Raw genomic sequence first — 72,089 nt, forward strand, 5'->3', positions numbered from 1 at the left:
TAAAATTTGTTATACTTGATGGTCTTGGCCTTGAATATCTTTTGTTGGTTGGCCATTTTTTCATCTTCGCACCATCATTAACATCCCATGTGCGCGCACGTATTGGTGCCTTCTTGCAATGAATTCGTGACACATGTGGGCACTCCTGTAGGGTTATAGAGAAATAACCAAGGTGTTCCTTTCCATGCTTGGACATCATCTCATCAATGAACGTTCCAGTGTGATGCTCGATTTGGAGAGGGACCGGATCCAACCACTTGGTGAAGTATCGTAGTGGTGAGGTTACCTATTCATAACGTCTTGTGACAGCAGAGGTGCTTTTGTTAGCAAAACTGAGTCCCCATGCTAGGAGATCACTCATAATAATCATCAATCACCTCATAATAATCTTAATCGACTAGCGAAAGAATACATAATCACAAACGATGAGACGAAGATGTTTGTGACTTCTTTTATATCTTGCCTATCGGAGTAATCAATCTCAATCCAATATTACAATTGTACTCAAACATGCTAGAAACAACAAGATCAGATCACGCAACTACAGATAAAATAGTTGGGTCTGGCTTCACAATCCCAATGAAGTCTTCAGGTCATTAACCTACAGGGTCTCGATAAAAACCTAAGGTTAAAGGAGAATCGACTCTAGCTAATACAACTAGTATCACACAGAAGGTGTGGGGATTAGGTTTCCCAGTTGCTAGAGTTCTCCTTTATATAGTCTTTCAAATCAGCATTTGCAATCTAAGTTACCTTGGTAACAAAGCATTCAATATTCACCGTTCGATGAAAACCTGATTAGATTCAAGCTAATATTGATGAGTCCTAAAAAGTGCATATTTCTATATATTTTTCTTGGCATTTAACTCATCTTTTGTGCATTAATTCTACATTTTATCCCATATTCTGTATTTTCATTGTTTTCAAGAATAAATATTTTTCTTACTTAATTTTGCATTTTTAGGTAATAAATAAAGTCTGGATAACTTGCGGAGCGGAAAAGAGCTGAAGAGTGGTGAAAAGCCGGGAGGAATTACACAAGGAAGCCGCGAAGAATGTTGTGCACAAGACCAAAAGGCTAGAAGTGGGCTTGAAGAGGAAGAAATTGTTCTTAAAGAAGAAATGGGCTCAGAATTATCCCAAGCCCAACTTATCTCCCAAACCAAAACCCAAATCCATAACCCACTTCTCATGTAGCCGTCAGATTGGATCCATATCATCATCCAACGGTCGCCTCCTCTTCGTGCATCAAAGTCTGAATTTCCTGACCAACACTACAACACCTAACTCCATCTCACGCCGTTAGTTTCGTTGTATCTCTTCATCCGACGGTCGCTGAAGGCTATGTTCCATCTTATCGTTGGATGCATTTCAGATGTATCGATCAAACGCCTATCACTCGCCTAACATCGAAATCTGATGAGCCCACCTCACACCCGAGCAACCTAACCCTATACCCATCGCCAAACACTCCCCTCCTTCTTTCCATCGACTTCTTTCTCCCTCACCCTCTGCAACCACCATACTCTGCAACCACCATCACCACCACCTTCTCCCCTGTCATCTCCACCAAACGCCGCCAACAACTCTCTCCACCAAACCGTATCTACCCACATCACCCCCATACCCTACATACATCTCTAGCCACCTATTTACCCATTTCCCCTCTAATTTTCCCCTGAAACCCTAGGTGGGAAATTAGTAAAATAGGTGAGGCTATAAGACTGAATTGGAGCAGGAGAAGGACTGAGAGAAGGCAAAGAAGGATGGGTCGACGTCAATTTGAAGATTAGGTGAGTTAATTTCACTGTTTGAATTTGGGTATTTTTCTATAAACCCTAATTGTATAATTTAGGGATTTGGGTATAAATAGACTGTGGTGTTGTTGTAAAAGTTATGCCTGGATTAGCCAGTGTGTCCAGAACCAAGTTCTGTTAATGATCATTTTTGTGCTGTTAATGTTGTGTTCATGTTTAGTGTAATATCCTGTTGTGTTCTGTGTGTGATGTTTGTTCCTGTGATGTTTTGTATCCATCTGTCATGTTATGTTTGTGTTAATTAGCATGTTTGTAATGTCTCTTCACATGATCATGTATTTTCCCTGTTTAAACCTCAGAGAAGACCTTTGAACCATGATGGTTAGCTATTAGGATGGTTTTTGTTGAACTCAAAATAGCTTAGGCTAGTTAGATTCCTAAAAGCCCAACTGATTTGTGATTAGTGGTGCTGTAAGAAGACCACTAATGCTAGGGGTCAGTGGTGGCTCTAAGGAGTTAATCAGCTACATTAGTTAGTAAGCCACTGCCTAGTTAGTCTGTGATTGGTTGTGCCTTAAACAGACAGCCAATACTAGGGGTTAGCTAAGGCTGTAAGGTTAGTTAACTAGACATATGACAAAAACTTAACCTAGATGAACTAGCTAGGTGAAGGGAATTCTCATCCATCTCCTTACACTTCCCATCCACAATTTCTTTTCCATGTTCTGTTTTGGTTAAGTTGTTCTTAGTTTCTTTCATTTTTACTTCACTGCCTTTGGCTCATTGCCATTGTAACTGTCACTATCTCACTGCCACTTAGTTACTTGTTTAGATAACTTTAGTCTAGGAAACTTCAATACACCCCAAGTCTCTGTGGAATGATCCCTTGCTTACTTTCTATACTAAAACTTGGCCTTGTATACTTGCAAGAGTTTTTGTGTGTTTTCCAACCACACCAAGTTTTTGGCGCCGCTGCCGGGGACTTGGCTGCCGTGTTTTTGAAGTTTTTCTTGCTGTTCTTTGCATGCTCATACCTGCTGTGTAGTTCTGATAAGCATCTTAGTGTACTCATCTTGCATATTGCATCTGTAGCTGTAACTTAGTACCACCTCTAGTGCATCTGCATCATTTGCATAATCTCTTCTCCTTTGCTTCAACTGCATCATTCTGGGAACTGAACCTCTTCTCTGAGTTGCCAGGTGCTTGTGGTGCTTGTTGCAGCCTGTTGCTGCTGAATTGCTCCTGTTGCTGAAGCTGTTGCCCCTGCTGTTGTTGCTGTGACCTTGCTGTGAGGCTGAGAACAAACCTCTGGTGCTGATGTGCTGCTGTGAAGCCCAAATAGAGCTGAGCTGCTTCTCCTGCTGCTGCTCCTGATCCTGCTGCTGTGCCTCAGCTGTTGCTGCTGTGCAAAGGCAAGCTGCTGCTACCCCCTGCTGGTCCTGCTGTTGCTATGATCCAAAGCCCAACTGGGCTGATTCCAAGCAGCTGAAAAAGAACAAAGCCCAACTGGGCTTTGCAACTGAAATACCCAACTGGGCCTCAGAAAAGCCAAAGCTTAGGATGATCTAAAGCCCAACTGGGCTTTTGCAACCAAACTGAGCAGCTGGGCTGTGCTTCAAAGGTAAGCCTAAACCCATTAAGAGAACCCAACCTGTGGGCTTCCATTTTTAATTTGTGGGCTTGTAATAATTTTTTCCATTTTTTTGTTGGGCTTGTAATTTAAGTTAACTTTTGGGTTTGTATTTGAGCTTAACTGTGGGATTGTCCCTATCAAAATTTTGGGTTTCAAAAACCCAACAAACAACCTAAACAAGGTTAACTGAACCTACCAACTCAGCTGGGCTTCATTAGTTTCTGGGCTTACTAAAGTCGTTAGTGGGCCGTGTACCCAAACTCTAGGCCGAAAGTTGGGCTCTGTTTCACAACAGTTCTCCAAACCCATTGCCTCACCAAAGCACAACCAAAACAGTGGGCTTATCCCCATAAAAACCAAATGTTTCCCATCAAAAACCAAATGTTTTTCATTCCCATAAAAACCAAATTTTTCCCAAAAATCCAAACCCATTAAAAACCAAATTTTGGGCTTTGTAATATAGTTACTTAGCTTTTGAGCCCAATCATGTCTAGATCTTGGTCTACAGTTGGGGAATACAACAAATCCCTTAGAGAACTTGCGTGTGGACATACTTCACGTTATGAACCTCCCATAGACCATGATGTCAATAGTCATAGGAATTATTATGGACATTTTCAAAGTCCCGAGCCTCAATACTTGAACCCTAATGACTATTCACACATGCATCATTCGCCACAACGTGAAAATGAACATTTTGCTAGTGCCTCACCCACACAATCATCTCTGATCGATCAATTAGAAGCTCGAATCGCAGCTTTAGAAATGCAATCACATGAGGAATCTGTCACATCTAATTTTCTTAGGCAACCTGAAATCTATGCATGTCCCGCATGTGATGGCTTAGACCACACTATTGCGAATTGCTATATTTTCCATGAATTTAGGCGGACTGGAGAAATTCCAAGGTTTGTAGAACCTACAGATTATTATGATGGTGGTTATTGGGACCATAATCAACCTTTTCAAGGTTGCGATCAACCATTTATAGACCCTAACGACCATGCACCCATGTATCAATCACCACAAGGGGAGGACGAACAATTTCACATGAGCCCTTGTATGCAATCTATAATGGAAAACATCAATCTCCTCAAACAAAACACTGCTAGTTTAGAAATGCATACATTGAATGATCATAGCAGCATTTTTATCCCTAATGAAATTAATTATCAAAATAGTGTTTTTAACCCTACTCATGATAGTCATATTGAACATGAACCTAATCTAGAGGTAAATGAGTGGAATAGAAACACTATAGTTTTTAGGGAAGGACACTCTTGTTTTGTTGAGGATGATAATAATTATGATATTATATTAGAAGAACATGTCTATACTGATGATGTTATGGAACCTTTGGGTTCAAATACATTAGGCTTCTCTGCCCAGACCTTAATGAATGATATCTCTTCTAGTATTCCATATGATGTTTCCATTGAATTGCCGATGCATGAGGACAAATCTGTTGATGATGTTGATGATTCTGATTGTGGACTTGCTAATTTGATTGATGATTGTGAGCATGATGTGACATGTGTAGATGATTTAGGAGATTTTGATTTGATTGATAATGACGTGCCTATTCTCCTACATGAGTCACAATCTGATGGCCTTCCACCCAACCTAGATTTGGTTTGTACCAATATTGTAAAACCAATTTTTCTGAGAATGCCTAATCTAGGTTTGGAACTGTGTGCTTCCCAAGTCCTCTTGGACTATTTTGCTTCTAAGTATAATACATTTGAGGAACCACAGTTGGAAATTGCATGTTTGCCCGTCCCTAGCACAGTTCACTTTGAGCTAGACCTTTTGCATGATGAACCCCCGAAACTGCGCGATTTTGTTTTCAAAATTATATCTTCTGTAAAATCCAGGTTTGGGGGTAGCTCATTTTGTTTCACAGCTTCACTTGCATGCCTACCATATTATTATTGTGTGAAGCTGTTGAAACCTCTACACTTTGTCTTTTGGGTTGATCCTCAACTCTTTAGATTGTTAGTGTATGGTGAATTTTTGTATATAATCCAGTAGATAAAATTTCTTAAAAACCTTTTTGTTCCTTTTGTATATATTTTGCTAATCCAATATGATCTCGGCTGAAATATGTTGGATTTTTTTTTCCTTGAATAACGGAGTTCTAATATTGCTTTCGCCGAAATCGGGTATTTTCTTTCCTTTTTCTCTACTCAACATGATCCTCTTCATATATTGTTTATAATTCTTTCCATATTTTGAAACATTGAGGACAATGTTTAGTTTAGGGTTTGGGGGTGAAAAGTAGATACTTCGATAATATGCCATAATTGAAAACAAAACTCCTTCTTCTTTTTGAAAAAATTGAAAAATTCCAAAAAAATTGACAAATCAAAATTCAAAAAAATTAAAAAATTGAAAAAAAAAAATCATAAAAAATGGAGCTCATTTACCTTGAAATGTTGACTCTTGTGCAAAAATGTATTTTTATTAGGAGTCTTAGTCTAGATATTTAGGCACCCTGATTCTAGCACAATTCACATAGTGATAAGAAATTTGCACGCGCACGATCTACCAATACATGTATGGCCTCGATCTTCAAGGTGTTGGATAGGAAGTTACGATTGCCAATCACTTTAGAATACTGAACGAAACTTGACTAGCTTGTTCTTTGGTTGGTTGGGATAGAAGGTGGAGGTTACATTAAGAAAGACAACCATCGAATTTAACTGGGTGCATCAAAAAGGGCTACCTCTTGCAAAGTGTCATGTAATTTTTGTTTCCTTTTGTATATGTATCAAAAGTGTTTCCTTGTTCTCAAAAAAAAAAAAAAAAAAAAAAAAAATATCAGAAAAATACAAAAAAATCAAGTATTTATCAATTCCATCATCTCTTGTTCCAAAAATAAAAAGAGAATAGTCAATGTAAATAGTCATTTTGTTGTTTCATTGTAATAAGCAAGGAGGGTGTATGCCATTGATGTACAACGCGAGTAATTGTGAAATACCTCCAACTCATTCACAATTCTCGTAAAGTCCGGACAGCTAGCTAGATTTCGACCTTGGTTCTTAGCCTGAGAAACTATCTCTTGGTGATTAGTAGTCATAACTTCAGATCTTTCTTTACACATGTGTAGATACACTTTACACTCTTATCACATGTCTTTTTTTTGTTATCAGTGCTAGGATTGTGCCTTCGATAGCTAGATTGACATCTCCATTTTGCTGTGAGCTTAAACTGTTTTGCACATGTCACATTTGAGAATCTGAGCTTTATTTTGACCTAGAACTTTGTAGGTACGTTCTAAGCAAACCTTCACGAGACTTCAACTCGTCCACTAGGGACACTTAGTGGTTTAAAAGGCTTAGTGCATATGCTAAATGCATTCGAGAGACCAGCGACAGTGGTATAGGTAGGATTTCCTTAGTTTTGTTTTACTTGAGGACAAGTAAAATTCAGGTTTGGGGGTATTTGATGAGTCCTAAAAAGTGCATATTTCTCTATATTTTTCTTGGCATTTAACTCATCTTTTGTGCATTAATTCTACATTTTATCCCATATTCTGTATTTCATTGTTTTCAGAATAAATATTTTTCTTACTTAATTTTGCATTTTTAGGTAATAAATAAAGTCTGGATAACTTGCGGAGAAAAGAGCTGAAGAGTGGTGAAAAGCCGGGAGGAATTACACAAGGAAGCCGCGAAGAATGTTGTGCACAAGACCAAAAGGCTAGAAGTGGGCTTGAAGAGGAAGAAATTGTTCTTAAAGAAAAATGGGCTCAGAATTATCCCAAGCCCAACTTATCTCCCAAACCAAAACCCAAATCCATAACCATTCTCATGTAGCGTCAGATTGATCCATCTCATCATCCAACGGTCGCCTCCTCTTCGTGCATCAAAGTCTGAATTTCCTGACCAACACTACAACACCTAACTCCATCTCACGCCGTTAGTTTTGTTGTATCTCTTCATCCGACGGTCGCTGAAGGCTATGTTCCATCTTATCGTTGGATGCATTTCAGATGTATCGATCAAACGCCTATCACTCGCCTAACATCGAAATATGATGAGCCCGCCTCACACCCGAGCAACCTAACCTATACCCATCGCCAAACACTCCCCTCCTTCTTTCCATCGACTTCTTCTCTCTCACCCTCTGCAACCACCATACTCTGCAACCACCATCACCACCACCTTCTCCCCTGTCATCTCCACCAAACGCCGCCAACAACTCTCTCCACCAAACCGTATCTACCCACATCACCCCCATACCCTACATACATCTCTAGCCACCTATTTTACCCATTTCCCCTCTAATTTTCCCCTGAAACCCTAGGTGGGAAATTAGTAAAATAGGTGAGGCTATAAGACTGAATTGGAGCAGGAGAAGGACTGAGAGAAGGCAAAGAAGGATGGGTCGACGTCAATTTGAAGATTAGGTGAGTTAATTTCACTGTTTGAATTTGGGTATTTTTCTATAAACCCTAATTGTATAATTTAGGGATTTGGGTATAAATAGACTGTGGTGTTGTTGTAAAAGTTATGCCTGGATTAGCCAGTGTGTCCAGAACCAAGTTCTGTTAATGATCATTTTTGTGCTGTTAATGTTGTGTTCATGTTTAGTGTAATATCCTGTTGTGTTCTGTGTGTGATGTTTGTTCCTGTGATGTTTTGTATCCATCTGTCATGTTATGTTTGTGTTAATTAGCATGTTTGTAATGTCTCTTCACATGATCATGTATTTTCCCTGTTTAAACCTCAGAGAAGACCTTTGAACCATGATGGTTAGCTATTAGGATGGTTTTTGTTGAACTCAAAATAGCTTAGGCTAGTTAGATTCCTAAAAGCCCAACTGATTTGTGATTAGTGGTGCTGTAAGAAGACCACTAATGCTAGGGGTCAGTGGTGGCTCTAAGGAGTTAATCAGCTACATTAGTTAGTAAGCCACTGCCTAGTTAGTCTGTGATTGGTTGTGCCTTAAACAGACAGCCAATACTAGGGGTTAGCTAAGGCTGTAAGGTTAGTTAACTAGACATATGACAAAAACTTAACCTAGATGAACTAGCTAGGTGAAGGGAATTCTCATCCATCTCCTTACACTTCCCATCCACAATTTCTTTTCCATGTTCTGTTTTGGTTAAGTTGTTCTTAGTTTCTTTCATTTTTTACTTCACTGCCTTTGGCTCATTGCCATTGTAACTGTCACTATATCACTGCCACTTAGTTACTTGTTTAGATAACTTTAGTCTAGGAAACTTCAATACACCCCAAGTCTCTGTGGAATGATCCCTTGCTTACTTTCTATACTAAAACTTGGCCTTGTATACTTGCAAGAGTTTTTGTGTGTTTTCCAACCACACCAAATATCTTTCAACCGTTAGATCGATCTTAGCTTGTTACACACACATTAAATGCACATTTATTTAGGTTTGTGTAACCGTACCCAAACATGTACACTTAGTTGGTTCAACAGTAGTTAACCAAATGGTTAACCATATGAGCACTTTCATATCAACCATATTCATCTTAACCATAACTAGTTCAAATGACTCAAGAGAACTAGTTAGAGAGTTTTTCAATTTCTTAGATCTCATAGAAGTATATAAGACACAATCGAAGCAAAAACGATTTGATTCACTCGAATCAATTCATGAACTTTATACTCACTGTTTGCAAGTATGCATTCCTTAGTTTATATAAGTTTAAGTTCACGAATAATCGTTTTTAGAAACTGACCCACTTAAGTACGCATACTGGTACGCGGACTTAAGTACCCGGAATAAGTTTGTTTTCAGTTAACAAACTCTAGCAGAAATTCACGAGATGTGAATTTCCAACAGTACGCGTACTGGTACGCGGACTTCAGTTCCGGTTTTCCTGAGCAGCAAAGTACGCAGACTTTGGTTCAAGGAATAAGGACTTCCACACGTATGAGTTATGACACAATGTTTATATCCTTTCAAGTTTATGTTCCAAACTCTCATTTAAATCATTGAAACATTCTTAGAGGACATTATATGGTTGTTGTTCACAAGCTATTTTTCGTCAAAGTGATTTTCAAGTAATTGAAACTAATATGACTTTCGTCACTAGTAAAGATGAACTTGGCCAAAACGAAAGCTTACCAACACATATTTCGATAAATATATAAGCGAGATAAACTCGGGTCGAAATAGCAAATGTGTATAATCATAGTCTATATAGCAATACGACTTTTGTCTCAAGATAGGAGATAGAGTAGATATACTTTTGAGTGATAGATAAGTTCAAGTCTCCACATACCTTTTAGTCGATGAAGTTCCACCAGTTCCTTGAGTAGTTCTTCGTCTTTGTATGATGATCGCCATCGAGTCTAGAGCTCAACTACACTTTCTATCCTAGTCTGAGACTTAGCTATGAGTAGACTAGAAATCAAGACTTATAGTTTTTGGAAACTAAACTTGACAACAAGATTGAGATACCGACGCTTGCGAGTTCGACTCCCCCTTTGTCAATTTTAGTGACAAAACTATCAATACATATGGAATACAAAATAAATAAATAAATAAATAAACTTTTGTAGCTTCTCCTCCACATGCATGATCTCCTTGATTCTTCAACATTGCTCTAAATCTTCACCACTTCCAAGTACTCCAATGATTCCAAAGGTTATAAGTTTAGCATCATCGTTGTTGAAAATCCGTAGCTATAACAATGAGAAAACAAGAGTTCTCAATCATTGTTACACAGTGTCATAGTATTATTACCCACCATCAAAGTTGAATTGTATCACAACTTCGACAACAATACTATGGTGATATGTATCACTACACCTTAGTCAATACCCCATCTCACATGGAAACCACTCCCCCTTACATAATGATTAGAAAACCATATGTATTTGTAATGTGAACTACACATTAATTCTACCGCTTTTTGTCAATAAAATTGGCAAAGGTACGAAAACTAGTGGGATCCTAATGAAATTTCCATAGAGACATTTCATAACTAAAAGAAATCAGTTATCAAATTTTTAGATGTCATCATATAGCCGAAGCTAAATGCATTCATCAAGGAGTTTATAAAGATACAAGATAACCCCTATAATATTCCACAACCGCACTCCCCACAAAGATTTGGCAATTAAGCACAAGTTCAATTAAGAACTCTCCCCCATAAAATGTCATTCCCCAAAGAACAACAAGAGATACCATACTTTCACAAGAAAATAAGTATTTCTTTGGACATAACAAATCACATACGAATATGAATTTGAATCCAAAATACTCAATTAAATTAACCACAAGAAAACCCATGATTAATTTAATCAGAAATGCTCAACATAAGAGAACTTATGGAGCCGCACAGTATATATACAAAAATATGGTTAATTTAATTGAGTATTTTGGATCAGGGAAGATCAATACTGCGTAATGGAAAAGGATTCATTCTATTTTCCATCACTATTTGCACAATGACATACAATAGCCATAATCCTCGTAAACAAAAGTTCATCCTATCTTCCATCAATATTTGTATAATGACATACAATAGGCTTAAAAACTTTTGTGATGTCAAAAGTTCATTTATTCTTTTATCAATACTTGCATATCGACATGTGAAAGACTTAACTTTTGACAAAGTATGGGACAATCGTAGTTCACGGACGCAAACACACATATCCAATAACACATTGCAATATATAAAATCATAAAGATTAATACTGCAAAAATCATCTTCCAAACAATTTTAGAATTTAAACAAATAAACCTAAAAACAATAAAGATGAAAATGTTGGACATAGCTATGTGTAATCACAATAATGGATATTCCAAACTCTAGTGATTCTTCTTAAAAAACACAAGAAATAAAATTCTCATCAGAAGATTTACTATACATAATATATAATCAAAGTTCATTGAGAACCTCATACCTTTCAATGAATCCATCAAAGAAGGTATCACTGATTTCCTTTACTCTCTTGACCGTAGACACTCCATGTTCATGAGTTAGAAAACTAACCTTACGGTCAAAAACCCGAGCAAGCTGTCTAGCCTTGACACAGTCCATGATGAACTTCTTTTGATTTTGTATCAGAATATTTTGATTAGCAAGGATTCTGGTCTGACCATCTAAGAGTTGGTTTATTTGCAGTTGAAGATTTGCAAACTCGACCTTTGAATCGTTCTGAAAACGAGTTAAATCCTTGACATAATCATCAATCCAGGAGTTGTGATCCTTTCTTGCAAGCATCTTCTTTAGAACCAGATCTTGAACCGACTCACGTCCTTGAGTGTCTTCCTCCATATCAAGATGCACAATCTCTTGAGATTTTGCAGAATTCTCCACATAATTTGTTAGGAATGGAATAACACAATATAAAGTATATATATGTGTTTGTAAACAGGAGAAAGAAACTCTTGTTACGGAAACCCTATGAACTCACAAGAGGAGGACACGACGTTTATGGACCGACAACAATAAAAACACAAATAGTATAAAAAAAATATTATACAACACACTTGAGAATTTCTCAATCATCATCCTTGCATATCTCAAGCTAGAAACAAGGATAAGGATACCTGGAATCAGGTGATAGAGTGAGAAGTAATCCCACTACGATCATTGAGGAATGAGTTGTATACATCATCTGAATGTTTGACCTTTGTGATTTTTGCCTTTCTTCGATTGACTTTTATCCCAAATGAGTATGAACCAACGTGTTTAACATCTTCGTCAGAAGGATTTTTCTGAGGACAAAATCTAGGACCTCTTGAGATTGGTTCAAGATGAACGGGATACAGAGAGATCCATTTCCTAGACTTAACAGACTCATTCTTATAAACACAGGGAATGTGTTCATTAGTGGCACAAGAATTTATACCATTGAGATGAACTTGTAACCTGTGACGATTTCTAGAATAGAGATCATTTTTATAAGGTTTTTGGTATTCTGTGGGCACGAGATTCACTATAGATGTCGTCAGACGATTTACTCCATTGATAGTAGAAAGAAGCAAATTATGGAGATTAGAGATTTGTTTCCTCCTAGCAAAACAATGAACAGCATAGTGATTCTTTTTCCCACAGAATGAACAGGTTCGTGGAGGAGAAACAATAATGGAACCTGTTTTAAATTCATAGCCGTATTAGAAGTTTGCAAGTCATGTAATCCTTTCTTGACAAAAACTTCTTTTGGAAAACATCTCTTCATATGCTGTAATTCAGACTGAGAATTAGCCGGTACAAAAGAATTTCTCCTTAAAACAGAGTTTTCCTTTTCCAAGGATTTGCACTGTTCATGGGTTAGAATAAGGGATGCACCTAGTTTCTCTTTTTCGAAACGAAGTCTGTTTAAATCTGATGAATGCGTCTCGATCAAACATTTTTCTCTGATTGAATCTTCCTTGACAATATCCTCAAGAACACTAATCTTTTCACGCTGTAGAGTAGTTTCTTGAATAAGTTTTTCGATATTGTTAGAGAAAGACTCAATGATATTATAGAGTTCCCGTTCTCGACCAAGAGACTTTTCAAATTCATCAATGAGTTGAGAATGATTATGAAAATCAATAGCCTCAGTAGAATATTTTGAGATTCTGGTGAGCTCCATTTCAACTTTTGTGATGGTGTCAAATGTCTCATTAGAGGGACTGATATCAACATTTGATAAAACTACATTTCTACCTCGGGATTCGGAAGAATCAGCTAAGGAGTAATCCTTTGAGGTGATCCCAAGACATTTGGCATAGTTAAAAGCTTTGGAAGACATCTTGGTATGCGCGTATGCCAGAGATGAGGTTCTGTCCACAAACTCAGATTGTTACAAACACAGACTTGTAAGGTCTTTAAACGTGTTTGCCTGCTCTAATACTAATTGAAAAAGCGGGGGTCTAACAACCATACCCAATATTTCGCTTAGCAATCTGTATGGAAAAACTCCAATACACTTTTAAGAGAATCAACTAGACAGTCAGACTCAATCTTAATAAAAGTATATCAAATAGTTATATCTCACTTTCCCGATTCAATACTAACTAAAGAAAATAGAAATCTGCGAGTCTAATTGAATACAAGATAAATCACTTGAACGGTACCAAAGACCAATGTTCAAGGATCAATCAATTTCAATCAACAACCAAAGGTTGGATTTCCCAATTGATCGATTCAATGCACAATATGTGATATTTCAATTATATAACAAAATATAATGCGGAAAAGAAATAACACAGACACCAGAAGTTTTGTTAACGAGGAAACCGCAAATGCAGAAAACCCCGGGACCTAGTCCATATTGAACACACACTGTATTAAGCCTACTACAAACTAACTTCGGTCTGGACTGTAGTTGAACCCCGATCAATCTAACACTGATCCAAGGTACAGTTGCGCTCCTTACGTCTCTGATCCCAACAGGATACTACACACTTGATTCCCTTAGCTGATCTCACCCACAACTAAGAGTTGCTACGACCCAAAGTCGAAAACTTTAATAAACAAATCTGTATCACACAGAAAAGTCTACGGTAATAGATAAATCCGTCTCCCACATAAATACCTACGAGTTTTTGTTCCGTCTTTTGATAAATCAAGGTGAACATGAACCAATTGATAACCCGGACTTATATTCCCGAAAAACAACGTAGAATTATCAATTACCTCACAATAATCTTAATCGACTAGCGAAAGAAGATATTGCGGAATCACAAACGGTGAGATGAAGATGTTTGTGACTTCTTTTATATCTTGCCTATCGGGGAAATCAATCTCAAGCCAATATTACGATTGTACTCAAACACGATAGAAACAACAAGATCAGATCGCGCAACTATAGAGAAAATAGTTGGGTCTGGCTTCACAATCCCAATGAAGTCTTCAAGTCGTTAACCTGCAGGGTCTCGATAGAAACCTAAGGTTAAAGGAGAATCGACTCTAGGTAATACAACTAGTATCACACAGAAGGTGTGGGGATTAGGTTTCCCAGTTGCTAGAGTTCTCCTTTATATAGTCTTTCAAATCAGCATTTGCAATCTAAGTTACCTTGGTAACAAAGCATTCAATATTCACCGTTACATGAAAACCTGATTAGATTCAAGCTAATATCTTTCAACCGTTAGATCGATTTTAGCTTGTTACACACAAATAAAATGCACGTTTATTTAGGTTTGTGTAATCGTACCCAAACATGCACACTTAGTTGGTTCAACAGTAGTTAACCAAATGGTTAGCCATATGAGCACTTTCATATCAACCATATTCATCTTAACCATAACTAGTTCAAATGACTCAAGAGAACTAGTTAGAGAGTTGTTCAATTGCTCAGATCTCATAGAAGTATATAAGACACAATCGAAGCAAAAACGATTTGATTCACTCGAATCAATTCATGAATTTTGTAGCCACAGTTTTCAAGTATGCATACCTTAGTTTATATAAGTTTAAGTTCACGAATAATCGTTTTTAGAAACCAACCCACTTAAGTACGCATACTGGTACGCGGACTTAAGTACCCGAAATAAGTTTGTTTTCAGTTCACAAACTCCAGCAGAAATTCACGGGATGTGAACTTCCGACAGCGCGCGTACTAGTAAGCGAATTTCAGTTCCGGTTTCCTGAGTAGCAAAGTATGCATACTTTGGTTCGAGGAATAAGGACTTACACACGTATGATTTATCACGCAATATTTATATCCTTTCAAGTTTATATTCTAAACTCTCATTTCAATCATTGAAACATTCTTAGAGGACGTTATATAGTTGTTGTTCACAAGCTATTTTTCGTCAAAGCGATTTTCAAGTAATTGAAACTAATATGACTTTCGTCACTAGTAAAGATGAACTTGGCCAAAGCGAAAGCTTATCAACACATATTTCGAGAAATAGATAAGCGAGATAAACTCGGCTCGAAATAGCAAATGTGTATAATCATAGTCTATATAGCAATACGACTTTTGTCTCAAGATAGGAGATAGAGTAGGTAGACTTTTGAGTGATAGATAAGTTCAAGTCTCCACATACCTTTTAGTCGATGAAGTTCCACCAGTTCCTTGAGTAGTTCTTCGTCTTTGTATGATGATCGCCATCGAGTCTAGAGCTCAACTACACTTTCTATCCTAGTCCGAGACTTAGCTATGAGTAGACTAGAAATTAAGACTTATAGTTTTGGCAACTAAACTTGACAACAAGCTTGAGATAGAAACACTTGCGAGTTCGACAGAGCAGTGCTCTAACAAGACTAGCCCAAGTGTGGAACCTCTTGATGTATGATGTTGCACCTTCTCACTGCTTCAAATGCATCAGAGTTCGAAATTCCTCCAAGTAACATGATGATAGATCGTCCACCAAGTGCAGATCTGGATCAGGATTTTATTCTTCAGCGAGGTATATTGTTAGTGACCATCCTTTCAGCATGTAGCTATGCTCGTCCTAAGATCATGTTATACCCTGGATCTTCTTTGATTATGTATAACTTGGTTTTTTTCCAGGTAGATCCCATATTCATCTTCAGAGTGATGTGTCCATAAGCATCCATGGAGTTTCCTTCATGATTTCTGATCGACATAGGAGCATGAGTAGCTTCTTGTCGAGCAATCCCCGCAATTTTGAGGGTCTTGAGAGGGACAAAGTTAATGGCAGTACCGACGTTAATCAACGTTCTCCAAAGTTCATTTCCTTTAAGAATAATTGTAGCAAGCAGTCCCCAGTCACACTTCTCCTTATTTGTGACTGGTGGTTCAAGAAGGTATTTTCGGGAAGGATAAATGCTTTCCTGACATAATGTGGTTGAGATAGGTGAAAATATCTTTCCTTTGCACCTTTGATAAGTACGAAAACTCGCACATGTGTTCCGTCAAGGATTGAACTGTTTTATTGACAGATTCCCCCGAGAAGGCGAATATCCTAACTGAAAAGCATAACATGTTTGAATTTCTGAATCTCTAGTATTTATCAGCACTATTTGGAATATCTCTATCCAAGTGATCAATGAGATGACAAATACTATCCTTGATAAGGATTAATGATTTTTTTTTCTTCTTTTGGCGGAATAGTGGGTCCACACAAATGGGTTCGAGTTAGAAAAAGGTCCGGAAGGAGCTGTTTTGGAGCCTTTAGTTTGACGGTCGGTTTTGTGAAGAACTTTGGGGGTAAAAATGGTAAATAAAAACCGGCGTAAACATAAACCATAGTCACAGACAGAGTAAGAACACAACCTAGATTCTTGCCGTTTCGGGAAAAATCTTCTTGGAGACAAAATCCTAGTAAAATTTCTTTCAGAACTACCTATTGAGCAGTAAACTTAATTTGTCTGTGTTTCTTGATCTTCGAGAAGACATAATCTTGAGGTAAGTTCTCGGCTTCTAACTCCTCATATCTGTGGATTTCAAGTTTTTAGGGTTTATGTATTATTTCATTAGTTGATCTTAATTCCTAGATGTTTCATCTCAATTCCTTGATATCGTATTTTCCTTATGGTTTACTTGATAGCGAGTGCAAAATTTGAGATTTAGGTTTTGAGTCTAGGGTTTTGGGAGGTTATCGTTTATGACCAATGTACTTCACAAATACGATTAAGCTTATAAATATATTAACATCATGAGTTTAATAGAAATCTCTTTTTAGTTGATTAGGGTATATTGCGTAAATCAGTATTTTTTGGTTTGTAGGAATTGAGTCCAGCTGTTTAAAAATTAAGATAAATAGATTTTGCTGTTAACAAATCAGACATTTCAGTCATTGGAAATGTAGCAGAATTGAGTTTTTAGAGTTTTGGATTGATACGTGGCATTGTAGTGCGATGTATAGTGCAGTTGAATATGGATTTGTAATTGTTATGCTTATTTTAATACACTTTTGAAACTGAAAATTTGTGAAAATTCAAAAAACAAATAGAACTTCCTACTGTAGGGCTAGAATTAAAGATGTTAGAGATGAAGTGTCGAAAAAATGAGTTATTCAGTGAAAACTTGAAAACTCTTTTACATCTTGTTATTTTGGTCTTCTGATTATTATTTTTACTTTTTTGCTTGTTTGTGTAATTGTTTTTTAAAGTCTGAAGGTGAAACTACTGTAGACAGAAGAACAATGTCAAAGAAAAAGAACCCTCATGTGTTTCTAGATATATCCATTGATGGAGCTCCCAAAGAAAAAGTTGTTATTGAGGTAAGTAATTAAAAGTTAGTAATCGGTTTTATCTTTTTCTCACGTATCTTAAATTTTAATCGTGATTTGTTTCTATTATGCAAGTCAAAAGGAAAGCATGAAATTTTCATTTTGGATAGCTACATACTCACTTATTTTGCAATGTGCAGCTTTTCTCAGATATTGTTCCTAAGACTGCTGAGAACTTTCGAGCACTCTGCACAGGTATGGCATGGTGCTGATTATCTTTTATTTAATAAAGTTTTTTTGCGGATTATGTTAACAATCTGAGGATCCATATTTTTTTGGTTGTACTCATTTGGGTTTTCTGTTGATTGTAAAGTAGTGGAGCAGGTGAACAGGTACTGTGTGGTTCCTGCATGAAGGTTACATTGTTACTAAGTTATCACATAGGGTTTTATATGTTCTCGAGTGTTTTTATGAGGTGGTAATCTTTTAGGGTATCACATTCTCTGTTGCCAAAACTTCTGGAAAAGAGGAATTCGGAAGTAAAAAAATTGGAATTTGTGATATAAAACTCGCTCTTGAAACACTGAGCTAGTTTATTTTATTTTTTGTTTTGTTTTTGTGGGGAGTGGGTGGGGTATTTTGCTTTAAAAATTGCTCACATGTTTAGTTATATATATGTATATTTTTTTTGTATTTGTTGCAGTGGAAGCCTGACAATTCTACGATTTGGAACATTGCAGGCGAGAAGGGCATTGGTGCGTCTACTGGAAAACCACTACACTTCAAAGGATCTATTTTTCACCGGATAATTAAAGGGTTCATGGCTCAGGTAGAGTTCTCTATTCATTGTATACGTCCGTAAGTCCATTTACATTGTAATTGCCGAATTTTCATGCTGTCATGTGTTCGATTTACATGCTGCATCATGCTGAAAAAGCGATACATCAACCTAGGCTCTGATATATTCCAAAGAGAAATACTTTAGATCATATTCTATATGTGCTCTTCTCACCTTGTAGATAGTCTTACTAAGGTTGGATGATCCTCACAAGATATCAGTCGCAATCCCATATTGATCATCTTTTTGCCTCAAACTATGACCTTACTTTTCTAGTATCTTCTGGCTGAAAGCATAGTGGTGGAGTAGCTCTATTTAACTTTGTTGGCTGTTCCAGTTTCGATGGCTATTTATGTGTATTATGTGACGGTATTCCCCTCGTAGGGATCTTTGATAGTTTGTCATATTTCCGTACACTTTATCGTTGTTTTCTTTCCCAGAAACTTACTGAGATGCCTTTTCTTTGTCTGGCAGGGTGGTGATTTCTCAAAGCGTGATGGTATACCATTTCCTCACCATCTCTCTTTCTTCTAATGGATGCAGCATTCCAGCTTTTAAAAGCAAATCCTTCTTATGCTTTGCAGGCACTGGTGGAGAGAGTATATATGGGGGAAAGTTTGCAGGTATATTTTCTGATTCGGATCAGTTCCTTGAATAACTAAATTTGATTGTATGACGTGACAATATTGCAGCCTCATCAATTATGACTTTTACATTTGTTTATTTAACTGTTCTCTTACAGATGAAAATTTTAAACGGGTTCACGATGAGCCGGGTCTCCTCTCAATGGCAAACGCTGGTCGAAACACAAACGGATCCCAATTCTTTATCATCTTCAAGGCTACACATCATCTTGATGGGTACTTTCTTTTTGTCCGTTGTGGGTGGACTTTTCCCCCAATATCATACTTTATGTAGAATTGTTATTTACTTTTTTTAAGTGAGAACAACATTTGTGTCACAGGAAGCATGTTTTTTTGGAAAAGTTAAACAAGGAATGGAGATAATAAGGAAAATGGAACAAGTTGAAGTAGTCGCAGATTCGGCGAAACCTGTTGGTCCTGTGAAAATTGTTGATTGTGGTGAAGTTCCTGAAAACAAAACTGATGATGTAGTGGCAAAGAAAGGTATACCAGGGAAACAGGACACTGTTTGTTTAGTTTGTATTAGTACTCTTGAGAAACCAATTATGAACCCCTTTGCCGTATTTGAATCGGTTGATTTCGTACAGCAAAAAAAGTGAAGAAATCAGGGAGACCTCTTTCTTCAGACGATAGTTCTGATGGTAACAGGAAGGGAAGGCACAGGAAATCTGTCAAAGACAAGAGAAAGAAGAGAAAAAGGACATACTCCTTGTCTGATTCATCTAGCTCGTCTGAAACTGATAGTTATTCTGATTCCGAATCTGAATCAGAATCGTATACCTCCAGTGATTCTGATACAGACTCTTGCACCTCAGATTCAGGTTCTAGTGATGGAAGACGTAGGAGGAGGAAGAAAACCTCAACTAAAGATAAACATGGGAAGAAGAGGAAGGACAAACTAAGGGACAAGAAGCGGAAGCGTAACAATAAAAGCTCTAAGCGCCAGTCGAAACAGTCCGTTGTTTGGTGATATCAACTGTGCCACACTACTTTCTGTTCTTTGATTATTCAACCGCTTACTGTTTTGTTCGATATTATTATTTTAGGAGTTCCGGAAGTGACAGTGATTCAGAAAGTAACAGCAGTGGCTCTGACAATGAAACTGAACGTAGAGTTTCTGCTCGTAAAACCGGTACACTCATTACCTCATTGTTGGTTATTTACTTATTTTTGTTCTGTTTTCTTTATGTCAAACTTCTATGTTGTAGTCAGATAATAATTTCAACCTTTCCTTTTTGATGAGTTTGTTTTCACTTAATTGTAGTGATATTAGTAGTATTTCTGAACCTTGGTGAATTATGCTGTAGTTGTTAAGAAGCAGTCTCTTCCAGCTGTCAGGGTAAAAGATAGGGGACAAAAAGAAGATCTGATACTCACGAAGGATTTATCTGATGAAGAGGGCAAAATATCTCTTTATAAAAAGCCTGATACCATCAATCACTCCAGCAAATCCAGGTATATGTTTGTTCAGTTTGTGTTGTGAAACGAAGATTAGTCATACCTTGCTGTCTAAGTTTTTCTGTTTTTCTTTGTTCGCTTTGATGAGTTGCAAGTATTATATGAGCAGGAGCCCAAACAGCAGTGGAAGTATGAGTCCTAAAACAAGTCCCAGAAAAATTCCTAGGCTGCGAAGTATCAGTCCTATTCGACAATCGGGTAGGCAGGACCACCGGACTAATTCAAGAAGTCCTGCCCGTAAAGCCCATGAACCTTCTTTATCTCCTGATGGGAATCCTAAACGTATAAGAAAAGGGCGTGGATTCACTGAAAAATACTCTAATGCACGCAAGTACCGGACACCATCTCCAGAGCGTTCCCCTCCTAGGTCCTTCCATTACAGGGGAAGAAATGCTCAGGATATGAACCGTGACAGGTGAGCTTGAATCATGTTACTCAAATTTAGAATCGTATTATTCAACCTTATAATTGGTATTGATTTTCTAGTCAATTTAGATTTGGAAGCTACAGAAACTATCCTGAGCGCGCATTGCCGAGCCGTTACCGGAGCCCTCCACGACACAGGAGCCCTACCAGGTCTCTCTCTCTCTCTCATGATGTTATTTTGGGTGGGTGATTCTAATACAAGCTTAAGTCAACTAGAAAGCCTCCATTGGAATTTGAATTACCAACTGTTTATTGAACTAAAATAAACTGTCTAGGAAGTCTGACTTCTATTTCATAAGCTTAGTATTGCAATTTTGTTTTATAAAACCTAGGAAAGGAAAAAGTAAGTATTTGAAAATTCAAACTCACTTTCCTTTTTAAGGGATCAGGGACTAGGGCATGAGTCATTCTTTATTTTGTTCTTGTAAGGGTGATGTCTGGTCAACCAAGACTGCAATATGGTCGTATCTGAACCTCATGACTGAGTTCATTTTCAGAAAGCCAGTAACGTAAGCCCAAGTTGGGTAAGATTAGTGTCGTCATGTCTGCGACAGTTCGATACCGTGTATTGAATCAATGTCAGGAATCATCCTTCGCTGCTAGATTTGGTGAAAAACAATTTTACTTGTTCGTTTTCCTTGTTTAACAACATCACTTCCATGTCAATGTTGTTGTTTTAGGTACCGAAACAGAAGTAGAAGTAGGAGTAGGAGCATCTCACGGAGCCCAACTGGTTACAGAGGTCGCCGTGAAAGGGATCGAAGTCCAGTGGTTGAGCGTCGTAGCATCAGTGATAAGCTTCGGTCACGGCTTGGTCCTCGTAAGGAGGAGGCAACGTGCACTTCAAACAAGGGAAAATCGAGGTCTAGGTCAAAAAGCAGGAGTTTATCTAAGTCACCAGTGGTGGATGTGGGCAAACGCCAATGTGCAAGCAAGATGGACTCGCGTTCACCCAGCAAGTCTAGATCTAGATCTCCAGCTAGGGACAGAAACTTGGTTTCCTATGGTGACCTATCTTGAAAGCTTCATTAGAGCAGCCTATCGGGCTTTTCTTTGACAACAGTATAAAATTGAGGAATATCCTGTTTACTGGTTTCAATTCTTAAGATCTTCTCTTTGGTTCCATTTCAATTGTGTTATTTAGAACCTATATCCACTGTTGTATTTTTTAATAGTTCTTGTCCTTCATCTTTGTTTTCCTGTCTTCAGAATTTTAACTTGTTTAACGTCAGGTGTAAAACATTTTGGCTCCAATATTCAACTGTTCAACTTGTGTTTCTGTTGCTAAGGGTTAGTCTTCCCACGCCTTTTTTACCCACTAATTATTTTTAAGAACATTTAATTTTTTGGGAAATGGCACAATTTGTTGAGAGCACAGAAAACTGATCTCTTTTTTTTCTTTCCCTTGAATCTGGTTACAATAACAGCAGTTAACTACTCAGGACTTCTGCTGTTGCTACCATCTCCAGTGATTGAAGCAACTGTTCTAGCGATTATTTTAAATTTTTGGCAGCCAATCATGCCTTGGGAAAAACTGTCTAAAGTAGCAAAATAACTCCACACTTTCGTCAATCATCGCACACTTTCAGGTGATCTCCACTTAACGTCTAAAAAAACCTGACATCTCTAGGAATGTTTGTGCCGTTCAAGAGCATTTGGAATTTGTTGGGAGGATATTTTTTATGTAGGCATGCAGAGGCAGATGGCAGCTTATGATAACGCAGTAAATATTTGCTCGTATTATGCAATTACTTCTAGCATTGTTTTGAAGAGCTACCAGACCAAACGAGCAGCAGTAAGTACTTGAACTGAATGTTTGCATCATCGGCAAAAAAACATGCTAGCTTATTCATGAATAGTGAAAATATAGGTTGTTACAGACTTGATAATCACACTTAAAGTTGGGTAAGAGACGTTGGCTATCATATAGGCATTCCCTTGGGAAATATCAGATCTTTGATCCACATGTAAATGGGAACTAGCACATAGTATGCCGCTGCTGTGATTCCCAGAATGAAACGCAGATCTCATAGAAGTATATAAGACACAATCGAAGCAAAAACGATTTGATTCACTCGAATCAATTCATGAATTTTGTAGCCACAGTTTTCAAGTATGCATACCTTAGTTTATATAAGTTTAAGTTCACGAATAATCGTTTTTAGAAACCAACCCACTTAAGTACGCATACTGGTACGCGGACTTAAGTACCCGAAATAAGTTTGTTTTCAGTTCACAAACTCCAGCAGAAATTCACGGGATGTGAACTTCCGACAGCGCGCGTACTAGTACGCGAATTTCAGTTCCGGTTTCCTGAGTAGCAAAGTATGCATACTTTGGTTCGAGGAATAAGGACTTACACACGTATGATTTATCACGCAATATTTATATCCTTTCAAGTTTATATTCTAAACTCTCATTTCAATCATTGAAACATTCTTAGAGGACGTTATATAGTTGTTGTTCACAAGCTATTTTTCGTCAAAGCGATTTTCAAGTAATTGAAACTAATATGACTTTCGTCACTAGTAAAGATGAACTTGGCCAAAGCGAAAGCTTATCAACACATATTTCGAGAAGAGAAATAGATAAGCGAGATAAACTCGGCTCGAAATAGCAAATGTGTATAATCATAGTCTATATAGCAATACGACTTTTGTCTCAAGATAGGAGATAGAGTAGGTAGACTTTTGAGTGATAGATAAGTTCAAGTCTCCACATACCTTTTAGTCGATGAAGTTCCACCAGTTCCTTGAGTAGTTCTTCGTCTTTGTATGATGATCGCCATCGAGTCTAGAGCTCAACTACACTTTCTATCCTAGTCCGAGACTTAGCTATGAGTAGACTAGAAATTAAGACTTATAGTTTTGGCAACTAAACTTGACAACAAGCTTGAGATAGAAACACTTGCGAGTTCGACAGAGCAGTGCTCTAACAAGACTAGCCCAAGTGTGGAACCTCTTGATGTATGATGTTGCACCTTCTCACTGCTTCAAATGCATCAGAGTTCGAAATTCCTCCAAGTAACATGATGATAGATCGTCCACCAAGTGCAGATCTGGATCAGGATTTTATTCTTCAGCGAGGTATATTGTTAGTGACCATCCTTTCAGCATGTAGCTATGCTCGTCCTAAGATCATGTTATACCCTGGATCTTCTTTGATTATGTATAACTTGGTTTTTTTCCAGGTAGATCCCATATTCATCTTCAGAGTGATGTGTCCATAAGCATCCATGGAGTTTCCTTCATGATTTCTGATCGACATAGGAGCATGAGTAGCTTCTTGTCGAGCAATCCCCGCAATTTTGAGGGTCTTGAGAGGGACAAAGTTAATGGCAGTACCGACGTTAATCAACGTTCTCCAAAGTTCATTTCCTTTAAGAATAATTGTAGCAAGCAGTCCCCAGTCACACTTCTCCTTATTTGTGACTGGTGGTTCAAGAAGGTATTTTCGGGAAGGATAAATGCTTTCCTGACATAATGTGGTTGAGATAGGTGAAAATATCTTTCCTTTGCACCTTTGATAAGTACGAAAACTCGCACATGTGTTCCGTCAAGGATTGAACTGTTTTATTGACAGATTCCCCCGAGAAGGCGAATATCCTAACTGAAAAGCATAACATGTTTGAATTTCTGAATCTCTAGTATTTATCAGCACTATTTGGAATATCTCTATCCAAGTGATCAATGAGATGACAAATACTATCCTTGATAAGGATTAATGATTTTTTTTTCTTCTTTTGGCGGAATAGTGGGTCCACACAAATGGGTTCGAGTTAGAAAAAGGTCCGGAAGGAGCTGTTTTGGAGCCTTTAGTTTGACGGTCGGTTTTGTGAAGAACTTTGGGGGTAAAAATGGTAAATAAAAACCGGCGTAAACATAAACCATAGTCACAGACAGAGTAAGAACACAACCTAGATTCTTGCCGTTTCGGGAAAAATCTTCTTGGAGACAAAATCCTAGTAAAATTTCTTTCAGAACTACCTATTGAGCAGTAAACTTAATTTGTCTGTGTTTCTTGATCTTCGAGAAGACATAATCTTGAGGTAAGTTCTCGGCTTCTAACTCCTCATATCTGTGGATTTCAAGTTTTTAGGGTTTATGTATTATTTCATTAGTTGATCTTAATTCCTAGATGTTTCATCTCAATTCCTTGATATCGTATTTTCCTTATGGTTTACTTGATAGCGAGTGCAAAATTTGAGATTTAGGTTTTGAGTCTAGGGTTTTGGGAGGTTATCGTTTATGACCAATGTACTTCACAAATACGATTAAGCTTATAAATATATTAACATCATGAGTTTAATAGAAATCTCTTTTTAGTTGATTAGGGTATATTGCGTAAATCAGTATTTTTTGGTTTGTAGGAATTGAGTCCAGCTGTTTAAAAATTAAGATAAATAGATTTTGCTGTTAACAAATCAGACATTTCAGTCATTGGAAATGTAGCAGAATTGAGTTTTTAGAGTTTTGGATTGATACGTGGCATTGTAGTGCGATGTATAGTGCAGTTGAATATGGATTTGTAATTGTTATGCTTATTTTAATACACTTTTGAAACTGAAAATTTGTGAAAATTCAAGAAAAACAAATAGAACTTCCTACTGTAGGGCTAGAATTAAAGATGTTAGAGATGAAGTGTCGAAAAAATGAGTTATTCAGTGAAAACTTGAAAACTCTTTTACATCTTGTTATTTTGGTCTTCTGATTATTATTTTTTACTTCTTTTTTGCTGTGTAATTGTTTTTTAAAGTCTGAAGGTGAAACTACTGTAGACAGAAGAACAATGTCAAAGAAAAAGAACCCTCATGTGTTTCTAGATATATCCATTGATGGAGCTCCCAAAGAAAAAGTTGTTATTGAGGTAAGTAATTAAAAGTTAGTAATCGGTTTTATCTTTTTCTCACGTATCTTAAATTTTAATCGTGATTTGTTTCTATTATGCAAGTCAAAAGGAAAGCATGAAATTTTCATTTTGGATAGCTACATACTCACTTATTTTGCAATGTGCAGCTTTTCTCAGATATTGTTCCTAAGACTGCTGAGAACTTTCGAGCACTCTGCACAGGTATGGCATGGTGCTGATTATCTTTTATTTAATAAAGTTTTTTTGCGGATTATGTTAACAATCTGAGGATCCATATTTTTTTGGTTGTACTCATTTGGGTTTTCTGTTGATTGTAAAGTAGTGGAGCAGGTGAACAGGTACTGTGTGGTTCCTGCATGAAGGTTACATTGTTACTAAGTTATCACATAGGGTTTTATATGTTCTCGAGTGTTTTTATGAGGTGGTAATCTTTTAGGGTATCACATTCTCTGTTGCCAAAACTTCTGGAAAAGAGGAATTCGGAAGTAAAAAAATTGGAATTTGTGATATAAAACTCGCTCTTGAAACACTGAGCTAGTTTATTTTATTTTTTGTTTTGTTTTTGTGGGGAGTGGGTGGGGTATTTTGCTTTAAAAATTGCTCACATGTTTAGTTATATATATGTATATTTTTTTTGTATTTGTTGCAGTGGAAGCCTGACAATTCTACGATTTGGAACATTGCAGGCGAGAAGGGCATTGGTGCGTCTACTGGAAAACCACTACACTTCAAAGGATCTATTTTTCACCGGATAATTAAAGGGTTCATGGCTCAGGTAGAGTTCTCTATTCATTGTATACGTCCGTAAGTCCATTTACATTGTAATTGCCGAATTTTCATGCTGTCATGTGTTCGATTTACATGCTGCATCATGCTGAAAAAGCGATACATCAACCTAGGCTCTGATATATTCCAAAGAGAAATACTTTAGATCATATTCTATATGTGCTCTTCTCACCTTGTAGATAGTCTTACTAAGGTTGGATGATCCTCACAAGATATCAGTCGCAATCCCATATTGATCATCTTTTTTGCCTCAAACTATGACCTTACTTTTCTAGTATCTTCTGGCTGAAAGCATAGTGGTGGAGTAGCTCTATTTAACTTTGTTGGCTGTTCCAGTTTCGATGGCTATTTATGTGTATTATGTGACGGTATTCCCCTCGTAGGGATCTTTGATAGTTTGTCATATTTCCGTACACTTTATCGTTGTTTTCTTTCCCAGAAACTTACTGAGATGCCTTTTCTTTGTCTGGCAGGGTGGTGATTTCTCAAAGCGTGATGGTATACCATTTCCTCACCATCTCTCTTTCTTCTAATGGATGCAGCATTCCAGCTTTTAAAAGCAAATCCTTCTTATGCTTTGCAGGCACTGGTGGAGAGAGTATATATGGGGGAAAGTTTGCAGGTATATTTTCTGATTCGGATCAGTTCCTTGAATAACTAAATTTGATTGTATGACGTGACAATATTGCAGCCTCATCAATTATGACTTTTACATTTGTTTATTTAACTGTTCTCTTACAGATGAAAATTTTAAACGGGTTCACGATGAGCCGGGTCTCCTCTCAATGGCAAACGCTGGTCGAAACACAAACGGATCCCAATTCTTTATCATCTTCAAGGCTACACATCATCTTGATGGGTACTTTCTTTTTGTCCGTTGTGGGTGGACTTTTCCCCCAATATCATACTTTATGTAGAATTGTTATTTACTTTTTTTAAGTGAGAACAACATTTGTGTCACAGGAAGCATGTTGTTTTTGGAAAAGTTAAACAAGGAATGGAGATAATAAGGAAAATGGAACAAGTTGAAGTAGTCGCAGATTCGGCGAAACCTGTTGGTCCTGTGAAAATTGTTGATTGTGGTGAAGTTCCTGAAAACAAAACTGATGATGTAGTGGCAAAGAAAGGTATACCAGGGAAACAGGACACTGTTTGTTTAGTTTGTATTAGTACTCTTGAGAAACCAATTATGAACCCCTTTGCCGTATTTGAATCGGTTGATTTCGTACAGCAAAAAAAGTGAAGAAATCAGGGAGACCTCTTTCTTCAGACGATAGTTCTGATGGTAACAGGAAGGGAAGGCACAGGAAATCTGTCAAAGACAAGAGAAAGAAGAGAAAAAGGACATACTCCTTGTCTGATTCATCTAGCTCGTCTGAAACTGATAGTTATTCTGATTCCGAATCTGAATCAGAATCGTATACCTCCAGTGATTCTGATACAGACTCTTGCACCTCAGATTCAGGTTCTAGTGATGGAAGACGTAGGAGGAGGAAGAAAACCTCAACTAAAGATAAACATGGGAAGAAGAGGAAGGACAAACTAAGGGACAAGAAGCGGAAGCGTAACAATAAAAGCTCTAAGCGCCAGTCGAAACAGTCCGTTGTTTGGTGATATCAACTGTGCCACACTACTTTCTGTTCTTTGATTATTCAACCGCTTACTGTTTTGTTCGATATTATTATTTTAGGAGTTCCGGAAGTGACAGTGATTCAGAAAGTAACAGCAGTGGCTCTGACAATGAAACTGAACGTAGAGTTTCTGCTCGTAAAACCGGTACACTCATTACCTCATTGTTGGTTATTTACTTATTTTTGTTCTGTTTTCTTTATGTCAAACTTCTATGTTGTAGTCAGATAATAATTTCAACCTTTCCTTTTTGATGAGTTTGTTTTCACTTAATTGTAGTGATATTAGTAGTATTTCTGAACCTTGGTGAATTATGCTGTAGTTGTTAAGAAGCAGTCTCTTCCAGCTGTCAGGGTAAAAGATAGGGGACAAAAAGAAGATCTGATACTCACGAAGGATTTATCTGATGAAGAGGGCAAAATATCTCTTTATAAAAAGCCTGATACCATCAATCACTCCAGCAAATCCAGGTATATGTTTGTTCAGTTTGTGTTGTGAAACGAAGATTAGTAGTCATACCTTGCTGTCTAAGTTTTTCTGTTTTTCTTTGTTCGCTTTGATGAGTTGCAAGTATTATATGAGCAGGAGCCCAAACAGCAGTGGAAGTATGAGTCCTAAAACAAGTCCCAGAAAAATTCCTAGGCTGCGAAGTATCAGTCCTATTCGACAATCGGGTAGGCAGGACCACCGGACTAATTCAAGAAGTCCTGCCCGTAAAGCCCCTGAACCTTCTTTATCTCCTGATGGGAATCCTAAACGTATTAGAAAAGGGCGTGGATTCACTGAAAAATACTCTAATGCACGCAAGTACCGAACACCATCTCCAGAGCGTTCCCCTCCTAGGTCCTTCCATTACAGGGGAAGAAATGCTCAGGATATGAACCGTGACAGGTGAGCTTGAATCATGTTACTCAAATTTAGAATCGTATTATTCAACCTTATTATTGGTATTGATGTTCTAGTCAATTTAGATTTGGAAGCTACAGAAACTATTCTGAGCGCACATTGCCGAGCCGTTACCGGAGCCCTCCACGACACAGGAGCCCTACCAGGTCTCTCTCTCTCTCTCTCATGATGTTATTTTGGGTGGGTGATCCTAATACAAACTTAAGTCAACTAGAAAGAGTCCATTGGAATTTGAATTACCAACTGTTTATTGAAATAAAATAAACTGTCTAGGAAGTCTGACTTCTATTTCATAAGCTTAGTATTGCAATTTTGTTTTATAAAACCTAGGAAAGAAAAAATAAGTATTTGAAAATTCAAACTCACTCTCCTTTTTAAGGGATCAGGGACTAGAGCATGAGTCATTCTTTATTTTGTTCTTGTAAGTGTGATGTCTGATCAACCAAGACTGCAATATGGTCGTATCTGAACCTCTTGACTGAGTTCATTTTCAGAAAGCCAGTAACGTAAGCCCACCTTGGGTAAGATTAGTGTCGTCATGTCAGCGACAGTTCGATACCGTGTATTGGGTAAATGTCAGAAATCATCCGTTGCTGCTAGATTTGGTGAAAAACAATTTTACTTGTTCGTTTTCCTTGTTTAACAACATCACTTCCATGTCAATGTTGTTGTTTTAGGTACCGAAACAGAAGTAGAAGTAGGAGCATCTCACGGAGCTCAACTGGTTACAGAGGTCGTCGTGAAAGGGATCGAAGTCCAGTGGTTGAGCGTCGTAGCATCAGTGATAAGCTTCGGTCACGGCTTGGTCTCCGTAAGGAGGAGGCAACGCGCACTTCAGACAATAAATCGAGGTCTAGGTCAAAAAGCAGGAGTTTATCTAAGTCACCAGTGGTGGATGTGGGCAAACGCCAACGTGCAAGCAAGATGGACTCGCGTTCACCCAGCAAGTCTAGATCTAGATCTCCAGCTAGGGACAGAAACTTGGTTTCCTATGGTGACCTATCTTGAAAGCTTCATTAGAGCAGCCTATCGGGCTTTTCTTTGACAACAGTATAAAATTGAGGAATATCCTGTTTACTGGTTTCAATTCTTAAGATCTTCTCTTTGGTTCCATTTCAATTGTGTTATTTAGAACCTATATCCACTGTTGTATTTTTTAATAGTTCTTGTCCTTCATCTTTGTTTTCCTGTCTTCAGAATTTTAACTTGTTTAACGTCAGGTGTAAAACATTTTGGCTCCAATATTCAACTGTTCAACTTGTGTTTCTGTTGCTAAGGGTTAGTCTTCCCACGCCTTTTTTACCCACTAATTATTTTTAAGAACATTTAATTTTTTGGGAAATGGCACAATTTGTTGAGAGCACAGAAAACTGATCTCTTTTTTTTTCTTTCCCTTGAATCTGGTTACAATAACAGCAGTTAACTACTCAGGACTTCTGCTGTTGCTACCATCTCCAGTGATTGAAGCAACTGTTCTAGCGATTATTTTAAATTTTTGGCAGCCAATCATGCCTTGGGAAAAACTGTCTAAAGTAGCAAAATAACTCCACACTTTCGTCAATCATCGCACACTTTCAGGTGATCTCCACTTAACGTCTAAAAAAACCTGACATCTCTAGGAATGTTTGTGCCGTTCAAGAGCATTTGGAATTTGTTGGGAGGATATTTTTTATGTAGGCATGCAGAGGCAGATGGCAGCTTATGATAACGCAGTAAATATTTGCTCGTATTATGCAATTACTTCTAGCATTGTTTTGAAGAGCTACCAGACCAAACGAGCAGCAGTAAGTACTTGAACTGAATGTTTGCATCATCGGCAAAAAAACATGCTAGCTTATTCATGAATAGTGAAAATATAGGTTGTTACAGACTTGATAATCACACTTAAAGTTGGGTAAGAGACGTTGGCTATCATATAGGCATTCCCTTGGGAAATATCAGATCTTTGATCCACATGTAAATGGGAACTAGCACATAGTATGCCGCTGCTGTGATTCCCAGAATGAAACGCAGAAAGAAGGTAAATGAGTTAACTGGCTTTTCCACATCTTCCTCTTTTGGTCCAAGCTGCTTTCAAAATTACAAACACAATTGAAGATCTCAGAGAAAGGAAAAAAGAATACAAACGAAATTATGCATCAAACTGAACCTCCATACTTTTTCAAAGACTGAGAAACTGGGGAGATGCTAGAGTATACAAAAAACTTACCGAAAACTGCCAGATTATACCATTCATCATTCCCAAGTTAATGTGGGTTTATGTGTATAATATTAGTGATGTTTGCAAATGTAGATTTTACCTTTAAAGGAGAATCCCCAGATGCAGGCTTCACACCAGTTACGGAGCATCCCATGATAAGGCCATGTCGACGTACACCACGGTACCATTTTGGTCCAATCCTCTTGAGTTGGACATTTTTAAATCCGGCCTTCGTGAACCACTCAATGTATTCTTCTTCTTTTGGGAACAGCATCCAAACATCCGCAAAGAAGCGAGACAACCAAAAGGTCGGATATACAGGACCAATTAGACAAGCTTTGCCACCTAGTTTCAAGACTCTGTATGCTTCCTTGATGCCACGTTGGGGGTCTGGCCAGTACTCAATACTGCAGTGAAAATAACAGCACATCTAGCTATGAGAAACCAACTCAACAAACAAATTTCTAAGTTTCTTTACAATTCTTGAAAAATAACCATGAATTTACCTTCCAGCTGATACATATCTATCAGCATAATCAGTACGAAATGGAAGATCCTCAGCATCACCTTCGATAATCTTGCAATCCTTCAGTGCCTCCTTCTCCTTTGCCTTGGCAAGTTGGTGAGGAGACTGATCAAGAATAGTAACGTTTTTGGCGTCAACATGCTTTACAATACCCAGAGTAGTAAAACCAGTTCCACCTCCAACATCAACAACTATCATATTCCTATCGGATAAATCAGCGGGTTCGAGTGCATCATCTCTCATATCTTCAGTCCAATGCCCAGGGTTTATAACATGGTCATATACTATAGAGAGAAATCTATAAAACCAAAATGCTTCTTTTTTGTGCTGTATAAACCTAGGTTGAGAACTTGGTCTAGATGATGAAAGACTGCTGCTGCTGCATCTAACTCCTCCTAGAGTTTTTCTAGATTTAGAAATTTTACCATAGGATACCACTGTCATCTTAGGAAAGCACCTCCCACTGAGTTCTGAACCTGTAAAGCCTAACCCTTTTGGAGCTATTTTTCTAATAAGTGTCAAGCTTTCCGCCCCATTGAGCATTGAAGAAGAAGCCATGATTTAAGCAAATAAAGGCAACTCGCAATGCCAAAATTATGATGCTGGCTTCAGAGAATTGAAACTATAAACAAAAACAAATGCAGAATCAAGTAAGTTTTCAGTTCAATTGTAGAAGAATCAGTGTAAAAAGAAATGACGAAAACTTAATTTGTTTCCAAAGAATGAAGTTTCACTTGCAACTGCATACATCTGTTGCTTGTGAAGTCTGTATAAGTTCTAAATTGTTTATCCTTAACTAAAAAATTGAAACGGATCACTAAAAGGAAACATTGAGCTAGCTGAAATTGCTTACCAGGGAGTACGCCTTTCCCTGAGGGAGAGAAAGAGAGGTGTGAGAGAGCCTGAGAGATAAATCAGTGGATTAGGCACCACATGTTTGGAGAGACTTGATTTTCATTTTTCAGCTGGTTTTATTTTTGTTTTTTGCAATAAAAAAAGAAACGAAAAAACTAAAGAGAGCAACATAGGACCCCAGCTAGTCACAAATGCAAGCGGAGGATTCCACCATCCGTGAATATTGTTTGTTTTTTTTTCAACTGGTTTCTTTTCACGTAATATAATAAGGATCACCAAACCGCCGTATATGGTGGACATAATCATTTTTTATCTTGATGAAGGTACACTATTACTTGCTTTTCCTATTATTCCAATTTAGTTGGCTATTTTAACAGTAATTAATGTTTGGGAGACGATTTTTTTTTACTGAATAAGATTTCTGTTAGAGCACTGCTCAAGCTTGTTTGTCAAATTTAGTTGCCAAAACTATAAGTCTTGATTTCTAGTCTATTAATAACTAAGTCTCGGATTAGGATAGTAAGTGTAGTTGAGCTTTAGATTCCACGGTGTTCATCGAATGAAGACGAAGAACTATTCAAGGAAACCTGTGGAACTTCATCAACAAAAAGTATGTGGAGACTTGAGCTCATCTATCACTCAAAAGTCTATCTACTCTATCTCCTATTTGAGATAAAAGTCGTATTGCTATATAGATTTTAATTATACACATTTGGTATTTCGAGCCGAGTTTATCTCGCTTATCTATTCCTCGAAATATGTGTTGGTAAGCTTTCATTTTAACCAAGTTCATCTTTTATTCTTGACGAAAGTCAAAAGATGTTCATGTGAAAATCGCCTTGTAAAATCTTACATGATTTGTGTGAGACAGTCATTTGATGTAGACTCGGAATGTTTCGTATTGATCATTCGATCACTTGAAAATTACTTTGAAGCTAATAGTTTGTGTAAGACAGTTATTGTCGTCTTCCGAGAATGTTTCAATGATTGAAATGAGGGTTTAGAACATGTAACCATTTGGATATAAACATAGTGTGTATTCACATTTGTGTAAAGTCCAAAACTGTGAACCATGGTATGCGTACACGTAGACGTACTGGTTGGTTGTTGGAAGTCCGAAAACTAAGTATGCGTACCCGTACGCGTACTGGCGGAAGTTCAAGTTCCGTGAATTTCTGCTGGAGTGGATAACTAGAACTGATGATGACCTTACTGCTGGTCGTCCAAGCATCGTGACATGGGATGTCATGAAAGAAGAATTGAAGAGTCAATTCTTGCTAAGCAATGCGGCTTGGTTAGCCAGAGAGAACTTGCGTAAGCTGAGGCATACCGGTACACCATGGGAATACGTGAAAGAGTTTTCGTCTCTGATGCTAGATATTCGTAACATGTCTGAGGAAGATAAGTTGTTTAATTTTACATCTGGTTTGCAAGCATGGGCTCAGGCTGAAGTGAGAAGGCAGGGTGCCAAAGACCTACCTTCATCCATTTCAATCGTGGACATCCTTGCTGATTTTAGGTCAGTCATTACCTCAACTGATGCTAATAGGAAGGGCAAGGATAAGAAGAACCAGAAGTGTAAGGACAAGGAGAATAAGAAAAGCTTTGAGGCCAAGGAGAAAAGCTATCAAAGGGATGATAGTGTGGCTGCGAAGAAAAAGGCCGGTGGCTGTTTCTTATGCAAGGGTCCTCACCTTGCGCGTGATTGTCCAAAGAAAGAAAAATTGTCCGCAATAGTCACCGAGGGCAGTGGCGACAAAGAAGAAGCTGATTAAGTGGAGCATGTTAATCTTATTCAACTATGCAACATAGTAGCACAAACGGCAGCAGTACAAAATAGGATGAATGACGCTGGCCTGGTTTATGTAAAAGTTGGCATTCACAATCATCGTCTCTGGGGCATGGAAGATACAGGTGCGTCGCATACTGTTATGAGCTTGTCAATGGCAGAGTACTTGGGTTTGGAAGTATATCGGGCTGATTACTGCATGAAGACAGTGAACGATATAGCTAAGACAATCAAGGGGATGGCTGTGGTGAATGTTGAAGTTGGAGAATGGCGTGGCCAAATCAGTGTAATGGTGATGCATCTCAATGACTTTGAGATGATCCTTGGTAACAACTTTTTCAAAGAAGCAGAGGTAACAATGATGCCTCACCTTGGCGGGATTTTCATACAAAGTCCGAGTGCACCTTGTTTCGTGAAAGTTGTAAGGAAAGTTAGTCTGATTGACATGAAGTGTGACAAAGGAAAGGCAAGTGAGTTTGCTCTTTTCCGCTTGTTGGAAGAAAGCTTAGCTGAGATTCACATGGAATTTGGATATCCTATGGATCTTAGCATCCCTTATTTACTGTGATTGGCTCATGTATGAAGAAGGGGCATTGCATTGTTGTTTGCAAGTGCCCGAACCTCCAAGGTTGCTGAAGTATGGAGACTTTGTCATGATTTCTGTTTGTTGTTTCTGTTTGAAGTTTAAGTTGGGTGTTGCTGATCTTATGGTCTTAGAATATGGCACACCAGTGTTGGTGTATTTGCTTTGGTTATGTATTTACTTTAAGTAAGGTCGTGTGTTGTCCAATGGTGTAAATGGGAAGGATTCCATATGTTTCTTATGTAAGGCTAGTGTAATGAATGAAGGAGGTGTTTAAGAAAAAACCTTGTCTCTTTTTGCTTAATGTAAAGCTAGTTCATTGGGGAAGCACTACAAGTATACTTAGCCAAAGTATGCAGTAAGAAACGCTGAAAGCAAAACCAAGCAAGAAGTAAAGTTGGTGGCATAGGCGAGTTTGATGTTGAGAGAGTTACATAGAAGTGCGACAGTATTTGGTAGCGATAGCATGGAGTTACGCAACAAGAATGAAGATGTAAGTCCATCAAGCGTATGGGTTAAGAGTAACTCATAGTGAGAAAGAACATGATGTTGTTTTTCCGCTACATTTAAGCGTATCAGGTCGAAAGAACAAGTGAGGCCTTGCTAGTTTCAAAGGCGCGTGAAGAGGAACCCTGTCCAGTGAGGCGGTGTAATGTTATGGGTATCCTAAGTCATGGCTAATGTCATGAATTTCAGTCAAATTTGCACAAGAGTGTTGCAAAGTGATTGAAGAACACCTAGTCTACAATAAGGCATGTTGAATTGCAAGAGTGCAATGTCAGTCGGAATTGAAGGAAGTAAACTAGGTTATACATATCAAGGTGATATGTTGGTTGTGTGGCGTGTACACTTAGGCACGAAATGGCTTGAGGGAAAATTTTTGCACTGATGCAAGAGGTATAGTGACAGATCACAAAAGAATTTGGGTGTTGAGATGTGAATGAACCGGAAATTGAAGCATAGTCGACGATGATACAATGATGCTGGAATTCATAGGCTTAATGGAAAGGAAAACAAACTAAGTGGTGGCGTGAATTACTAGGCAGAGAAGTTTTGGCAAGGTTGAAGGCCAAACAAAGTTGATGATTTCTAAGAGTGGATCAGATGCGTACAAGGCCAAAGAGAGTTCAGTAGAGGCTGAACTGATGTTACATTCAACGAATACATTGAATGGATTGGGTGGGGAAGGTATATGACATGTCCCAACAGTTAAGCGCCACAGTGGCGCATTACTGAGAATGTAGTCTGGCAGATGGAGCTGCACATGCCGACAGTATAGCGCCAACATGGCTGAGACAAGAAAGGCTACTTAGCACATGCAACAACTACGAGATAGTGTTGCATATCCTTATTCATAGTTGGACCATCTCAAGGAAGGAATAAAGGATGAAATGCAAAGTCATGGCATGACTTTGGCACCGTTCCAAGCACTAGCCAAGACTTGGATGATGCATATGCAACAATAGCGGGGCTAAATGCGCCATTGGTGATAACTGCTCATCAAAAGAGATGCAAGTGATGCATATGAAGCATGAAGTTGAATTAAGCAAGTCAAGACTCATTTGGCATGATATTTGGATGTTGGAATCTAAATGAGCTAAGTGCGTAGCGGAGTGAGTGAAGCGCAATCATTATCAAACTTTGGCAGGGCCAAAGTTCAGTGACGCATAATGATTGTCGGACTTGAGTTCAATCTGTCAGTTGCAAGTGTGTGTGCATCACACGCATGCCAAAGTGAAAGAGCAAGTTAGAGACGGTTATAGAGTGGCTTTATAACCGAGTTTGACATGTCCTAACCGTTTGAGACAGGTGTGGCGCCATTGTGCAAGCCAGCACCAAATATAGCAGTTAAAAAGTAAATCCGGCGGTTAGGGAACTGCCGATGGACAGATGGCTGTTCATGGGGCGTGCAACAATGTTACATACGGATTGGCCCTGGTTGTTGGCATTATAAATAGACAGAGAACCCTTGTAATTGAAGTGGTTCAATAGTGCAAGTGTTGAGGAACCACATTTGCAGTAGAGAGTGATTTCTGTGAGGCTTATAGAATAAGCTTGTAAAGTCCATTGGTTGGACGAGTTTTGTATTCTTAAGCTAATAAAAGTGAGTTTGTTGGCTTATGCATTTGGATTTGTATTATGTTGATTCGATAATACTCCCCCAATGCTGTGAATCATAAACATGGCAGGAACCTCTTTGTAGTATGGGCTACATTGTTTGGTAGAGAAAATCTAAGTAAGTCTTCCGTTGCATACTCAAGATAGAGTTGGTTGTTTGCATTGGTGCAAACTTATAAGGCTGAAATACGAGTGGGTGATAAGAGATCACTTGACCACTGTATTGCCGGGTTATACCTTCGCGAAAAATCGCTTGGAGCATTTGGAGGTGTGACAATAAGTTAGATGAGGTTATTCCATTCTCATTAAGCTTATCATACATTTATGTTACTGTGAATTCTCTTGTGTTTGTTAGTTTCCATCTCAGGTTATCATTTTTAAGAAGATTACAGCTATTCGGGAAAGGATGAATCTTACAATAATAAAAAAAAAATAGTTGTAATTCCAGATGCTTATGCTTGACCATATCCTACTTCTCATATATTGTTTTGTTCAACTAACTTCAGACCTTGACAAATAAATTTCCATATACATGAACATTTTTCTGAAGATTTAGACCTAAGAGTAAATTTCTTCCTAAATTTTTTAGGTTCTAATGCTTGAGCCCATAGAGAATTAGGTTCCTTTAATAACCTACATGCCAGTTGAGCTATCATGGTAGATTAAATTTATATGCATCTCGGAATTCTAAGCTATGTTTACTCATCGGTTAAAAAAGACTAGGCCAAGCTTTCGGATAATACCCTTTATCATTTGGTTCAATCCCCCACCAAAAATCTCTCTGTATTGCATTGATTTTACTGGAATTTTTTTTGGTAAAAGAAAACATCTCATCAGATAAGTTGTCGTACTAGCCAAAACTGATTTGTTCAAAATCATTTTACTTGTTTGAGGCAAGACTTTACTTTTCAACCCTGCGATTTAGGATCCATATTATCCATTATATTTTCAAAGGTTTCTATTTTGTATTTATCTATCAAGAGAGGTGCTCCCGTATATGAATCTTTAAGGTTAATGTGCTTATTTTTTAGAAGTTAGATATCATTCTCTGGTGTTTAAGATGCACTTTTTTACTAAAGAAGACTCCTGAATTATCAAAGTTGATAAGTTGACCCAAGGAATTACTAAACAAATCTATTGTGTTGAGTAAACTTTTACATTCTATAAGGTCAACTTTTACAAAAAGGAGGCAATCTTCTACAAATAACAAGTTTGAAATTGGCCTACCTTGCAGAGTTAATATAACTCCATGAATAACTTTATTTTTTTTCTTGGATTAGTAGAAGTCTAGAAAAAACTTCCATACAGATTATGAAGATGTAAGGAGATAAAGGCTCTTCTTGCATAATTCCCTAATAGGTTTAAAGAAATTCCATGGTGTGCCATTTAACAAGACTACTGTTGAGGTAGGGGCTATACATTGTTTTATCTGAGAACATACATCAGGATTGAAACCAAATCTTTTTAAAGAATTTAGAGATTCCCAATTGACTATGTCAAAGGATTTGGAAAATTTAATTTGATTCCTAAACTTCTAGTTGTAGCCTTTTTTCTTTCTTAAATGTATGAATTATTTCATGGGCCCCAATGGTATTATCTGTGATCTGTCTTGAGGATAATAAATCTGAATAGAGGTTTGATTCTATCATCTAAATCTTAGCTATTATTTTATATATAGTATTACAAAGGCCAATTGGTCTAAATTTTCCAAGGTCTTTAGGGTGTTTGACTTTAGGTATTAGAAACAAATGAGTCTTGTTTATGTCTTGAAAAAGCGGGGGTCTAATAACCATACCCAATATTTTGTTCGGCAATCTGTATGGACTAAATCCAATATAATTCCAAGAGAATCAACTAGACAGTCAGACTCAATCATGGAAAAACATCCAAGAGTTGTATCTTAATTTATCAATACAATCTGCAACCGAACAGATAGAAATCTGTGAGCCTGATTGATATGAGAAATAACTTGAACGGTATCAAGAACCAATATTCAAGTGTCAATCAATTTCAATCAACAACCAAAGGTCGGATTTACCAATTGATTGAACTACGTACAACCTGTGATATTTCAATTATATAAACAAATATAATGCGGAAAAGAAATAATACAGACACCATAAGTTTTGTTAATAAGGAAACCGTAAATGCATAAAAAACGCGGGACTTGATCCATATTTGAACACCACACTGTATTAAGCCTCTACAGACACTAGCCTACTTTAAGTTAACTTAGGACTGGAATGTAGTTGAGCCCTAACCAACTCTCACACCGATTAAGGTACAACCGTGTTCCTTACGCCTCTGAATCCAAGCAGGACTCTACGCACTTAATTCCCTTAGCTGATTTCACCCACAACTAAGAGTTGGTACGACCCAAAGTCGAAAACTTGATAAACAAATCTGTCTCCCACAGAAAAGTCTATTCTGATAGATAAATATGTCTCCCATAGAAATACCTACGAAGTTTTTATTCCGTATTTTGATAAATAAAGATGAACAGGAACCAATTGATAGTCCGGTATTATATTCCTTAAGAACATCCTAGAAATATCAATCACCTCATAATAACTTAACTATATGTTAGTAGAATGAGTTATTGTTGGATCAAAAAGAATGGGACGAAGAGCTTTGTAATTATTTTTTATATTACCTATCGGAGATAAATCTCGATCCAATCTTAGAGAAGATAGTACTAAATACGATAGAATAACTAAGACCAGAACACGCAACTACAAAGAAATAGTTGGGTCTGGCTTCAGAATCCCAATGAAGTCTTTAAGTCGTTAACCTATAATGGTTTTAGGAAAAACCTGGGTTAAAGGAGAATCGACTCTAGTACGCAACTAGTATCACACATGAGGTGTGGGGATTAGGTTTCCCAGTTGCTAGAGTTCTCCCTTATATAGTCTTCAAATCAGGGTTTGATAGCTTTGAAACAAAGCAATCAATATTCACTGTTAGATGAAATACTGATTTAAGATTCAATCTAAGTTTGCTTAAAACCAAATCAATATCTATCCACCTTTAGATTGTCTTAGCTTGTTACACAAAAATGAAATACACCTTCATTTAGATATGGGTAACTGTACCTAAACGTGTATATTGAGTTGGCTCAACAATAGTTAACCTAAGTTAGCCATATGAACACTTTTATATTAACCACATTCATCTAACATTTCTAGATCAAATGATAATCAAATGAATCCAATTATGTTACTCATAGATTTGTTCAATTGCTTATATTCTCGTAGAAGTGTACAAGACAAAATTGAAACAAAATCAGATTGATTCAAGAGAATCAATTCATGAACATTAAGCCATGGTTTGCAAAGATTACATTTCTTAATTAATATATGTATTTGTTCATGAGTATGAAATCATACTTAACTGATTTTAGAACTTAAACCAACTTAGTTTGCAAACGGGTACGTAAACTTAAGTTCCGGACATTGGTCTTGTCCGACAGTTCGCAAACGTGTATGCATATTGTCGTCCCGGACATAACTCAGGTAAAACCGTTCGAATACTGGTATGCAAACTTGGTTCCCGGACCCGAATCATATAACAACAGTTTGTATATTAGTATGCATATTGTGATATGTCCATACAATGTTTAATTTTTCTAAACTCCCATTTCAATCATTGAAACATCCTTAGAAGATGATAATAGCTGTCTTACACAAACTATTAGCTTATAAGTAATTTTCAAGTGATCGAATGATCAATACGAAACATTCCGAGTCTACATCAAATGATTGTCTCACACAAATTATCTAAGATGTTTCAAGTCAATTTTCACATGATCATCCTTTGACTCGTTATTTAGTTTCCAACAAATAAATTGTTCCAACTAAACTCGCCAAGAATAATGATGAACGTAGCTAAATCAAAAAGCTTCGAACACATATTTCGAGAAAGATATAAGCGAGTTAAACTCAGCTCGAAATATCAAATGTGTATAATTTAAAGTCTATATAGCTATACGACTTAGTCTCAATAGGAGATAGAATAGAATAGATTTCTATGTGATAGATAAGTTTTAGTCTCCACATACCTTTTGTTGATGAAGTTTCTCCAAGATCACCTCAGTAGATCGTCGTCTTCAATCGATGAATGTCGTGAAGTCTAAAGATCAACTACACATTCTATCCTAGTCCTAGACATAGCTATAAGTAGACTAGACATCAAGACTTATAGTTTTGATCACCTAAACTTGACAAACAAGCTTGAGATAGCAACACTTGCGATTTCGACCGGGCAGTGCTCTAACATGTCTGGGTTCATCAGTTTTGTTTAAAAAAGTCTTAAACTGTGAGAGTAACTTCGGATCCGACTATGTCCTAGTTATTCTTGAAAAAACTCACTGGAAAATTTTCAAGACTTGTAGATTTATTTGGTTTCATTTTCTTTAAGACAAAGAGATTTCCCCTTTCGAAGAAATAACAGTAATTGAAGGATTGTTATTATTTAAAACACTAGGGGGTATGTTTTCTAGAAAGGATGCATGAAGAGAAAGATTTGTATTGTCAGCTGAGAAGAGATTTTGGAAATAATTTGTTAAGATATTACTAATTTCAGTTCTATCATGAGTGACAACATTTTATTCTATTTTCTCTTTCTTAGAGTTACAATATGGAAATACTTTGTATTTTTTCCTCTAATTTTATCATGTTATCTCTAGATTGTTGCTTTGCTATTGCTTCCTGTATGTCATACAAATATTTTAATTGATCTAACTTTTCTTTTAGTATTTTTTCAGTTTGTTCAGAAGATCCTCTAGATTTTATTCTTTTTATTTCTTTTATTAATCTAGAGAATTTTTACTTGGACGTCCAAATATATTCCTTTTCCAATAAGTTAGATTTTTTTCCTAAGGTTTGAAGATTAGATACTAAGTTTATTTCCTAAGATTTTTTTCCTTTTCCAATCTCTCATAGAATGATCCCACGAGCTCTTTATAACTCTAATACAAGATTCTTTTTTTTGCCATGTATCGTAGAACTTGAAAATCCACTATTGTCTAGTAAAGGGTTTATCAAGAGAGAGTAGGATATGATAATGATCTGAAACTATTGCCCTTAAATAAGTCAGTGTACCATTTGGAAATTGTACATTCCAGTATACGTATTGCACTGCTTTGTAAAGTATTTCCTGAATATTTGTATTACCTTTTATATGATTGTTTCATGTAAAGTCGGGTCCAGAGAAACCTAAGTCGAAAAGGCTAACTCTTTCTAAGATTCTGTGATGGACTTACTTTCTGATTTTCTAAATGGTAAGCTTTCTAGTTTTTCTGATTGGTCGAAGATCATACTAAAATCTTATATGACTATTCAAGGCATATTAGTAACTTGAGCTCCTATTTCATCTAGGAAATCCAATGCTATATTTCTGTTAGAAGAATATGGACTTCCATAGAAACAAGTTAAGACCCATTTATGAGAATCACGATTAGTTTTAACTATGATATTAATCATGTTTATGTTTCATTGAACAATGTCGGAGAAAAAAACATCTAACCAAGCTACTACCAAACCTCCTCATAGACCTATAAGATCCACTATATGATAGTTAACATAATAAGAAGCTAATGATTTAACCAAATGTTTCAGATAAAAAGAGAATTTCAGGTCTTTCCTGTTGAATTAAGAATTGTAAATGTTTTGAGTGAAAAGATTCCACATCCCTGAACATTCCATGCTAAAACTTTCATTCTAAGGCTTTAACAGGTATGAATATGCAGAAAAATAATAAAGGAAATCAATCTAAGGAGATTACGTTTCTACAGAAATTTCTAGTGAGATTGCTATTTATATTTGATTCAGGTTAAAAAAGATGTAAACTAATTAATAAAGCAATCATCAATATTAATTTAAAATATATCAAATGAAGGAAAAAAATATGTGTCTCCTCTTGTTGCATTGATGGGAGGATAGAGAGAACGATGATGGGAGATATGATTCATCCTTCTTGCATTGTTCTTTAAAATTAGATCCATATCGGTTGATTTTGACGGTCGAGCCAATGTTAATAGAGATCAAGTATATATTAGTAAGAGAAGAGATTGAAAGATCAGAGATGGAAATCTTAAAGGCTGACTTCGTTTCTAACTCACATGAGATAAAAGATGTAAATTGAAAGCTAGGTTTATGGGTCTCAGTTGATGAATTTGGTGTTATAAAATATGAAGGAAGATAATTACTAGAGATTGGGGATTCAAAAGAATCCATAGCATTTTCATATGAGGAAAATGATATTCTCCGGCCTATAAGAGGCGATGACAATCTGGTTCTGACTAATTCCGAATTGGAAATATCCTGGAGAAAGCTCGTCCCATTTACCGGTTCTGACCACTAGGTCTAGATGTTTCAGTGACTCTAAAGGTTTCTTAGTTAATTGATCGGATCGAGGCCGACTCAACTAGAGAAACTTGTAAAGTATCTTCCGGCAGATTAGAAGGGAATGTACATTCCTAGGATTGGATCTGCTGCAAAGGGCATCTCAGAATCAGAGTTTAGCGTCTAAATGACATCAGAAAAGGTAGTTCCCCCAATGGAATAGGATGGATTCTCAATAATTGTATGAGATTCAAAAACACTTTGATACGCCTCCCTAACTGCTGGAATATTTATATAAGACTCCACTGAAGCCGAATTGCCATGACTGTCCACATTATCTTTAGCGTTCCATATTTGAATATGAGTATTGTTGTAAAGAAAAGTTCATCCCCGGTATAAGGAGAATCTACAAAGATGTCATAAATATCTTCCAAGGGTCTATTTTGAAGGATTGCACAACTGTCTTCCTTATGACGAAATCTTAGATAGTGGCAGGAAAATTAGAAGGGAGGTTAAGATAGTTGAAGAAGATTTTGGTTACAAGGTATCTTCCTAGTTTTACTGGAAGTTTGTCGACAATAGGTTTCTCAATACTCACCCAAACCAGATACTTTGGAGAAAAATCTTATGAAGAACCATCGCTTCCAACACATACTCTGCTGACTTGACCTACCCTACTTGTTATTAAGCCTATCATTTCATGACTCCTATGTTCATGCTTAAATTTAAGATGCTTTCCCATACTGGGATTTCTTTGACAGAGTCTGTAGAAATATTCATCTCAGTATAAGCCTTTATTGCTGACAAAACATTACCAAAAGGGTACCATGGACCATTCGATATTACCCAAAGAAAGTCAGCACTTGATTGAAACGTATAATGAACAGATTTGGATATACTTTTATGATTTGAGAACCCACTTTTTGTTCCCAAAAATAACCTATAAATCCTCTTATTTCCCAATGCTTTAACAACTTAATTGAAAAAAATCTTACTAGTATATACTGTTATTTTTAATATCGTAGTCTCTAATGAATTTAGGAGGAGCTAGAAGAAGTCCAACCTGGTTATGATTAGCAAAGCGTTGAGTTAGAGATAATCCACTAAGATGTTGGTATAGATAATACTCAGTATCCATTTTGAAAGAAGCATAAAGATTCTAATGGAAATATCAAAGACTAAGAGGAACAAGAGACCCTAAGGAAGAATGCGGGTTACATGTATTTGAATAAATGTATAAAAATGGTTTCCTAAAGATATAAATTGATTAAGGAGACAGGTAGGAAAGGAAATCCATGACTGAAGAGGTGTATTCAGGATAGGGGAAAGAAGATTTGCTCCTATAAACATCGACAAGAACATACCTAGGATGGCAAAAACTGAGATCCTAAGATACGAGGTCAAAGGAACTTCTAGAAAAAAAAAGGTTGTTAAGTAGTGACAATACTAGGTTTCGGGTAGTGTGACATGTCTAATCATTATTTTCACAGCTAAATAAATTCTAATTCAGAAGGACTATATTTACTTAGTTTTAAATTTTATAAGCGCACTGTCTAGAGTTGAAAAAATTATTGAAATAAAAGATTTGGTTAAATTTTGATTTGAAATTTAATTTAATGGTTCAAAGATGTGATATTTCATTTGCCATGTTTCACCACACTCAAACACAGAGAGTCTACTGAAGTGTCACCAGTCTAAAGACGTTTAATATGATTAGGTATACGAAAGGTTTTCCGTTATTGGAGAACTCAAAAGATAAGAAAATTAATGGTTTTATGGGTATAAATAGAGGGAATGAATGAACTATAATTACTAATATAATCCTTCTTTACTGGAATATAAGGAACCTAGAATTCTAAGGAATAATAAGATTTATAGAGAAGAAATGAATACTTTAAAAGAGATAGAGAGTCAGAATGGCTTGTGAACATGCAGTAGCACCAAGAGATGCTGAGATATCTTCAACAAAAGTTATACGGTGCCGATAGGAATAGCTACATCGCATTCAATTCTATTTTTGCACATGATGTTATTCAAAAGTTTATTTTTACATCTGAAGCAAGGTAAGGTATTGACTTACTGCAATATGGATCCTAAGGAGAGAGAAAAGTTGGATCAGGGTACTAAGGATTGGATTCGAGCAAAATTAGAGAATTATGGGCCTATTGATATTGCCATTTGTAACAATGAGATGCCACCTGGGGTGGATTATGTTTATGTTGAGAGAAAGAAGAGTAAATATCTGCAAAAGAGAGGCAAGGGTCATTATGAAACTTCAGAAGAAATTTAACATGTATAACAAGCATGGTTGAAAAGTTTATCATTTTCCATCGAACGATTATCAGTTCAATTTTATTTTTACTGTGTTTATGATGATGGTCTAAAGTTTATTATCTTATTAGTTTGTTTGATACGGATTTTTTTTTACTAATTCCAATGGTTTATTTTAGCAAAAAAACGTAATTACAAGAATTACAAAATGGGGGACTCAAGGCCCCCCACCCCCATAAACCAAAGGGGTGACAAAAGAAAACAAAACACAAAAGAGGAAAATAACCCTAAAATTAAACACATAGCTAATAAAATAACAAAAAGGAAAAAAGAAAAAAAGACTAAACGCCTAACTTTCTTCACTTCTTGTATCGCCGTTGATTTCCCGCATACACACCTCTCTAAAAGAGTCATTGTCAATGAAATCTTTTCTGAATTTTTCATCATCAACAAGATTAAGTGCATCCACCTCTTCCTTTGATAATTTTTTTCCACTAGCACTAACATAATTTGGAGTCCTAGAATTCTTCTTTGGAATTTTCATTCTCTCTAATTGCTCTTAAACTTCCTTAAAATACTCCTTTCTATAGTCTGGATCTCTAATGAAATTTAGACGAACTTCATCATCCTAAATGTTTCCTAACACTTCAAGCTCTTCCTTGTTGAGTAAATTTTCACCCCTTTGTTTCCTTAGAGTCTCTAATCTGTCAAGCAAAGTTTTCTTCTTCTCATCTTCAACTGCACCCTCCACTGGATTGGTTGCTAAATTACCTCTCACTGAAGCCCTATTCTTCTTTATTTTTTTAAAATCTTGAATTGTACCCCACTATTTGGAGTTTTTAACTTCAGCTGCCATAATAGCGACATCCAAATCAGAATCCTCCTCATTTATACTTTCAGTAACACTTTGAAACTCTTCCACAACATCCCTAAAACCCAAATCTGAATTTAGAGATTCAAATATGTTTGTGCTAACGATTTCATATGAGCTTATCAAAGCATCACACATAGGCGTGGAAGAAAATTTACCTTTACAAGCATTTTTACCTTTAACCTGCGTCCATTCTTCAGTTGGATTAGCAGCAAACTACAAACTCCTGTTGGACACGGACTGTCCACCCACTGATTTGGTTTGCATAGAATTCTCTTTGGACATGGAAGTTTGCTGAATAATTAAACCCTGAGAATTATTCACGGTCTGAGTATGAGAATTTTGCTTGGATACAGACCTACTCTCAGAGTTATTCTTAGACACGAACTGCATAGAATTCTCTTTGGATGTTGGTTGTATTGCTAAATTCCGCACTGACTGCAATTCTACTGACTTCCGCATTCCCGGCCAGAATTTTCATAACATCTACATGTTCTGCATAAGCAGATTTTTGAAGTTCAGCCAGATCTTTTATCGCAGCAATGGCATTTTTACATCTAATCAATTTTAACTGAGCTTCACGATATTCAGTAAAATAGCTATTAAGCTCCTCCTCCAGATGTTTATCATCAGTGCAAGCTAGAACTGAATCATCAATAGAAACAACGTTAAGCTTTGTTGCCACTTCTGTCATATTCTCCTTGTCAGACTGAAAACTTTCTTTTGCTGCAATATCATCAGTTTTGCCAGGTTTGCTTTTGCCTGCATTATCAGAAGGACTAACCATATTACGTGAACCATCAGAAGCACCCTGATCTGCATTGGAGCCATTACCATTCATATTATTCTTTCCACGTAGTTCTCTCCAAGCATACTTTTTATTTGGATTGCTAACCTCTTTGTCGTCCTTAGACTGATTTTTTTGAGACTCAATAGAAGATTTAGAACCTCCTAAAAGCTTACGAGCAGCAAGAAAGTTTTCAAACTTATGACCCATAAGCTTACAATGTGTGCAAAATTTGATATTGTCTAAATCTTGTACTTCTACATATTGCCAAAACTCTTTGCCATTAGCTTTCAAACAAATTCTTTTTGGAATTGATTTAGCAAAATCAATATCAATGAGCACCGCAACATAGTTACCAACATCATTGAAAAAGCGGGGGTCTAACAACCTCACCCAATATTTTGATTAGCAATCTGTGTGGACTAACTCCAGTATACTTTCTAGAGAATCAACTAGACAGTCTGACTCAATCTAGATAAAGGTATGTCGAGGAGTTAATATCTCAATCTCTTGATTTGATCTTTACTCAAGCAAATATAAATCTACGAGTCTTTATCAAATACAAGGATAAAAACTTGGATGATACCAAAGACCAATATCCAAGGATCAATCAATTTCCAATCAACAACTAAAGGTTGGATTTCACAATCGATCAATACAACGCACAACCTGTGATATTTCAATTATATAACAATATATAATACGGAATAGAAATAACACAAACACCAGAAATTTTGTTAACCTGGAAACCACAAACGCAGAAAAACCCAGGGACCTAGTCCAGATTGAACACCACACTGTATTAAGCCGCTACAGACACTAGCATACTACAAACTAACTTCGGTCTGGACTGTAGTTGAACCCTAATCAATCTGACACTGATTCAAGGTAGAGTTGCGCTCCTTACGTATCTGATCCCACCAGGATACTACGCACTTGATTCCCTTAGTTGATCTCACCCACAACTAAGAGTTGCTACGACCCAAAGTCGAAGACTTGATAGACAAATCTGTCTCACACAGAAAAGTTTATAGAATTGGATAAATCTGTCTCCCACAGAAATACCCAAGAGTTTTTTTCCGTCTTTTGATAAATCAAGGTGAACAAGAACTAATTGATAAATCAGGCTTATACTCCTGAAGAACAGCCTAGTATTATCAATCACCTCACAATAATTTAATTGTATGGTAGCGAAACTAGATATTATGGAATCACAAACGATGAGTTGACTATGTTTGTGATTTCTTTTCATCTTGCCCTATCGGAGATATAATCTCAAGCAAATTATTCAATTGAACTCGTACGATAGAAAATGGCCAGATCAGATCGCTTAACTATAAGAAAAGTAGTTTCTTCTGGATTCACAATCCCAATGAAGTCTTTCAGTTGTTAACCTACAGGGTCTCGAGAAGAAACCTAAGGTTAAAGGAGAATCGACTCTAGAAACCAACTAGTACACACAGGATGTGTGGGGATTAGTTTTTCCAGATGCTAGATGTCTCCTTTATATATTTTTCAAATTAGGGTTTGCAATCTAAGTTACCTTGGTGACAAAGCATTCAATATTCACCGTTAGATGAAAAACCTTATTCAACCAAGCTAATGTCTTTCAACCGTTAGATCGAAACTTAGCTTGTCACACACACAAATGAAATGCATTCATTTAGGTTTGAGTAACCGTACCTAAACGTGTACACTTAGTTGGTTCACGAATAGTTAACCAATGGTTAGCCATATGAGCACTTTCATATTAACCGTATTCATCTTTCTCATACATAGTTCAAATGACTCATAAGAACTAGTTGAAGAGTTGTTCAATTGCTTAAGTCTTTGTACATAGACACAATTGAAACAAAATCGGTTTGATCCACTTGAATCAATTCATGATCAGTATATCCACGGTTTGCAAAGATTGCATTCCTTATAATTTATTATTTTAAGTTCATGAACTACCGATTTGAGATATCACCAGCTTGAGTATGCGTACCTTCGCTACCGGATTTGAGTTTACAAACTCAGCAGAAGTTTTCGGTTTGAAAACTTCCGTGGGTATGCGTACCTAAGGTGACTGGTTTACTAGTTTGCAAACTTACAAACTCCAGCAGAAATTTTTGGTATGAAAACTTCCGTGGGTACGCGTATGGGTACGCGTACTCAACCTGTCTCCTTCACCAATACCGCATGCACACATATGCACGCACTTGGCTTCCGGTACATGGATTTATACACTAATGTGCGAACACACTATATATGCTTATATCTATAGATGGTAATCTCAACTCTACATTTCATTCATTGAAACATTCTTCTATAATGTTATAACAATCGTTATTCATGACTATCATCATCAAAGCTATTTTCAAGATTGAAACGTCATCATGACTTTTATCACGGGTAAAGATGAAAATGTTTAAAGAGAAAGCTTACTAACACATATTTCGAGAAAATGATAGGCTAGTAAACTCGGCTCGAAATAGCAAATGTGTATGTATGAAAACTATCATACTTAAACGACTTTGTCTCAAGAGTAAGAGATAGAATAGACTTTTGAGTGATAGATAAGTTCAAGTCTCCACATACCTTTTAGTTGGATGAAGTTCCACCGGTTCCTCGAGTAGTTCTTCGTCTTCGTAAGATGATCGCCATGGAGTATGGAGCTTCAACTACACTTGACTATCTTAGACCGAGACTTAGTCATAAGTAAACTAGAAATCAAGACATATAGTTTTGATAACTAATATTGACAAACATGCTTGAGATAGCAACGCATGCGAGTTCGACCGAGAAATGCTCTAACAATCTCCCCCTTTGTAAATTTTAGTGGAAAAACTATCAATGCATATAGATTACAAAATAGATAAAAACTTTGTAGCTTCTCGTCCACATGCTTGATCTCCTTGGTGCTTCAATATTACTCGAAATCTTTATCCCTTCCAAGTACTCCAATGATTCCAAAGGTTGTAAGTTTAGCATCATCATTGTTGAAGTTCAGTAGCCATAACAATGAGAAAACAGAAGCTCTCGATCATTTTTATACAATGTCATAGTATTATTACACAACATCAAAGTTCTCATATCACAACTTCGACAACAATACCATGGTGATATGTATCACTCCCCCTTAGTCAATACTTCGTCTCAACACGAAAACCACTCCCCCTTACATAATAATCTGTAAAACACGTAAAACATATGTATTTGTAGTGTGAACTACATATTAATTCTCCCCCTTTTTGTCAATAAAATTGGAAAAGGTACGAAAACGGGATCCTAATGAAATTCTCATGGAGACACTTTGTTAGAGCATTGCTCGATTGAACCCACCAAGCGTTGGTATGTCAAGTTTGGTTGTCATATTTTAGTGAATCAAAACTCATGTTAAGAGTCGCTTGATTATCTACTAGAGTCAACTTCGTATAGGTTAGATTGAAAGTATTAGGATATAAGTGTGGATGGGGGAAAACGGTTTGCTGGTTTTTCAGGGAATTAAAGAGACGAGCGTATTGTCGAGACTCCTCAACCGAGAAAACTGTTCAACCTCACACAGATGTACTGCAAAGGGAGTGCTTATATTCGAGAGATCAATCTGTAGGACTCCGGCCTAAACCAAGTAAATGGTCGTTCCAGATTCAATTCGGTCGCAAAGAGGGAAATGCGTTGATCTGTAGGGATGTGTTGAAGGTTTCTGCAATAATGATGAAATGTTGAGTTCGAATAAGTTCTGGTAGATTGATGAATTCCTGAGAGTAATTACTCAAGAAATTCTATGTTGACAATTGCTGATATCTAGTGATCATTCATTGTCTGTTGTTCTCAATCTTGGATTCAAAGACTTATTTATATTGTCAAAGTAGTGAACATATTGATCCCTGTAAGTGTGACGGTTTCTTGAGTGAAAGAGTGGGAAAGTGCAAGATCGTGGTAAAGTCAGTTCCATGTCGTGTGGAGACTTGACTGATCATGCACCCACTACTTTGCTAACTCCTTCAACCGTTTGCACGACTTACACACATTTCTCGTCGTGGATGAATCCATGTGCCGTAGACCGCCAGACCAAAACCTTGAGTAATATCCCTCATTTGTGACCTGATTGATGTCTCACGAATCGTGGAGTCTGAGTGGCAGACGTGTATTTAGTTAGTCAGTTGTTGACTGATTAGACAATGAGTCTAGGTTTTGTTGAATCGAGCATAAGTGATAAATGCTCCGCGGTTCAAGGATCGAACATGTAGTTCTCTGAAATGGTGTCAATATTTTAAGTTCAGTGGTGAAATACTGACCCGACTGAGCAAGTATTGCTCAATTCGACGAATTTCTGAATATTGGGAATTTGACAAGTAACTGAGCAAGTATTGCTCAATTCGACAAATTGATAATTTTGACGTGCAACTGAGCAAGTATTGCTCAATTCGACAAAATACTGAATGTCGATAATTTTGACGTACAACTGAGCAAGTATTGCTCAGTTCAACAAAATACTGAATGTTGATAATTTGACGTGCAATTGAGCAAGTGTTACTCAATTTGACAAATTACTGATAAATTATTAAATATTGAAAACTGAAAAACATTTTAGCAACTGAGCAAGTATTGCTCGATTCGACAAAATATTTATTGGTGACGCGACCCAATAAAATATTACAATATTGGTAGAATACCGAATATTATATGATTAATTCATATGTTAGGTGCTGAATTAATACAAATCCATTAGTTCTTGAATCTTTCTCAGAATGATGATTCGTAGAACATTTATTTGAAACCCTAATTTCAGGTCATAGTTGATGAATCGTTGAAAATAGGTTATGAGTGATAGAGGGACTGACCACATGGTATGATGGGAGTCCATGTGGTGCCCGGTGCTCGAGTGAGCACGCATAGGTTCTCAGTTTGAGAGTTGGTGAAAGAATGATGATAAAATGTCGGTTTCATCATTTTACTGAAAAATTGCTAGGTTCATCATTAGGTATGAAACCTAGGTATGAGAGATGAGGACCAACCAATAGGCCATGGGACCGGCTCTTGGTGGTCACGTGACCAATTGTTGGCCGTTTGAGCAATCCCCAGGTTGGTTGGAGAGAATTTGGGCCCAATATGAGCAATTGAGCAAATTAGGTCAAAATTATGAAAACTTGTGGGACCGGCTTTGTGCAAGCCTTAGGAATGACTCTGGTCGGTCATGAGGGCATGCACACGTTGCCTTGGTGTCCATGTCTCCATACTGAGAGTTTCAGTATTTTCTGATGTGCGTTCGAGCAACATTGTGAATTTTCAGAAGAGTTTCATCTTGACTGAAATTCTTGATTTTTGTTGGAATGAGCATGTATGCTCAATTCATCAATATTTTGTAAATATTAAAATAAATTTTTTTTAATATTTAAAATTTCCGTGAGAGGCTAGCCAGTCGTGTGACCATGTTGGCTTTTGGTTTTTCATGATTTGAGCAATATTTGAGAAAATATGAAGAAATCATGAATTTTTCTCAAACCCAGGGTTTTCATGAATTAAAGAAAATAATAATTATAAAATACTAGGGATTGCAAGGTGTGGGACCGGCCACGGCTAGGGCATGGCCGGACGGCTAAGTTTCCCAGTCCCGCACACCTTTTCCTAATTATATATTTTTTTTTTTATGAATCCTTGAAATTATGGAGAATCCATGAGTTTTGTTGAAACGGGGGAGTTTCATGAGATTGGGAGCAATAATTATAAAAGGCTAGGATTGTGAGGTGTAGGACCGGCCACGACTTGGGCATGGCCGGCCGGCTAAGTTTCCCAGTCCTGCACACCTTTTCCTATTTTATAATATTATTTCATGAATCCATGAAGTTATGGAGAATTCATGAGTTTTGCACAAACAAGGAAAGTTGCTAAAATCAAGGAGTTTTCATGAGTTCATGAAAAAAACAAAATAGGGAAAAATAATAAAGGAGGCATGGGACCGGCCACGGCTACGGCATGGCCGGCCGGCCGACGGGCCCGGACCCTGGGCGCCTCTTATTATTTTATTATTATTTGTTGTTTTTCTCCAGTTTTGCGTAGGATTCTTCACATGTCTATGTTTTTGGATGCTCAGTCGTGCATCATTATCGAGTACACTTGCACCATTTTATTATTATTTGTTGCTTACTCAGTGATGGTCATTTTTGAGTATTTATACTAATTTATGAAATTCAGCGGAGAATAATTCATGAAACTGAGTAATAAAAGTGAGTAGTTTTTTATTATCAATTCATAGGATCAACCGTGGATTCGACCATGAATTCGGAATAATAAAATAGGTATTACCATTCCATGGGATCGTGGATTCGACCATAAAAATCGGAGTAATAAAATAAGTGGTGATATTACCATTTCATGAGACCAGCCGTTGGTTTGACCATGAAATCGGAGTAATATCTATTACCATTTCATGAGATCAGTCGTGGATTCGATCATGAAATCGGAGTAATATATTTATATATTACCATTTCGATCATGAAATAGGAGTAATGAGATAAGATAGATTATCTTCTAGGAATTCAGTGGTGAATGTCACGGTAGAATTTAATCTCTTGTGTATAATCAGTGAATCAACAAGTGTTGTCGATGCCCTGAAGACGTTATTGCTCTCACTACACCAAATTTTGGGATTACACACAGAACCAAACCGTTACGAATCGGGGTGTAACGGACCTCGCCTTTTTCAAAAAGGCGTATTATAATTTTTTCGCAACGGCAATGGGGCCGTTACGAATTATGAGTCACAACGGCATTCGTAACAGACCTGAGCCGTTACGAAATGCCACGTGGTAACAACTGAGAGCCGTTACGAATTTTTTGTAACAACGCAGTCGTAACATATTGGAGACGTTACTACGTGGCAGTTTAGTAACAGACCAGAACCGTTACGACTCAGAAAGTTGAAACAGGTTTTAGCCGTTACGAACTTTTTTGTAACATCAAAAAATTACTGCCACGCAACATTGACCTGGTCAAAATAGGTCAATATTGACCAATTTTGACCAGGTCAAGGCTAACTGGAAGTTCATTTTCTGCCGGAAATAAGCCAGAATTCTAAATGCAATACCCTGCATACACCTTTCAATACATTCATCATCCACACTCAACAATCTATTCATATCACATTCATATCAGATTCATATAACAAAATAATTGAATTTTTTGTAAGTACCAAATTTTACTGAAATTTCTCTAAGTACCAATTTTTTTTTTTTGGTTAAGTATCACATTTCTAAGGGAATACATGGAAGGTTCCAAATTTCTAATGGAACACAAAAACTTACTAACTGCCTACAAAACTTGAATAACTGTAACTTACAAGTCGTGAAGCTGCTTTGTTCTCCATCCTTTCTGATCACATAGAGCATCATTCGATTAACCACAACTAAGCTAAATATCCTTTGCATGCTTGCTTTTTTGAAAGCTTGGGCATCAGAAAACTCGATGTAGGCAGTAGGCAATCCTGCATAATACAACAGGTTGCATTATTATGACAAGTAAACTGGAAGAAATAATGTTCAAAATACGCAACAAGTAAATGAAAACATGCATAGGTGTAACAGTAGATAAAAAATTTACTAACCACTGGAAAAGGTTGGAAACAAGATTCTCATTCTAGCCCATCCACTTTGAGACCATATACTAGAAGCTTCTCATAAAAATTATCGTCAGCTGAGCCAGGCAACTCGCAAAGTCTGCAATTACAAAGTCAATTCTCAGGACCAAAAGTAGATGCACAGAAACCAAAAGAAATTTTATAAAACATTTAGGTACCACCTGCAATTGCGCAAGCCTCGCACAAGGCAAGGAAAAATAGATGGAGATGGGATTTCTTTAAGGAGCTCAAGAACAAAATGCCTCATCCACTATGCCAAATCTTTCTTAGTACTCTTTGGAGAAGCCTCACCAGATGTCCTTAGTCGACCATCATTGAAAGCATTATCCTGCCGTTGCAGTTTTTTGTACCCTATAGTAAATCCACAGAATCACATGATAAGTGTCTCCATAAATCAAATAAAATGCAAACAATGAGTGCTAAAACTATATGACAATGAGTCAATAACATAAATATAGTAAATAATTGCACAGGACAATGAGTTGCAAAATCATACAAAAGTCAATAGATATAAAACTTAGAGAAATAAGTTATAGTTCAATTTATACTTACTCCATCTGATGCCAACCCAACTGCAGTTCACTTCCCACCAGCGCAATACCTCACAAGTATAAACTGAGTGTCAAATCCACAAATTTAAACTTAATAGTACAAAATTTAACCAAGTGAAGTACTTACCAGGGATTGATATTTCCCTGGCTGGCTACTACTGCTTCAACTGACCTTGTGTGAAGTCCCTGTGCATTCACATATAACATAACACAAACCACCTACAAATATACAAAAAAATGATGAACTGACTGAAAATATCCATTCATAAGCCATTTTGTGTTCACATATATAGAAAAAAGTTACATTGGACCAAAAAAAGTTGCTGCAAGTAAAGCTCTTCTTATGCACAGTTGCATGAGAGTATGCGCATCAGTCAGCATACTTACAAAAGTGTGAACTACCAAAAAAATCAAAAAAAAAGATCATTCTTATGCACAGCTGCATAAGAGTATGCGCATCAGTCAGCATACGTACAAAAGTGTGAACTACCAAAAAAATCAAAAAAAGATCATTTATATGCACAACTGCATAAGAGTATGCGCATCATTCATCATACGTACAAAAGTTTGAACTGCACAAGTATAACAAAAAGATCCATTTAAGTATAGGCAGATATTACGCGATGCTCAAAAAGGCTGAGATCTATTATCTCAGAAATAAACAGATGGTGTGTCTTTGTTCGAGAGGAACATCTTTGGATGAAGCACATATCCTCCAATTCCAACATCTCTGAAGGTCGGTGCATACTTGTTAGCTCTCACAGTGTTTGCATCTGGCTTAAGAATATCATCGATACATACCTTGGCAACATGTATAGGTATGGGATCTCAGTGAAACTGATTAGATAAAGAACCAGTACATAGCTCACCAGTTGCAACTACTTCACCCTCGTAGTCGAGTAAAGAACAAAGCGGAAAACCACGTACTCTTGATGAAGCTGGTGATTGAGTATTCCCAACAGGTGAACTCGTTGCAGCTGGTGATACAGTATTCCCAACAGGTGAACTTGTCGCAGCATGTGAACCTGTTTGAGGTGAAACAGAAACACCGCATGGAGTATGCGAGGCTACATCTCTTGAGGTGCTGGGGACGTTCGAGCCAACTGATACTGGAATTTCAGATTTAATTTCATCCACTACGTGGCACAATTTCACAAAGCCATCAATCAGAACACCCACCTTGCCACCTATTTCTTCCACCATCTCACCAAGACAACCCTCCTTCGCTTTCAGTTCATTAACCTTGTGACGCGCTGGAGCAGAAAGATTGATTTGCGTACGAGATATAGGACCAACAACACGAACCCGTCCTCTAGAATTCGCCCCAAAAGCCTTGGTCATTGCACAAGGTTGTTCTACTGGAAGGCCTGCATCCAGTTTTTCTTTGATCTCATCTTGGGCATTTTTGAGCTTCTCCTGTAGTGTTGAGCATAACAACCGATTAAATTTCAATATCTTAACTACCTAGTACATAGTTTTAAAAGAGTTAAAATAATTGTAAAGTAAACTGACTCACAGCGAATGGCGCCGCGCTAGGTAAACTAGAACCACCTTCTTGTGTATGAGCTTTAAGCCACACATCCTCATGATTTGCGGCCTCCTAAATTTACAAATACAATGTGAATCATATACTTGTTCATAAGAGGTTGAGGTAAGTTATCGATATAATCGAGTTTCAGGTAAGTTGTGAATATAACAAAGTTTGAGGTAAGTTGCAAATATACGTACCAGTTCAGCTCTCACCATAGCATGAGTTTTGTGACCAGTACAAGGTGTGTATCCATATTGTTCTCTTTTCCTCTTATGGTCAATTCTACTTTGTGCTGCCCTTTCTTCTCTTTCATTTTCGCAAAATTTTATCCAATCCTCTGATTTGACACTTGGTGGAACATTTAGAATCCTTTCTTCATGAGTAGGGAGTAAATCGTAGTAGGCAGAGCGCAACTTAGACTTGAATCTCCTCCATGGACCAGCAGCTGTCTTCAGAAAATTTTCCTTTGATGTCTCAGGTACACCAAATTCAGCCTGGAAAGACATAAAAAATTAATGCCTTACTGATATGCAACAATCATAAAAGAAGTTAAGTATTGTACCTTAAAGGTTTTCCAAATATCCTCCTTATACTTTTGAGGCACAACATTCCATCTTTTGTATGAAATAGGCACATGCGTACGAGCCAAGGCGCCTTTCCGATGACCTAATGTTGTTGCGTTCCTGGAAACTGGTTGTCCATATTCATTGACCTCTACTTCTGCCATACCCTGTGTAATTCAAACATCAAAATAGGGAAAACCAAACAAAGCTAAAAGAGAGCATCCACATACACCAAAGATAGCTACCTAACACCTCAAAAATAAGTGATCAGACAAATAAAACCAAACAATTCATGAAAAGAGAGCATTCATGGTATATATTGTTGGGTAGGGTAAAACACATCGCGACTGTTTCAGTTCAAAATATAGAATCAGTAATGAGTAGTTTTCTCAAATTCTCATTTTCAGTCAGAACTGACTGAAAAGATATAGGAACTTCAAATTTATCTATTGCAGACGTTAATCGCTTTCGTGAGTGCAAAACCACGGACCATCCCTCTTCATTAAGATCCTTCGAGTAGAACACTTGAGTAGCTTCAGATGTAAGGATAAACGTCTCATCCACCATTGTATTTATGCTTCTCATTTTGGACAAGTTGACCTTTACAACCTTGGAAACTGCATCACTTTGCAAGCATTCTTATCTCCAACACTAACCCAATCACAATAAAAAATAGTTTCTTCAAAGTCAATATAGTTCAAGTTGATGATCTCTTTAATTACGCCATAATAAGTTATTTATGCTTCTTCGGTCGACTTCGCATGAGGCCTTGTAACAGCTTTCATTGACACACCGCTTTTCTGTGATACATTCTTCACCCCAGAACTGAGTTTGCTAAAAGTAAACCCATTGACTTGGTACTTCTTATATGATTGTGCCTTGAAGAGTGGTCCTTGCAGGAGTCTCCAAAGTGTTGAATCAGTTTCTTTGGCCTTTAACAACTGTAATAAAGCATGGAAGGGTCAGTATCACAACCAAAACCATAAAAAGTTTTACTCAAACCACTAGTGAAAGATTTACAGTAACATATTACCTCGTTGCGCAACCATAGATGAAAACTCTTTGAGCTCTGACCATTAGACTTGTCACCGTTAATATAAACATCATATTTCCTACAGCCAAATACCAATTCAAAGACTATCAAAGTTAAGTTTCTCATAACTAATTACAAATATGACATCATGACATCACTTCATCGATAAGCAATTCAGTTCAACACCATTAAGTTAAGTTATGGGTATTTTTATTTATGCTAAAATGAACTAAAATGCACTAGGTCAGAACTGTGCTACTAAGCTCTAACACGGATATTTTCATTTATGCTGAGGAGGACTAAAAAAAATTCAGAATTGAATGAGGCATAAGTAAAATTTACCTTTGCCAGTCATTTATTCCAACATACTTGGATAGGATCCAGTTGCGGCATTGTTCAAATTGTGCCTGAGTAAGAGTAATCGGGGTTGCAGTACTTAGAGGTATCTCATCGGCATCATCACAGTCATCATCCAAAAAAGCCTGCCGAGTATGTTTATGAGTACCATCACCATCATCTGATATGTCCTCCATAAGGTATAAGCTAGCTTCTCGCAATGCATACCCTCTTGCAATGCACCCTTCAATGTACCTTTTATTGCGCACCAATCCTTTAAATCCTTTCATTAACCTACACAAAAAAGTTAAAAGATCAAAAAAGTCCAAAGATCAGGAAAGTTAAAAGATCATTAACCTATAAAATCCCAACTTAAAAATTAAACAAGAACATTAGGGGCTGTATTTACCTCTCAAAGGGGTACATCCACCTAAATCTGACCGGCCCACAGATTAAAGCTTCATCGGCCAGATGAGTCATCAGGTGGATACTTATAACAAAAAAAGATGGTGGAAAATATTTTTCCATAACACACATTGCTTCCACCAGACTAGATTTTGCTTGTACAAGTTCGTCTCTGTTGATAACCTTCAGCACTGTACAAAAAGATACATTTTCCTCTTTTTTTAAGGCAAAAGATCCACCCTCCATTGTTGTGTTACCAGTTGCACTATCCTCTTCAACCATAACCGCTTCTTAATACCCATAGCTTCCATAACTTTCCGTGCATTTACACCATCTTTTGACTTACTGTTACCCATGAGAGTGTTAATGATATGCTTAGTTATATTCTTCTCTGTATGCATAACATCTGTACAATGATGGACTGTGTTTGATCCCCAATTCGGAAAATCATGAAGAATGGACCTTCAAGAAAAGAGTGAGTGGTCAGAAACATCTTCCTCGGCTCCCTGTTGCAAACTATCACCTTCTGCTCCTATTTTACGTTTCTTTGCTGGTGGTTTACCCTTACCCTGTTTGCTTCTCATATCCTTCACCATTTCTTGAATTTGCAATCTTGTTAGTGTCCATGGAGCTTTACCATGTTCTACCCCTCCACTGAAGTTTGTCTTGTCATCTATGTACTTGTGTTTGGATGGCAGCCATCTTCGATGTCTCATATAACATATTTTCTTACTATACGGCAGCCACTCAGAAAATGTTTCTTCACCAAAGGTAAGACACGCATAATATCCATGAGTCACACATCCAGACAGAGTCCCTAATGCCGGAAAATCATGAATGGCCCATAACAACCTTGCCTTCAACAGAAATTCAGACTTTGTGAAGCTGTCGAATGTCATAACACCATCATTCCATAACTCTTTCAACTCCTCTATCAATGGTTGTAAGTACACATCAATGTCTTTACCTGGTGCTCTTGGTCCTGATATCAACAAACATAACATGGAGAATTCGCGCTTCATATACATTGAAGGTAGAAGGTTGTACGGACACAGTATCACCGGCCAACAACTGTAATTGAGACCAAAACATCCATTAGGGTTGAAGCCATCAGTTGTTATCCCAAGAGTAACATATCGTGCTTCCTTATCAAATTCTGGACAAAATTTATCCGCACACCGCCAAGCTGTAGAATCAACCGGATGACGCATTATATTGACATGTTTCTGTGCTCTAGAATGCCAAAGCGTCGCCTCTACTATCCATGGTACACATCAATGTCTTTACCTGGTGCTCTTAGGCCTGATATCAACAAACATAACATGGATAATTCGCGCTTCATACACATTGAAGGTGGAAGGTTGTACGGACACAGTATCACCGGCCAACAACTGTAATTGAGACCAAAACATCCATTTTGGTTGAAGCCATCGGTTGCTATCCCAAGAGTAACATATCATGCTTCCTTAGCAAATTCTGGACAAAATTTATCCGCATACCGCCAAGCTGTAGAATCAACCGGATGACGCATTATATTGACATATTTCTGTGCTCTAGAATGCTAAAGCATCGCCTCTGCTATCCATGGTATACTGTAAAGTCTTTTCAGCCTTGCAATTATTGGAAAATGCCTTACAGTCTTCCGCGCAACTTGTGTAAGTTTTCTCTCATCATTAAAAACTCTTATATACCGAGGTTCTTGACATACCAGACATCTCACCAATGAACTATTATCCTTCCAATAAAGTACACAGTCATTTATACAAGCATCATAAGTGACATAGTCCATCCCCAGCTCTTTAATAATCTTCTTGATATCTGGAAACTTGGATGGAAGGATGTTACCTGATGTCGTTTTGAAAGTGATAAGTAGAAGTTCGTTCAACTCGGACTTGTGTAGACTCGATTCTAGACTTAAATATTAACCCTAATAAATATATACAAAAAGATGATATCAATATCGGAGAAACTGGGACTTAGGATTCCACCAAACCTCATATCATGTCATTCGACAATTAATTCTTAGACAATTATAGCTCTAGTTTATTGACTCTAATTATTTGCCAGGGTAGATTTTTAAAAAGGTTAACTATAAATCACTAGCATGATGCATCAAAAGCACTTAGACCAAGCATACATCATCATAGGACTTCACAACTAATTAAGAAAAATCATAAAACGATTAAATTAATGCAAAAAGTCATAAAAAGAACTAAACATAATTACCACACGCATGAAATATGGATTTCTCCGCCATCCCAGTGTTGGGGTTTAGCTCCTCATATCAAAAACAGGTTCAAAATAATAAATCATGGCTCAAAAGGTGGTTTTATTGAAGAGAATATATAAAACAGCAGATCTGCAACGGTGTATAGATGTTACAGAAGTCACCGTTACAGTTGGTGTTGCAATACTGAAGATATGCGTTACTAATCAACTGTTACAGGATCAGAAATTTAAGACCCTAAAATACGACTGTCCTGCACAGCTTAATGTTCTTCAGCTGTTGAACAACGACACTGTTCTGCGACTGTTCCTCGTGCGTCAATGTTCTTCGTGTTCTTCCTCTTCAGCAGCAGCAGCAGCAGAAACAGAGTTTGATAAAACTCTGATTTCTTCTTCTCTAGCTCTCCTCAGGTCCCCAAACTCTCGACACCCCTTATATATGACTCAAACAATCTATTTATATTAAAAATACCGATTAAATCTCTCCCAAATCTTCCAAAATCTCTTTCCTTCTCTTCACGTCAAAGTTGCGGCAATTTCTTGTTTTAGAATTTCTACGTGTTTCTGAGCTTTCCTTTTTATTCTAAACTCTTCTTTAGATAGATACAAATCTTTGGGAAGGTTTACAACACTTTAATCTCTCTAAAATTCCCTAAAACAGGTCACACACGTGACGTTCCATATTTTCTGTTGTGATAAAAATCCGTCGATTGAGCCCAGTCTAATTGATTTCAACACCCATATCAGATTCCTAGACCCATAAGGAGTTTATCCTTTGAAAATCAGAGGTTTAATCGACCTCAAACTCCTTCAAATCAAGAACCCTAAATCTGCCAGAACTGTATCTACTTTCCCGCCAAAACTTATAATTCAAATGTAGAAGATGGTTTCCCCCTATCCAGAGTAGGGGTGCGATTAACAGCTGCCTGGAAATGGGATGCCCCTTAGTAATTAGGTTACCCCCGAAATATTTGTGGGTCATCAAAACCAAATAGAGTTATCACAAGTAAAAGGAATCTGCAACATGCCAAGAAAATGAACAAATAAAGACACCCTTGTCTAGTTTCCTGTTTAAGACAACTACATTTAGCTGTGGTTCAGGTTCAGGATCTATAACTGGGTCCAAATAAAATATTTTCATGGGTTGCGTTTCCTCATAGGTTAGATCCAAATGTTCAGGTTCTAGAGTCTGGAAAAACTCAAATAAAAACTTAGAAGCACATAATAATAACCTGAATAATTGAGGATCCTCTAAGTCAATCAGATTTGACTTACACAGCTGACCACAATGAGAGTGGTGATCTTCCTTAAACAAGTATGTCAACCCTAATCTCCTAAAGTAATTAGGTTTAGTCTCAAAACTTAATATTCGACACATTTGAAAGGCAAACATTCCCACATTTGGAAGAAAAATATTTGATGGGAAAACAAAGTCAATCTGGGTATCATATCCTGGGTAAACCACATCAACCAGAGGATGGGTTTCTAATAACTGAAATTTCTTGTGGACATCACTAGGTTCAGGAAAACGTGTATGAAGATAATCTTGTAAAATGGTTGAGTCATATATGTCAAGTCCCAAGTGAGGGACCTTTCTAAGAGTTAAATCACATGGAGAATGATAATCACCCCAAAACTTAGAGTTTTCAGTGTCTGTAGAAAGACAAGTCACAACTTCCCTAATTTCAAGGTCATCTAATTCACGAAAATGGTCAATTGATTCTTCTAAGTCAGGTACATCCTCACTCATCTCGAAGAGTTCATTTTCTTTTTCTAAGTCTATTGTTTCTAAATCGCTAGGCTCAAAATATACTCGTTCCTCTAAATCATTATTAGCTTCGTAATCAAAAGGAAATACTACATCGTCTAAAACGGGGGTATCTCTAGTCAAATCCTCGTCCTTTTGAATAGGTGAATAATTATTAAAATTATTTGGATTTGAACTAGAAATAATATTATTATTAAGCTCAGTTGGAATAGCAAATTCCTGATCACAATGCCTATTTATTTCAAATTCTTCATCAACACTATCCTCATCATAATCATTATAATAACATGAAAATGGTTGAACCTCATCTAAACAACAAGTAGTGTAACCAATTTTATCCTCGTCATCTTGTTTATGCAAATAACTATCCTCATTTTCAAGGGTATTATTGGAGACACTGTATTGAAAATTAAGATTATTTCGAGCAATTCTTTCGTTCGTCTCGGCTATCATCTTGAGGGATTCATCTATAGAAAGTTTTCTTTCGTCATAAACTAAGTTATTCATCTCAGCTATCCTACGTGTCGACTCTTCTAATTTCCTGAGAGACTCTTCTAAAGGAGAAATATAAGAATTTTGCTCATATGACCGGTGCGTATGTGGATAGTAATTGGGCTCACCATGGTATGCACCATAATCTTCAAAAGGCTGATGTTTCCAACCACTATTCACACTATGGTCAAAGTAGTAACGTCCATTTTGAAACTCAGTCGGATATTCGTTGTATTGGCTATTGTAATACCAGTTCGACATTCAACTGCAGGGGTGTGAGTTGTCACACAAAATAAAACCCACTGATAGGGGATTCGTGGGTGGATAGAGTCTTACCTCCTGTACCAGACGGGCGATGAACCGTTGAAGTCGACTCAGTCCACCGACTCCAATGTCAGTGTACGAACCCGAGGGGCCGAGACAGTATCGTAATTGTCGTCCTTCCCTGCAAACAGTTTATATTTAATTTTTAACCCTTCCTTAGGGTTTCAAAATAATAATAATGTCCAGTCCAAAAATAAAGTCCAAAAATAAAAATGTCCAAAAAGGAAAAGAAAAATTACAAAAATAAAATCTTATTTACAGTTTCTAAAAATAAAAAAAAATAACTATATACAAAATCTTCTTATTCACTCCTTTCGGATTCCTCTTTTCTTTCCTTCTTTGGCGATGCTTTCCTTTTATAGTACTTTTTCTTTCCTTGTAGCTTCACTCCAAATCTGAAAAGAATCGAAAAATACCAAAACGCGTAAAAAGGAACAAAAAAGAATAATAAAAATAAACCTAAAACAAATCTAAATACAAATCCGCGTCGGCGGCGCCAAAAATTGATGTCGTTTTAAAAGTGATAAGTAGAAGTTCGTTCAACTCGGACTTGTGTAGACTCGATTCTAGACTTAAATATTAACCCTAATAAATATATACAAAAAGATGATATCAATATCGGAGAAACTGGGACTTAGGATTCCACCAAACCTCATATCATGTAATTCGACAATTAATTCTTAGACAATTATAGCTCTAATTTATTGACTCTAATTATTTTCCAGGGTAGATTTTCAAAAAGATTAACTGTAAATCACTAGCATGATGCATCAAAAGCACTTAGACCAAGCATACATCATCATACGACTTCACAACTAATTAATAAAAATCATAAAACGATTAAATTAATGCAAAAAGTCATAAAAAGAACTAAACATAATTACCACACGCATGAAATATGGATTTCTCCGCCATCCCAGTGTTGGGGTTTAGCTCCTCATATCAAAAACAGGTTCAAAATAATAAATCATGGCTCAAAAGGTGGTTTTATTGAAGAGAATATATAAAACAACAGATCTGCAACGGTGTATAGATGTTACAGAAGTCACCGTTACAGTTGGTGTTGCAATACTGAAGATATGCGTTACTAATCAACTGTTACAGGATCAGAAATTTAAGACCCTAAAATACGACTGTCCTGCACAGCTTAATGTTCTTCAGCTGTTGAACAACGACACTGTTCTGCGACTGTTCCTCGTGCGTCAATGTTCTTCGTGTTCTTCCTCTTCAGCAGCAGCAGCAGCAGAAACAGAGTTTGATAAAACTCTGATTTCTTCTTCTCTAGCTCTCCTCAGGTCCCCAAACTCTCGACACCCCTTCTATATGACCCAAACAATCTATTTATATTAAAAATACCGATTAAATCTCTCCCAAATCTTCCAAAATCTCTTTCCTTCTCTTCACGTCAAAGTTGCGGCAATTTCTTATTTTAGAATTTCTACGCGTTTCTGAGCTTTCCTTTTTATTCTAAACTCTTCCTTAGATAGATACAAATCTTTGGGAAGGTTTACAACACTTTAATCTCTCTAAAATTCCCTAAAACAGGTCACACACGTGACTTTCCATATTTTCTGTTGTGATAAAAATCCGTCGATTGAGCCCAGTCTAATTGATTTCAACACCCATATCAGATTCCTAGACCCATAAGGAGTCTATCCTATGAAAATCAGAGGTTTAATCGACCTCAAAACTCCTTCAAATAAAGAACCCTAAATCTGCCAGAACTGTATCTACTTTCCCGCCAAAACTTATAATTCAAATATAGAAGATGGTTGCCCCTATCCAGAGTAGGGGTGCAATTAGCAGCTGCCTGGAAATGGGATACCCCTTAGTAATTAGGTTACCCCTTATGCAAAGTGAGGGTCCGAATAGCAAATGTCCTCCCATGAACGCAAAAAACACTTTTCGAGCCAATTTCGCCGCAAAATCTTATTTTTCTAAAAACACCTACAAAGACATAAAAAGCCAAAATAAATACAAAATCGAGCACTAACAATATATATAATTGAGATTATATCAGACACAAAAATGTGTCTATCATTACCTTCGGGAAGCAACTCTTTCATCAACTCTAACATTGTTGTAATACCGTTGTCTGAAATTCCAAACTTAGTCTTTATGTTGTTCACCATAATCGCAGTGTACATTGCTGACTTTCCTTTAGGACACGAAGGATGTAATGGTTCTCTTGCCTGCTCAGCCGCTGACTTCTTTTTCTGATAACACCTGCTGGTTCCAACATTCACATCAACACCTGCTTCTGCATTCTCATCAACACCTGCTTCTTCATTCTCATCCATCCCTTCCCTAACATTTTCATCCACATATGTTGTAATACTCTCATTCAAAACTGTTGTGACATCATTATCGGCTACATATTCAGTTGTAGTGTTACGTGCTGCTTCTAAACTTTCCCCATGAAAGCGCCATGTTGTGTACATCTCTTGCATACCATATTTCAGTAAATGAAATGATATCTCACTCAGGGTAATTGAACCTTTAGCATTCATACAACGACGACAAGGGCATGAAAACAAAGTACACCCACCACAATTAATCCTGGCAAACTCTATGAATGACTTCACACCTTGTCTGTAATCTATCGACTTAAGGGACATTTCATCCATTTCTTATCCACATCATTTGACATATTACCCTTCAAAAATCAAACAAAATCACTTAGTCCTAGTGGTACAGGGTAGCCGAAGCCCTACAAGTTAGCGACAGAAACATCCCCTCAAAGAAGAGAGAATGAGCTACAAGTAGCTTTTGCGAATATCCACTAGGACTGTTATCATATTTCCCACTGAGAATCACTCAATATCAAAACAAAACTTCCTAACTATAGTTCATTTAAACTTAAAAAACTACCTTAACATGAAACTAAAGTTCAAATCACGATGAGCATATTTATGGAACAACTAGATGGCTATGTTGTCAGTTCAAAACTTACTAACTTTAGTTCATTTAAGCTTAAAAACTACCTTAACATAAAAACTAAAGTTCAAATCATGATGAGCATATTTATGGAACAACTAAACATGGTAGTTCATAAAAACACATACCCCAGCTATGTTCTCAGTTTCAACTTGGACAAAAGTTCTTCAAAGTTCAATAGTTGATGAGCAGCAACAAACCCTGAAGTCATAAAAGAAACACCCATGTTAGAAAAATAAACCTAAAATCAATTTATACTTTCATTTGACTTCCATTTACTAAAAGCCATCAATGGACACATTAAATCAAAGTCACCACCTCATACATTATACAACTATTTAACTTGAATTGACTGTTGTTATCAATAGCATAAAAGAATCACAAATTATCCTAATTCACAAGCCCTATTACCTACCAGAAACTAGCAGTTCATTTAATGAGTTTATACTTCAACTTTGTCAAATCAATAAGTTATTGCAGTTGACAAAAGATTTAGTACAGCCAAATAGAAAGGAATTAAGTAACCATTAACCCAAAATCACAAATCACTGCAACAATATTAACTATTAAATGTATAATCATGGATCAAAAACTGTCAGTGACTTATAGTATGTAACTAATTTCAAGTGAACCTAATGATGTCAATCAGCACCCATAGCTTATAAACTAGAAATAGAAATTTTCGAAACTAACATAAAACCCTAAGATCAGTTCAATTTTTCGAATCTTATACCTTCTAAGTCTTCAAAATTCTTCAATCTTCAAGTCTTCAAAATTCTTCAAACCCTAATAGGAAATTAGAAAAAAAAAATCGAATTAGATTAACAAATATAACTCAGATCTCAATAAATCGTATCAGATTCACGGATTAAAAAATGGAAAAACTAAAAAAAAAAAAAGATGAAATGAAGCCTTTGAAACAGATCGATTAAAAAAAAGATAAAACCCTAAAAATCGAAAAACTTATAAAGATTAACACTTACGCAGATCGATGATTCAATCCTGTTGAAAAGATTACGGTGATTTATGTGATGGTTTCTCGGAGGATACGATCTCTGTGATGAAACTAGGGTTTCATCGTCTGAGAGGAGGGAAAAAAGGCAGGAGCATAGGAGAGAAAAAAGAAAAATGAGAAATGAAAGTGAACCCGATCTCTGCTAAGCTTATCCATTGACTTCACGTGGCAGACGCTAGGGAGGAAATATCCTCTGGTATAACTCATCGTGGGTGGAAAAATAATGTTTCGCATGTGAATGGCACACGCACATCCTCAAGTGTTACGATCCATGTGTGACCAAGTGTGTGACTCGCATACCTAGTAAAAAATTCGTAACGACTAAGGTTTGTTACGAATTCTAAAAAATTTAGTAACGGCTCTTCCCTGTTACGAATTTTTCGTAACGGCCATTTGCAACGGCCATTTTGTAACGGCCACAAATCCGTTACGAATCTTAGTTACGAATCCAGGAATTTGGTGTAGTGTCTCAATCTTACGGAGAACCGTCTGGTTCTATACACGGTCTCTCTACATAGTCAGGGAACAGTGAGTATCGACGACGTCCTGAAGGCGTTATTGCTTTCAATCTTACGGAGAACCGCCCAATCGTTCTTCTATGTAGAGGCAGGTACCTCTATGTAGTCAGGGAACAACGAGTGTCACCGACGTCCTGAATGCGTTCCGTCCTCTCAACAAACAATTATGTATGGAGGACCGCCCAATCTTTCTTCTACATAGAGGGACACGATGAAATGCACAGCATCGAACGCTTAGCAAGTGGGAGGCCTTTCGAGAATCATATTCATCGTGGCTCTGAGAGGTACTCGATCATACGGATCGCAAAATATGAATCGTCACAAGCGTTCCTGAAGCCGTGTCAGAAACCAGTATCATGATTTTACGATTTTGACCCTTGTCGAAAATCCACCATCAACAATGAGACATTACAAGTATTATGAAGACTTGAAGATGTGAAGAAGCAAGGAGCTACAACGACAACAATCATCCTTCCACTTGAGGTTAGTGATATTTGACTTGAACTGTTTCATTCCCTAACGTATCTTTCAAGGCGTGCATATTGAAAACATAACTGCGAAACATATTTGAACTCTAGATAGACATAGTATTAAGGAATACAATACGAGGTTTATTGCTTAACCATTAAACTTTGTAGATAAGACATCGCCATAATCATTTGAATGTTATTGTGATTATATATGGGTATGAGGTGAGGATTTCATCCTATAGAACAATGTTTACATGTGTTCTAAGGAAGTAAGTTCATAAACTTGTTTGTGAACCGAAAAGGAAATTGCCAGGTGTTGTTGGTTTTGCTATTCATTGCATATCTTATGAACAACCAATATGTGTGATTGAGTATAACCGCTCACAACTTGTCTGTGTTCTTGGTAGAACTATTCACAAAGGCCTGACTTATGTATTGGTATGACTTTTATTAGTGAAACCGGTCTTAAGTAATCATCTGAGATGGTATGATCGGTTTTGTGTTATGTCTGACCAAATTTGGGAAAGGGGAACCTTCCCTAGTAAGAGGTGCAGTACATCACAAAGGGGAACCGATCCTTGTATGAGGTGCATCAAGGTTTATAGCAGAAAGGGGAACCGATCCTATGGACATGTGCAACACATATAAGTTAGATACCATATATATGTGGGGAACCGATCCTAGTACCTAGTCAACCGAATTTTTGGAAATCTAGTGTGACTATGCACAATACTCACATGAAGGTAGAACCAAAACTTGTTTTGGTAGAACCGTTAAACCCATGATTGTGATTGAATGTTTGTTTGATCAATCGCATAGCTCTTGAAAGTCAGATGAACCAATTCTAAACTTGTTTGTAAGTGTGGAAAATCGGTTTCAAGGTTGTAAGTGTGGAAGAGAACTTACAAAGTAAGGATGTCGACATACTTTGAACACGTGCTGTGAATGCTTATTTCTTTAATTGTTCAAAGTTATTCCTTAATAGCTAAAGGAAGAAAATCCCAGTATCGAAACATAAGTAAGTTAAGAATCTTTTAATTAAGGTTATTAATTTCATTTTGTAGGGAAATATAAGAATTAGTAATGTGCATTTACTAATTAGATTTTTCGAGAGATTACGATCATTATTTTTGGACAGAGAATTTCCAGGAATTATGGAAACCGAATTTGTGCTTTAATGAATACCTTGAGAATATTTTCGATTTTGAAAATTCTTTGGTGTACAAACTTCCTTGTCTATAAATACTTGAAGTTTGCCTTTCTAGCAAACTAATCCTTCGTAAGAACAGACTTCATCTTTTGTTGTTGTTACTGGTGTAGCCGCCTATTCAGAGAGGAGAGTAACCTAATTAGGCGAAATCTCTTACGACTGCTCAGTTTAATGTCTTCTTTGGGATTGAGAAACTCTAGCGTGTACCGTTGGTGGGAAACTAGATAATTGCGGTTTATCTTTTGTTTCCTATTGATTTGATTGACTAACGGTGGTTGAAATCTGATTGCACCTAGTTTTTTTATGCTTGAGGATCTTCTCTTCTGATTTAAGATTCACTTAAACTAGTTCAGAGTTTCGACATGGATCTTTAGACTGTTGTTAGTTCTAAAGATGATCATGTGATAATCCATTATTAACAGACTCTGTTATGTGCGTGATTGATCACAAGAGATTCAAGCTATTGTGTGCAGGTTTGTTGAAGATTTAATAAGATTTGAAGACAAAGAAGATATTGAAGATCTGACTTGGGTTTATAATCTTTGGTGTGCACAATACTTGTTTTGGTAAAAGAGGATCCAATTAATAATCGGTTTATCCTTGTGGTAGATTGGATTGATTAATTGAGTATATCGGCATCAACACAATTCTTTGGATTAAGAGTGTTGTTGGCTTAGTCTTAAACGATTACTTCGGTAATTAAACATAAGATAGATCTAAGGACCTGACGAAGGAGTTTATGTTAAGATAAACGAAAGAGCCTTTGTCCGACTCATATCACTTGGTTGAATAGAGTTGATACCAAACAGATTTGTTGTTCCTTTACTGTTTGGAATACGAACCAAAGGAATTGTTCCAAGTACATGACTTATTTATAAGTTGGAGGCGTGGGAATATAGACGGAACTAGTGAACTATAGGTTTAGTTGCTTGGTCTCAACTATACGAGGTTAGTTATAATTTTGTGTAGCGGCTTAATCCTAAGAGTGATCAATTCTGGACAAGGTCCCGGGATTTTTCTGCATTTGCGATTTCCTCGTTAACAAAATCTTGCTGTGTCATTTACTTTATATTTCCGCATTATAATTGTTTTATTATAATTAAATTAAATTACACAAACGTTAATTCCTATTTACTTGATAAGCAATCCTATTGTGTTTGGTTAAGTCCGAACCTTTGTATCAAGTAAACATACTTCATTGTTGCATTGTCTCGATCTCGTATCCATAGACGATCACACGAAGTGTGAACCGATTAGTTGTATTGTCTCGACTCAGTTGATCGCTGTCGTATGCGTCAAAAATAAATTACTTTCTCACTACTCAAAATATAAAATATAGCAAGGGTAAGAAAGGATCGTTCCCACAGAGAGGACTAGGTTGTCAATATGTTTCGGTTTCTTATATAAACAAAGGGGGAGTTTTCTGATTTTTATAAATTAAGATAAATAAAAGAAAATAAAGAAATGAACAAGCAAATCAAATAGAACAGATATTGGTTAAGGATTCATCTTCATTCACAAACATGCTCTTTAACAATAACTAGAATTGATATTCAATCTCTCTTTTATCAAAGGCCATAGGATACCTTGATCGCAAGTATATCCCGCAAATCTCCTCTTGTCATCAACAAACACATTAAAAGATGCGAATATGAATTCTATCTTAGAGAACAACCTAACGTGTAAAAGCACTAATCAAGTTTAATTCCCTAGATGCATTAAGTTATATGAAATCAGGTCAATCAA

At 37.0% G+C, this 72,089-nt stretch overlaps 2 protein-coding genes and 1 pseudogene across 6 annotated transcripts; 2 read left to right on the forward strand and 1 right to left on the reverse strand.

Annotated features, from left to right (window-relative positions):
- Positions 1 to 16,424: 16,424 nt before the first annotated feature.
- LOC113347185 lies at positions 16,425 to 22,103 on the forward strand (annotated as a pseudogene).
- A 428-nt stretch (positions 22,104 to 22,531) lies between these two features.
- LOC113347188 (2-methyl-6-phytyl-1,4-hydroquinone methyltransferase, chloroplastic-like) lies at positions 22,532 to 32,743 on the reverse strand. 3 transcript variants are annotated; one of them, XM_026590791.1, is made up of 5 exons: positions 32,585 to 32,743; positions 31,712 to 32,353; positions 31,306 to 31,612; positions 30,980 to 31,075; positions 22,532 to 22,800 (listed from the first exon to the last, which is right to left on the reverse strand). In XM_026590791.1, exons 2-5 carry the CDS (start codon positions 32,287 to 32,289, stop codon positions 22,738 to 22,740), a joined length of 1,044 nt encoding a protein of 347 aa, XP_026446576.1. In that variant the 5' UTR covers positions 32,290 to 32,353; positions 32,585 to 32,743; the 3' UTR covers positions 22,532 to 22,737. The 3 variants fall into 3 exon arrangements, with proteins under 3 accessions (XP_026446576.1, XP_026446575.1, XP_026446577.1); XM_026590790.1 differs by having other exon boundaries at positions 22,532 to 22,769; positions 30,949 to 31,075; XM_026590792.1 differs by lacking the exon at positions 22,532 to 22,800 and having other exon boundaries at positions 30,712 to 31,072.
- Positions 24,621 to 30,281, forward strand: LOC113347187 (peptidyl-prolyl cis-trans isomerase CYP63-like). 3 transcript variants are annotated; one of them, XM_026590788.1, is made up of 14 exons: positions 24,621 to 24,863; positions 25,571 to 25,681; positions 25,831 to 25,885; positions 26,371 to 26,459; positions 26,944 to 26,968; positions 27,054 to 27,092; positions 27,212 to 27,329; positions 27,434 to 27,597; positions 27,702 to 28,068; positions 28,161 to 28,246; positions 28,422 to 28,569; positions 28,685 to 28,990; positions 29,071 to 29,151; positions 29,683 to 30,281. In XM_026590788.1, the coding sequence occupies exons 2-14, from the start codon at positions 25,604 to 25,606 to the stop codon at positions 30,011 to 30,013; spliced, it is 1,887 nt and encodes a 628-aa protein (XP_026446573.1). In that variant the 5' UTR covers positions 24,621 to 24,863; positions 25,571 to 25,603; the 3' UTR covers positions 30,014 to 30,281. The 3 variants fall into 3 exon arrangements, with proteins under 3 accessions (XP_026446573.1, XP_026446572.1, XP_026446571.1); XM_026590787.1 differs by having other exon boundaries at positions 25,593 to 25,681; positions 27,702 to 28,080; XM_026590786.1 differs by having other exon boundaries at positions 24,622 to 24,863; positions 27,702 to 28,080.
- Positions 32,744 to 72,089: the final 39,346 nt, after the last annotated feature.

This window comes from Papaver somniferum, chromosome 2, assembly GCF_003573695.1.
Source record: "Papaver somniferum cultivar HN1 chromosome 2, ASM357369v1, whole genome shotgun sequence".
NCBI classification, from domain to species: Eukaryota; Viridiplantae; Streptophyta; class Magnoliopsida; order Ranunculales; family Papaveraceae; genus Papaver; species Papaver somniferum.

Excerpts from the sequence above, each read along its gene's own strand:
- LOC113347187 (XM_026590787.1), top strand. The coding sequence starts at position 25,604 with ATGTCAAAGAAAAAGAACCCTCATGTGTTTCTAGATATATCCATTGAT. Across the intron at positions 25,886-26,370 it reads CTTTCGAGCACTCTGCACAG|GCGAGAAGGGCATTGGTGCG; the intron begins GTATGGCATGGT and ends GGAACATTGCAG. Across the intron at positions 27,598-27,701 it reads TGATGTAGTGGCAAAGAAAG|CAAAAAAAGTGAAGAAATCA; the intron begins GTATACCAGGGA and ends GATTTCGTACAG.
- LOC113347188 (XM_026590791.1), bottom strand. The coding sequence starts at position 32,289 with ATGGCTTCTTCTTCAATGCTCAATGGGGCGGAAAGCTTGACACTTATT. Across the intron at positions 31,613-31,711 it reads AGATATGTATCAGCTGGAAG|TATTGAGTACTGGCCAGACC; the intron begins GTAAATTCATGG and ends TTTTCACTGCAG. Across the intron at positions 31,076-31,305 it reads CTGGGGATTCTCCTTTAAAG|CAGCTTGGACCAAAAGAGGA; the intron begins GTAAAATCTACA and ends TAATTTTGAAAG.